This window comes from Thalassophryne amazonica, chromosome 11, assembly GCF_902500255.1.
Source record: "Thalassophryne amazonica chromosome 11, fThaAma1.1, whole genome shotgun sequence".
Lineage (NCBI taxonomy): Eukaryota > Metazoa > Chordata > Actinopteri > Batrachoidiformes > Batrachoididae > Thalassophryne > Thalassophryne amazonica.
This window is the reverse complement of record NC_047113.1, coordinates 8361073-8433161: the sequence shown is the minus strand read 5'-3', so window position 1 is coordinate 8433161 and position 72089 is coordinate 8361073. Positions and strand designations below refer to the sequence as shown.

The 72089-nt window shown below is 41.7% G+C and overlaps 1 protein-coding gene and 1 long non-coding RNA gene across 2 annotated transcripts; one reads left to right on the top strand and one right to left on the bottom strand.

Moving 5' to 3' along the window:
* Window positions 1-12256: 12256 nt before the first annotated feature.
* Window positions 12257-20415, bottom strand: LOC117520406. The gene is made up of 3 exons (XR_004563637.1): window positions 20402-20415; window positions 18831-18835; window positions 12257-12417 (listed from the first exon to the last, which is right to left on the bottom strand). It is a non-coding gene; the product is annotated as an uncharacterized LOC117520406 (long non-coding RNA).
* An 11945-nt stretch (window positions 20416-32360) lies between these two features.
* Window positions 32361-54111, top strand: cysltr1 (cysteinyl leukotriene receptor 1). The gene is made up of 2 exons (XM_034181462.1): window positions 32361-32520; window positions 52941-54111. The coding sequence occupies exon 2, from the start codon at window positions 52943-52945 to the stop codon at window positions 53972-53974; it is 1032 nt and encodes a 343-aa protein (XP_034037353.1). The 5' UTR covers window positions 32361-32520; window positions 52941-52942; the 3' UTR covers window positions 53975-54111.
* Window positions 54112-72089: the final 17978 nt, after the last annotated feature.

Sequence of the window (72089 nt, the reverse complement as noted above, 5' to 3'; positions counted from 1 at the left end):
TGTCTTCTTCGGGAAAATCTCGTCAACCAGACGATGCCACCGGCGGTCGACAATTGCAGACACGATCAATCGATCGGACCTTGGCCAAGGATTTACGTCTGGACTTGGCGACCCCCGCCGGACACCTCCGGTATTGAGATCCTGGACGTAGCCCCCAGTCAATGTTGGGTATTTTCTCCTCCAAACATTCTTAAAACCTTTAACAAGACAAACAGAGTCAAGAACCACCAGTGAGACAGAAAGTCAAATTTATCTCGCGAGGAGTGCAGTCAGGCTGTACACCAAAGCTACACTAAAGTCTGGCCTGCGCTCCTGCTCTTTTTATTGGAGAAGCCCTAACCACATCATAAAACTTGTCCTAAGGGTGGGGGGAACAACGCAAGACAAGTTTCTTCCCGTAACATAAACACATACGTCAATAAGTGCATCTGCGTGGAAAAACAGTTTCTTTAATCTTATCAATGGAGGTCAGCACATCCCGTTCGTCTGTTGCACTTATCATCTGTTCTGCATCTGCCTGGAGTGTCCTGTTCTTTATACTAAGCATCACATATACAAGGCCATAAATTCACAACGGTCAAAACAACCTCCAGTTCTTTACTCCCAGTTCAGACTGACCCCAGCATGCTAAAACAAAGTTGAATAACAAGTACATTCTCAGGGTTACTTTTAAGACAGGTGCATAACAGCACAATAACAGAACAAAGACAAAGGTACAAATGTTTAACAGTGATAAAAATATATATATATATATATAAAATCTTTAACACCCTCCAAATCGTGACTATCCAGGGTTGGAACCAGGAAGCAGAGTTGTAGTCTTACACACCTCTCTGCAGCTTCTCTCCCCCTGCCATCCCCTCATTACCCCATCCTCGTAGAGACGGTGCCTGCTCCCAGACCACCAATAACCAGTCAAAATCTGTTTAAGCAAAAAAATTCAAAAAGAAAAAATAATATAGCACCTTCAACTGCACCACAGACTAAAACAGTTAAATGTGGTTTATTAAATATTAGGTCTCTCTCTTCTAAGTCCCTGTTAGTAAATGATATAATAATTGATCAACATATTGATTTATTCTGCCTTACAGAAACCTGGTTACAGCAGGATGAATATGTTAGTTTAAATGAGTCAACACCCCCAAGTCACACTAACTGTCAGAATGCTCGAAGCACGGGTCGAGGAGGAGGATTAGCAGCAATCTTCCAATCCAGCTTATTAATTAATCAAAGACCCAGACAGAGCTTTAATTCATTTGAAAGCTTGACTCTTAGTCTTGTCCATCCAAAATGGAAGTCTCAAAAAACAGTTTTATTTGTTATTATCTATTGTCCACCTGGTCGATACTGTGAGTTTCTTAGTGATTTTTCAGAACTTTTTTCTGACTTAGTGCTTAGCTCAGATAAGATAATTATAGTGGGTGATTTTAACATCCACATAGATGCTGAGAATGACAGCCTCAACACTGCATTTAATCTATTATTAGACTCAGTTGGCTTCGCTCAAAATGTAAATGAGTCTACCCACCACTTTAGCCACACTTTTGATGTTGTTCTGACATATGGCATAGAAATTGAAGACTTAACAATATTCCCTGAAAACCCCTTTTTGTCTGATCATTTTTTAATAACATTTACATTTACTTTAATGGACTACCCAGCAGTGGGGAATAAGTTTAATTACAGTAGAAGTCTTTCTGAAAGTGCTGTAACTAGGTTTAAGGATATGATTCCTTCTTTGTTATGTTCTTCAATGCCATATACCAAGACAGTGCAGAGTAGCTACCTAAACTCTGTGAGTGAGATAGATTATCTCGCCAATAGCTTTACATCCTCACTGAGCACAACTTTGGATGCTGTAGCTCCTCTGAAAAGAGAGCCTTAAATCAGAAGTGCCTGACTCCATGGTATAACCCACAAACTCGCAGCTTAAAGCAGATAACCCGTAAGTTGGACAGGAAATGGCATCTCACTAATTTAAAAGATCTTAATTTAGCATGGAAAAAGAGTCTGTTGCTCTACAAAAAAGCCCTCCGTAAAGCTAGGACATCTTACTATTCATCACTAATTGAAGAAAATAAGGTTTCTTTTCAGCACTGTAGCCAGGCTGACAAAGAGTCAGAGCTCCTTTGAGCCGAGTATTCCTTTAACTTTTACTAGTAATGACTTCATGACTTTCTTTGCAAATAAAATTTTAACTATTAGAGAAAAAAGTATTCATAACCATTCCAAAGACATATCTTTGTATTTGGCTGCTTTCAGTAATGCTGGTATTTGGTTAGACTCTTTCTCTCCAATTGTTCTGAGTTACTTTCATTAGTCACTTCCTTCAAACCATCAACATGTCTATTAGACCCCATTCCTACCAGGCTGCTCAAGGAAGCCCTACCATTAATTAATGCTTCAATCTTATATATGATCAATCTATCTTTATTAGTTGGCTATGTACCACAGGCTTTTAAGGTGGCAGTAATTAAACCATTACTTAAAAAGCCATCACTTGACCCAGCTATCTTAGCTAATTATAGGTCAATCTCCAACCTTCCTTTTCTCTCAAAAATTCTTGAATGGGTATTAGTAAAACAGCTAACTGATCATCTGCAGAGGAATGGTCTATTTGAAGAGTTTCAGTCAGGTTTCAGAATTCATCATAGTACAGAAACAGCATTAGTAAAGGTTACAAATGATCTTCTTATGGCCTCAGACAGTGGACTCATCTCTGTGCTCGTCCTGTTAGACCTCAGTGCAGCTTTTGATATTGCTGACCATAAACTTTTATTACAGAGATTAGAGCATGCCATAGGTATGAAAGGCACTGCACTGCAGTGGTTGAATCATATGTATCTAATAGATTACAATTTGTTTATGTAAATGGGGAGTCTTCTTCACAGACTAAGGTTAATTATGGAGTTCCACAAGGTTCTGTGCTAGGACCGATTTTATTCACTTTATACATGCTTCCCTTAGGCAGTATTATTAGAAAGCATTGCTTAAATTTTCATTGTTACGCAGATGATACCCAGTTTTATTTATCCATAAAGCCAGAGTTCACACACCAATTAGTTAAACTGCAGGAATGTCTTTCAGGCATAAAGACATGGATGACTTCTAATTTCCTGCTTTTAAATTCAGATAAAACTGAAGTTATTGTATTTGGCCCCAAAAATCTTCGAAACATGGTGTCTAACCAGATCCTTACTCTGGATGGCATTACCCTGACCTCCAGTAATACTGTGATAAATCTTGGAGTTATTTTTGATCAGGATATGTCCTTCAATGCGCATATTAAGCAAATATGTAGGACTGCTTTTTTGCATTTGCACAATATCTCTAAAATTAGAAAGGTCTTGTCTCAGAGTGATGCTGAAAAGCTAATTCGTGCATTTATTTCTTCTAGGCTGGACTTTTGTAATTCATTATTATCAGGTTGTCCTAAAAGGTCCCTGAAAAGCCTTCAGTTAATTCAAAATGCTGCAGCTAGAGTACTGACGGAGAGAGCATATTTCACCCATATTGGCTTCTCTTCATTGGCTCCCTGTTAATTCCAGAATAGAATTTAAAATTATTCTTCTTACTTATAAGGTTTTGAATAATCAGGTCCCATCTTATCTTAGGGACCTCATAGTACCATATCACCCCAATAGAGCGCTTCGCTCTCAGACTGTAGGCTTACTTGTAGTTCCTAGGGTTTGTAACAGTAGAATGGGAGGCAGAGCCTTCAGCTTTCAGGCTCCTCTCCTGTGGAACCAGCTCCCAATTCAGATCAGGGAGACAGACACCCTCTCTACTTTTAAGATTAAGCTTAAATTTTTCCTTTTTGCTAAAGCTTATAGTTAGGGTTGGATCAGGTGACCCTGAACCATCCCTTAGTTATGCTGCTATAGACTTAGACTGCTGGGGGGTTCCCATGATGCACTGAGTGTTTCTTTTTATTCACTCCTTTTTGCTCTGTATGCACCACTCTGCTTTTAATCATTGGTGATTGATCTCTGCTGTCTTCCACAGCATGTCTTTTTCCTGATTCTCTCCCCTCAGACCCAACCAGTCCCAGCAGAAGACTGCCCCTCCCTGAGCCTGGTTCTGCTGGAGGTTTCTTCCTGTTAAAAGGGAGTTTTTCCTGTCCACTGTCACCAAGTGCTTGCTTATAGGGGGTCGTTTTGACCGTTGGGTTTTTCTGTAATTATTGTATGGCTTTTGCCTTACAATATAAAGCGCCTTGGGGCAACTGTTTGTTGTGATTTGGCGCTATATAAATAAAATTGATTTGATTTGATACGCATTTTCACTAAATAAAACCAACCAACCAATCAATCCAAATATTATCATGTTCTTGTATCATTTAATGTCTACCCAACCTCATGCCCTGTGACTGCTGGGGTTGACAAAAGAACAAAAGAATGTTGCCAGAATGTTATGGAAAACGTTTGCAGAATGTTCCCATGGATGGTTTTGTTGACATCCTCCCAACTTTACTAAATACATATGGGAACTTTACAGGAAACATTAGGATAACCCTAGGAGAATGTGATAGGTATGTCCTTGCCAGGTTATGGATGTTCCTGTGTGGATGCTCTTGAACCTTATTGTAGCATTGCATTGAAAGTTGGGGCCAGGCTTTATGTAACCTTGAGGAAATATCTGCAGAACTACACTGATGATGGAAATCCTATATCATGTTACAAATAGATTTTGCTTCCTCGTGTGGTATAAACCATCCAGTGTCAGTATTCTAGCCATGTGCACAAAGTTGGTAGTTCCAGAAATATTTGTGTGGGGCAGGAGATGTCACACAACACTAAATATTATTTATTCCACATCCATTATTACCACCAGAATTATTTTTCTACACCTAAGTGTACTGTAACCATTTGTTTGCAATGTACCCCAATCGAAGAAAAAATAGTTCTATCCATTTTTAAGGTATTTCAAATCTCTTGCCTCTCGAACTGCCCTCAAATATTTCTGGAACTGTGCTTAAATAAAGCAAGCAAGACACTTGTACCAAATTAAATGTTTAATATCTAGAATGTGTACATCCACTCTTTCCGGAGCTCCATCAACTAGCTTTGTTTGCACACATCCAACATCATCAATTCCCATCCCCACTTCTCCAGAGTTCTGCATGTGCACTTTACACCTTCAGGTTTAACTTTGCTCATTGCGCGTATCTGCAGCACCTCCATCTGCACGCTGTTAAATGGCTGAGCGCGAAGCAGCTTTTGCCTATAAAGAGAAATAATACATTGATAAACATTTGGCAATTCAGTCCCAGGAATTCAAAACACATCAAGTATATTAGGCACATTGCCTTCACCTTTCATACACTTAATTCTAAACTTGTATGGCCAAGATACAACAGCTAGGTTCTGTCCATTTCAGTTACATAATAGTCTTGTGCAAGGAGCTTATAAAGTTCAAAACTACGAGTCACAATGAAGGCGAACGGAGCTCCGATTCCAACACGTCCCACGCAGCCACCGCACCCCCAGCAGACGGTGGACACGGGCGAATGGAAACTGCAATCCAGCACAGGAGGAGCAAGTCTTTGCCTTGGCTCTGGCTTTACCGCCTGTTTTGCCACTTCCGCTCATGATTTCGTTCTAATCCTTCGCTGTGAAAGCACGGAGAAAACAAAATAAATAAAAGGACTGTTGACATGAGTTTTTTATTGACAGGAACTGAACTTTACGCTCCATTCGCAGCCTTATAGGGTGAAAGGATCAACAGTCATGATAAAACGGACTTCAGAAATCGAATCTACATATCTGAACTGACCAAAGCACAGGTATTCACCTCTTAAATGTAAATAACGGCGGACAGGTGTATAAGGCAGCTACAGTTTTACATGTTTTGCACACAATGCCTGCTTCATGCGCATTTGCACACTATATGTGCAAATCGACCAAAATCGCACTGTGTGTGAAGGGGCCCTAAGTAATGCATTGCATCAATGGTGACTAATACTCAGAGGGTTCAAAAGCATAAAGGTTTTAGCAGAAATTACAGAGTGTATCATTTCTTTCACCATGATTGGTGGTAAGTGTAACTGAGGGAGTGCATATTTCTGGGAAAGCTGATGACAAAAATTCTCTGGGTTTCTCCCCTTGTTCTTAAACCTTAGGGCCTGGTCCCACTGGCTTTTAGGAAGATTTGTGTATGGGTAGCACACAAAATTGGCACATATTCTCTAAACATCCGCAATATCCGTGAAACATGCTTGTATGAGTCGGCTGATATCCGCACGTTTTTCCGTTGCCGGGATTTTTGAGTTTTTTGAGTTGCACAAAATTGTGGTTGCGGATGACATCCCCCTCACTTAATTAATACATACTGAAGCTATGCTCTTTATATCCGCCGTTATCCACTGATATCTCAATCAATCAATCAATTTTTTTTTATATAGCGCCAAATCACAACAAACAGTTGCCCCAAGGCGCTTTATATTGTAAGGCAAGGCCATACAATAATTATGTAAAACCCCAACGGTCAAAACGACCCCCTGTGAGCAAGCACTTGGCTACAGTGGGAAGGAAAAACTCCCTTTTAACAGGAAGAAACCTCCAGCAGAACCAGGCTCAGGGAGGGGCAGTCTTCTGCTGGGACTGGTTGGGGCTGAGGGAGAGAACCGGGAAAAGGACATGCTGTGGAGGGGAGCAGAGATCGATCACTAATGATTAAATGCAGAGTGGTGCATACAGAGCAAAAAGAGAAAGAAACAGTGCATCATGGGAACCCCCCAGCAGTCTACGTCTATAGCAGCATAACTAAGGGATGGTTCAGGGTCACCTGATCCAGCCCTAACTATAAGCTTTAGCAAAAAGGAAAGTTTTAAGCCTAATCTTAAAAGTAGAGAGGGTGTCTGTCTCCCTGATCTGAATTGGGAGCTGGTTCCACAGGAGAGGAGCCTGAAAGCTGAAAGCTGCAACTGACGGGGATTTGCAGCTTGGCAGCGGACTGAGACAGTGTGTAAAATGGATATATTGTGTGCCTATCACATCCACATCACAAACTAAAATAAGTTGTAAAGAATGCATACAGACTGGCCACGGATAAGCGTTTGTATTACGTCTGCTTTGCATCTGATTTGCGGACAATTATGCAAATGTATAACAAACACGTCACATAAACCCAAAGTACTATATGTGGGAGAAATCGACATACCTGCCAGTCAGTGCTAATCCAGCTGTGGAGATGTGCAGATGTAGGTATGGATCCCCAAAGACGTATTAGCTGCTGTCATCCAACAACATACTGTAACATACCCAGCTGCAGAGATGTCAGCCGTGGACCTCGGTTCTCTTTCAGAACATTTAACTCCAACAAAAGGAAGAGTTGCTGTTACAGCCACAACTCACACTGAACTCTCTCTCTCTTCTCTCTTTTTGAAAAAACAACACCGTCTCACAACCCCGAGCGGATCCCCCCCTCCTGCTCCCCAAACTCATGAACAATTAACCCTTGCATGACAACATGAATATCATCTATATGATCATTGCAATACTAAGCAACCTGTCCGAGTCCAGCAATTGCTCCAGAGGCTGTGGTGTTGGTGTGAAGTGATGCCGAAAGGCGCTTCTTTTATGACCGCAATGCAGATGCCACGCACGCGCAACACGTGCGTGATGCATTAACAATACATCTATAATACTTACGTGATAATTGCAATGCATCCGATCCGTTTCCTCAATACATGCGTTATACAACCGTGATTGTTCCTCATATATTCGTTATACATTATTAATATATCCGTAATTCATACTAGGACATTTGTCATTTTTGGCCAATTTTGTTGCGGACAACAATGAATGCCCGTAATTTGTATACTCAATTCATAGAAGAGAAGCTTGAATCTTCGACTGGACTGTATTGCTTCACGCAAGGACGTTTCGCTTCAGCGTGCAGAAGCTTCCTCAGCTAAAATTCTTGCTCTGGTAGTCTGACCTCTGTCTTGACTCTTGTAGAGAAGAATAAACAGAAGCCACAAAAGCTGGAGTTTCAAACCTAACCAGACCCCTCCTACCGAGAGGCAGACTGCTATAGGATAGTGACTAAACAATAGCTCTAATTAGCACCTATTGTGCTCTAGTTAGCACCCTCCAAATGACAGGGCAGCTTTCCCTCCTAATGATGGGATGGACACCTCTCCTGCCGGCTCCCTTGATGACTCTCCTGATGACATGAATGACTCATTACCATGAACAAAAGACTGAAACTGCTTTGACCTGAGTACCCCATTGTAAACAGGGGACAAAGTGTGTCTCAGACCCCCTCCCCGGTTAAGGCTGGGTTTCAACTGTTTCACATAGAATGCCTCCTTGACCCCTCTCTCAAACCATTTCTTCTCTCTGGCTAAGATTTTAACTTCCTTGTCCTCAAACATGTGGTTAGTGTCTTTAAGGTGGAGATGAACTGCAGACTGAGGTCCACTGGCACCCTCTCTGTGGTGCTGGTATAGCCTTTTGTGTAAAGATTGCTTAGTTTCACCTATGTAGTGTTCGTTACAGTTTTCCTGACACCTGATAGAATACACTACATTGCTCTGTTTGTAACTAGGGATCCTGTCCTTAGGGTGAACTAATGTGGTGTTAACCGGTTTAAAGTAAACTGGGATTTTGAGCTGTCTGAAGATCCTCTGTAGTTTTTCCCCTACTCCTGCTAAATAAGGGAGAGACACTCCTCTTCTCCTTGTCTCTGTCTCCTGTCTATCTGGTCTCTTTGTTCTCTGGGACTTCTGCACTTTGTCCAGGGACCATCGTGGGTACCCACATACTGTGAGGGCTTTCCGGACAAGTTGTTGTTCTTTAGCCCTTTCCTCTGCAGTTGTGGGCACCTGTAGGGCTCTGTGTTGAAGAGTCCTGATCACCCCGAGCTTGTGTTCAAGGCGGTGGTTTGAGTCAAAGAACAGATATTGGTCAGTGTGCGTGGGTTTTCTGTAAACCCCTGTCTGGAGCTGCCTGTTCTCTCCAATCGTAACATCACAGTCCAAGAAGGCTAAATGGTTATTTCTGGCATCCTCACGTGTGAACTTGATAATGGAGTCCACCAAGTTGATGTGTTCTGTAAAGTCGTCAATCTCCTGTTGCTTGATTTTAACCCATGTGTCATCGACATATCTGAACCATTGACTGGGAGGGATGCCCGTGAAAGACGTCAAGGCTGTCTTCTCCACTCGCTCCATGTACAGATTGGCCACAATGGGGAATACCGGAGACCCCATCGCACAACCATGGATCTGCCTGTAGTAATTCCCCCTAAACAGGAAATACGTGGTGTTAAGACAGATCTCCAAGAGTTGCCACGTACCACTCAGACCTATTGTATGTAGCACAGATTCCATCACGTACAATTTGGCCAAACACCTCAAGTTGATTTTGGCTCCTCTAGTGGGTAACACAGACCACCATGTGGAGAACACACAAGGTTTTTTGAACAAGATCAAGGACCTGCAGCTGGAGGCAGAAGAAACTATGGTGTCATTTGACATCGTTGTTCACCTGTATCCCCACCGTTGAGGCTGTCTCTGCTGTGAGGCAGAGACTGCTGGAGGATGTATCTCTATTTGAAAGGACCAAACTCACACCAGACCACATCTGCCAACTAATTAGCACAATAGGTGCTAATTAGAGCTATTGTTTAGTCACTAGCCTATAGCAGTCTGCCTCTCGGTAGGAGGGGTCTGGTTAGGTTTAAAAATCCAGCTTTTGTGGCTTCTGATTATTCTTCTCTACAAGAGTCAAGACAGAAGTCAGACTACCAGAGCAAGAATTTTAGCTGAGGAAGCTTATGCGATTTGAAGCAAAATGTCCTCACGTCAAGCAACCCAGTCCAGTTGAAGATTCATGCTTCTCTACTATGGAAACCACCTGGACCAGGCCTTTAGAGTGTGACTTTAAAAAGAGCGGTTCTGCATGTACCATTGATAAACGTTCGAATTCAGTTTCTAAGATGGGTTTATATATATCTATATATATAAAGGACTAATTCTGTCTGTCTGTCTGTCTGTCTCTCTGTCCGGGATAAACTCCCAAACTGTAATATGTAGCCCTAAAAACTATATATATTCTGAATCCTCATGACATGGGGAACAAACTGGTACCATTTTTAAAAAAGTTGAACATAACCAAAAAATTAATGCTTTAATCTATTCTCTTTATCTATTTATCTTTTATGGAATTACTGGGCAATACTACTAGGCTATAGATTTATAGACCTTTAATCATGGAATTACTGGGCAACCAGGGCCATAAAAGATAAATAGACACCCCCCCCCCCATCCTGAGGGTGTCATCAAGAAAACCTGAGTACAAAAAGTATAAAGCGGTCAGAATTCTAATTCCACTCCCCCCCCAATCCTGAAGATGTCAAGAAAGCCTGAGTAAAGTGGTCAGAATTTTAATTACACCCCCCTTAGACAAAAAGAACTTTCACTTTAATTCTTTATGTTTACTGGACTTTAATGCTCTAATGCTCTATTTTCTTTGATTCTATTCTCTGATTCATTGATACTTACATTTAAAGTTTAAAGTTACCTTTCTTTGTGTGTAATTTTGTTATAAATTTGATTGCAAAACAAAGTCTGCATGAAGAACTTCAATTGTGTTTGTCTTTTAACCAAGTATTTCCACTTAGGCGAAGGAAGCACGGTCGCACAGGCGTGCACGACATGACACACACACAGACACACACACATATATATATATATATATATATATATATATATATATATATATATATATATATATATATATATATATATATATATATATATATATATATACTCAACAAAAATATAAACGCAACACTTTGGTTTTGCTCCCATTTTGTATGAGATTAACTCAACAATCTAAAACTTTTTCCACATACACAATATTACCATTTCCCTCAAATACTGTTCACAAACCAGTCTAAATCTGTGATAGTGAGGACTTCTCCTTTGCTGAGATAATCCATCCCACCTCACAGGTGTGCCATACCAAGATGCTGATTAGACACCATGATTAGTGCACAGGTGTGCCTTAGACTGTCCACAATAAAAGGCCACTCTGAAAGGTGCAGTTTTGTTTTATTGGGGGGGGATACCAGTCAGTATCTGGTGTGACCACCATTTGCCTCATGCAGTGCAACACATCTCCTTCGCATCATCCGTGAAGAGAACACCTCTCCAATGTGCCAAACGGCAGCGAATGTGAGCATTTGCCCACTCAAATCGGTTACGACGACGAACTGGAGTCAGGTGGAGACCCCGATGAGGAAGACGAGCATGCAGATGAGCTTCCCTGAGACAGTTTCTGACAGTTTGTGCAGAAGTTCTTTGGTTATGCAAACCGATTGTTCCAGCAGCTGTCCGAGTGGCTGGTCTCAGATGATCTTGGAGGTGAACATGCTGGATGTGGAGGTCCTGGGCTGGTGTGGTTACACGTGGTCTGCGGTTGTGAGGCTGGTTGGATGTACTGCCAAATTCTCTGAAACACCTTTGGAGACGGCTTATGGTAGAGAAATGAACATTCAATACACGAGCAACAGTTCTGGTTGACATTCCTGCTGTCAGCATGCCAATTGCACGCTCCTTCAAATCTTGCGATATCTGTGGCATTGTGCTGTGTGATAAAACTGCACCTTTCAGAGTGGCCTTTTATTGTGGGCAGTCTAAGGCACACCTGTGCACTAATCATGGTGTCTAATCAGCATCTTGGTATGGCACACCTGTGAGGTGGGATGGATTATCTCAACAAAGGAGAAGTGCTCACTATCACAGATTTAGACTGGTTTGTGAACAATATTTGAGAGAAATGGTAATATTGTATATGTGGAAAAAGTTTTAGATCTTTGAGTTCATCTCATACAAAATGGGAGCAAAACCAAAAGTGTTGCGTTTATATTTTTGTTGAGTATATGTGTGTGTGTGTGTGTGTGTGTGTGTGTGTGTGTGTGTGTGTGTGTGTGTGTGTGTGTGTGTGTGTGTGTGTGTGTGTCATGTCAAAAAAATAAACCACACACCATAAAAAACACTGCATTTTATTGAATCCCTCTTATTGAGCGGACAATACAAGTATGAACAGTGTATTCCTCTGTATATGACCCATGGTCACAGACATACAGTCATGAAATGACATGAATGAAGCAGTGCGCTCTCATTATGTCTTATTATGTCCAGCCGGGTATATAAATAATTAATACAATCACCGGACACTGACAGATAATACTTCATTGTCAGATCAGAAATCTGAAATTTGTCTTACATATACAGCAGCTCCGTTACAACACAATACATAAACAAGACAAATAAGACAGATATTTCACAAACAATCCATACAACAAAAATTTACTCGCATTGCAGCCTTGATAATGTTGTTATGCATTAAGCTCCTTATTTAGTTTAAGTATCAACTGATGCACAAAAGAATGTTTCAGTCTCATCTTATTAAACCGTGGAATACTGCATTGGCGTCCAGATGGAAGGACATATTCACTGCTCAGAACATGGTTAGTGTCAGAGATCATGTTTTTTGCCAGCCTTATTGTGTTGTTGTGATAAGAGGTCTCATATAGACCCTCTAAAGGCTGACCAACAATTTATGAAGAGATTTTTAACAAGTGTTTCAGTCCAGATTTTACAGAAGTGGACAGGCAGCTGTACCACACAGCATTACAATACTGCAGTACACTGAGAATAACAGAAGTATATAAAACAGTAGGACTATCTGTCATGTAGCTCCAAACAATCTTAAACGATGGAGAAAATACATCCTCTGTTTGCTTTTCTTACAGATGTAGTCAATATGATGTTTCCAAAATATGGTCATTGATTACTTCCCAATTTATACAACCTGGATATGCTGTTTGAGGCGCGTAAACTCCCGGATTGGGTGTCGAGTACAGAAGACTACCTGCCGGCTAAACCCTCATACCAGATATTGATTACACCTGTTCAGATTCCGAAGACGGCTTTCTGTCGGAGGCAGGGGGGATTATATGTTGGATCCAGTAGAGGACTCTGAGGCTAAATGAGTCATTAGTAAGTAAGTAGTAAATGAGTCATTTAGCAACTAGATCTAATGTACTTGTGTAAAATTTAGCAGGATCATTGTTGAAACATATTGCAGAGAAAACAACTGTACCAGCTCAACCAAGTGCCGGTGCGTGTGCGTACTTCCAGGTCCTGTGTTCATGTCTGTGCCTTGGAGTTAGGGTCCTGTCCCCTGTCATTGTTTGTTATCTGTGTGTGTCCTTTTTGTGGGTCATCCTTTGTCTTTGTCATTGGTCTCTCTCCTGCATCTGTGTTCCATCCTTGGTCTGTGTTTTGTCTCCTGCATGTGTCCCATTGGTTCTTCATGTTTTGTTCACCTGGTTCAGGTATTCTACCATTTTCAGTTGCACGTTACTTTTGTTCTTGGCTTAGTTTTTGGATATGGTTCAGTTCTCCTGGTAGTTAGATTTATGATTGTTCCTTTTCATGTGTTTGCCTTCGTGTTAATTTTTCCTCTGCTGGCTGTTATGCACTTCTGAGTTCCACATTGCTTTCCTGTTTGAGTTCATTGTTTTTTGTTCAGATCTTATTTGTTTGACGTTAATCTTGAGTGTTACCTTATACTGCTCTTTTGAGTTCTATCATTTTGTGTGTGTGTGTGTGTTTGGTTCTGTGGTTTTAGACATCTTTTGATGTTTAATTATTATGTTTTATCCTTTACTCACCTTCTGATGCTGTTAGTGTTTTGCCACCTTCTTGTTTTTTGACCTTTGACTTTTTCACACACCTGACTTTCATTTACTCATGAGTTTGTTTTGCATGTAAGCTACACCTCTGTCCCTGTTAGTTTGCCAGTTGTTTCACATTGCATCCTTTGGATTGTGAGCATTCTGAATTTGCCTGTTTACTTTTGTGTGCTTCTCTGATTCCTTGAGTGTTAGACTCTGAACTCTGCTTGTGTGTTTATTTTGTATCCTTTTACTATGCCTTGTTTTTGCCCTTGTTAGGATATTTGGTTCTATTTGAGACAATCGCCTGTGTGTTTGCAGCTACCGCTTGCCTCTTGCTATCAGAATTGAATTAGCCACCATCCCAAACTTGAAATCAGACTGGAACGTCCTTAGTATAAGGGTGATACAGAAACATGGCATTGACATCACTGCAGAAAAAAGTCATTTGAATTAATCTGTATCACAGCACTGTGCCACAAAGTCATCCTAGCATTATATAATATGCACTATTGTTACATGAAATACTAAAGCACGGTATGCTGTTAAAGTGTTGAGTGGTATATTTCATAAATTAGCTGTGATGGCTGTCATCAGACCGACGCCTTGATTGAGGAAGCGGAACGTGGACTTTGCTGACTTGGTCTTCGGAGTGAGATTGCATCAGAATTTTGGCTCTCTGTTGGGACTGTTTACACAGAGACTGCTACCTGCTGCTTTGGACTTGAACTAACAGTCTTTTTCAAGACTTTTTTACTTTTTTTTTTTTTACTTTACTGTGCTCCAACGCCTAAGGAAGACCTCTAACGGTCGAAACATCGCGACGGAGCACTTTTTATCAGCTAACTTTCATCAGCGTTGGCAAGCTAACTAGCTTGCTAACGCTTTCGTTTTTATTTTTTTTATTTTTTTTTAGCACTGTTGTCGTGCGTTATCTGTGCTGCTCCACAGCGTGTTTAGTCGATTTTTATTTTATTTTAGCACCGTTGTCGTGCGTTCGCTGTTGTCGTGCGTTGCCTGTGCTGCTTCATGGCCTGTTTGGTGCCTTGATTGGGGCACTCCTTCTGCTGAATCACCTCTAAATTATTTACACATTATTCACTTTGTGTGTTTTTAGGAATCCGCTAGGTTGCGTAGCTACTAGCTCTTAGCCGATTTAGCATGGCGGCTTCTCCTGTCTCTCCCGTACTTTTCTGCTCTGGGTGTGAAATGTTTAGTTATTCCTCGGCCTCCTTTAGCAGTAACGGTACTTGTAATAAGTGCAGCTTATTCTTAACTTTGGAGGCCAGGCTGGGCGAATTGGAGACTCGGCTCCGCACCGTGGAAAATTCTACAGCTAGCCAGGCCCCTGTAGTCGGTGCGGACCAAGGTAGCTTAGCCGCCGTTAGTTCCCCCCTGGCAGATCCCGGGCAGTCGGGAAAGCAGGCTGACTGGGTGACTGTGAGGAGGAAGCGTAGCCCTAAACAGAAGCCCCGTGTACACCGTCAACCCGTTCACATCTCTAACCGTTTTTCCCCACTTGACGATACACTCGCCGAGGATCAAACTCTGGTTATTGGCGACTCTGTTTTGAGAAATGTGAAGTTAGCGACACCAGCAACCATTGTCAATTGTCTTCCGGGGGCCAGAGCAGGCGACATCGAAGGACATTTGAAATTGCTGGCTAAGGCTAAGCGTAAATTTGGTAAGATTGTAATTCACGTCGGCAGTAATGACACTCGGTTACGCCAATCGGAGGTCACTAAAATTAACATTAAATCGGTGTGTAACTTTGCAAAAACAATGTCGGACTCTGTTGTTTTCTCTGGGCCCCTCCCCAATCAGACCGGGAGTGACATGTTTAGCCGCATGTTCTCCTTGAATTGCTGGCTGTCTGAGTGGTGTCCAAAAAATGAGGTGGGCTTCATTGATAATTGGCAAAGCTTCTGGGGAAAACCTGGTCTTGTTAGGAGAGACGGCATCCATCCCACTTTAGATGGAGCAGCTCTCATTTCTAGAAATCTGGCCAATTTTCTTGGATCCTCCAAACTGTGACTGTCCAGCGTTGGGACCAGGAGGCAGAGCTGTGGTCTTATACACCTCTCTGCAGCTTCTCTCCCCCTGCCATCCCCTCATTACCCCATCCCCGTAGAGACGGTGCCTGCTCCCAGACCACCAATAACCAGCAAAAATCTATTTAAGCATAAAAATTCAAAAATAAAAAATAATATAGCACCTTCAATTGCACCACAGACTAAAACAGTTAAATGTGGTCTATTAAACATTAGGTCTCTCTCTTCTAAGTCCCTGTTGGTAAATGATATAATAATTGATCAACGTATTGATTTATTCTGCCTAACAGAAACCTGGTTACAGCAGGATGAATATGTTAGTTTAAATGAGTCAACACCCCCGAGTCACACTAACTGTCAGAATGCTCGTAGCACGGGCCGAGGCGGAGGATTAGCAGCAATCTTCCATTCCAGCTTATTAATTAATCAAAAACCTAGACAGAGCTTTAATTCATTTGAAAGCTTGTCTCTTAGTCTTGTCCATCCAAATTGGAAGTCCCAAAAAACAGTTTTATTTGTTATTATCTATCGTCCACCTGGTCGATACTGTGAGTTTCTCTGTGAATTTTCAGACCTTTTGTCTGACTTAGTGCTTAGCTCAGATAAGATAATTATAGTGGGCGATTTTAACATCCACACAGATGCTGAGAATGACAGCCTCAACACTGCATTTAATCTATTATTAGACTCAACTGGCTTTGCTCAAAAAGTAAATGAGTCCACCCACCACTTTAATCATATCTTAGATCTTGTTCTGACTTATGGTATGGAAATAGAAGACTTAACAGTATTCCCTGAAAACTCCCTTCTGTCTGATCATTTTTTAATAACATTTACATTTACCCTGATGGACTACCCTGCAGTGGGGAATAAGTTTCATTACACTAGAAGTCTTTCAGAAAGCGCTGTAACTAGGTTTAAGGATATGATTCCTTCTTTATGTTCTCTAATGTCATATACCAACACAGAGCAGAGTAGCTACCTAAACTCTGTAAGGGAGTTAGAGTATCTCGTCAATAGTTTTACATCCTCTTTGAAGACAACTTTGGATGCTGTAGCTCCTCTGAAAAAGAGAGCTTTAAATCAGAAGTGTCTGACTCCGTGGTATAACTCACAAACTCGTAGCTTAAAGCAGATAACCCGTAAGTTGGAGAGGAAATGGCGTCTCACTAATTTAGAAGATCTTCACTTAGCCTTGAAAAAGAGTTTGTTGCTCTATAAAAAAGCCATCCGTAAAGCTAGGACATCTTTCTACTCATCACTAATTGAAGAAAATAAGAATAACCTCAGGTTTCTTTTCAGCACTGTAGCCAGGCTGACAAAGAGTCAGAGCTCTATTGAGCTGAGTATTCCATTAACTTTAACTAGTAATGACTTCATGACTTTCTTTGCTAATAAAATTTTGACTATTAGAGAAAAAATTACTCATAACCATCCCAAAGATGTATCGTTATCTTTGGCTGCTTTCAGTGATGCCGGTATTTGGTTAGACTCTTTCTCTCCGATTGTTCTGTCTGAGTTATTTTCATTAGTTACTTCATCCAAACCATCAACATGTTTATTAGACCCCATTCCTGCCAGGCTGCTCAAGGAAGTCCTACCATTATTTAATGCTTCAATCTTAAATATGATCAATCTATCTTTGTTAGTTGGTTATGTACCACAGGCCTTTAAGGTGGCAGTAATTAAACCATTACTTAAAAAGCCATCACTTGACCCAGCTATCTTAGCTAATTATAGGCCAATCTCCAACCTTCCTTTTCTCTCAAAGATTCTTGAGAGGGTAGTTGTAAAACAGCTAACTGATCACCTGCAGAGGAATGGTCTATTTGAAGAGTTTCAGTCAGGTTTTAGAATTCATCATAGTACAGAAACAGCATTAGTGAAGGTTACAAATGATCTTCTTATGGCTTCGGACAGTGGACTTATCTCTGTGCTTGTTCTGTTGGACCTCAGTGCTGCTTTTGATACTGTTGACCATAAAATTTTATTACAGAGATTAGAGCATGTCATAGGTATTAAAGGCACTGCGCTGCGGTGGTTTGAATCATATTTGTCTAATAGATTACAGTTTGTTCATGTAAATGGGGAATCTTCTTCACAGACTAAAGTTAATTATGGAGTTCCACAAGGTTCTGTGCTAGGACCAATTTTATTCACTTTATACATGCTTCCCTTAGGCAGTATTATTAGACGGTATTGCTTAAATTTTCATTGTTACGCAGATGATACCCAGCTTTATCTATCCATGAAGCCAGAGGATACACACCAATTAGCTAAACTGCAGGATTGTCTTACAGACATAAAGACATGGATGACCTCTAATTTCCTGCTTTTAAACTCAGATAAAACTGAAGTTATTGTACTTGGCCCCACAAATCTTAGAAGCATGGTGTCTAACCAGATCGTTACTCTGGATAGCATTTCCCTGATCTCTAGTAATACTGTGAGAAATCTTGGTGTCATTTTTGATCAGGATATGTCATTCAAAGCGCATATTAAACAAATATGTAGGACTGCTTTTTTGCATTTACGCAATATCTCTAAAATCAGAAAGGTCTTGTCTCAGAGTGATGCTGAAAAACTAATTCATGCATTTATTTCCTCTAGGCTGGACTATTGTAATTCATTATTATCAGGTTGTCCTAAAAGTTCCCTAAAAAGCCTTCAGTTGGTTCAGAATGCTGCAGCTAGAGTACTGATGGGGACTAGCAGGAGAGAGCATATCTCACCCGTGTTGGCCTCTCTTCATTGGCTTCCTGTTAATTCTAGAATAGAATTTAAAATTCTTCTTCTTACTTATAAGGTTTTGAATAATCAGGTCCCATCTTATCTTAGGGACCTCGTAGTACCATATTACCCCATTAGAGCGCTTCGCTCTCAGACTGCGGGCTTACTTGTAGTTCCTAGGGTTTGTAAGAGTAGAATGGGAGGCAGAGCCTTCAGCTTTCAGGCTCCTCTCCTGTGGAACCAGCTCCCAATTCAGATCAGGGAGACAGATACCCTCTCTACTTTTAAGATTAGGCTTAAAACTTTCCTTTTCGCTAAGGCTTATAGTTAGGGCTGGATCGGGTGACCCTGGACCATCCCTTGGTTATGCTGCTTTAGACGTAGATTGTGGGGGGGTTCCCATGATGCACTGTTTCTTTCTCTTTTTGCTCCGTATGCATCACTCTGCATTTAATCATTAGTGATCGATCTCTGCCCCCCTTCACGGCATGTCTTTTTCCTGGTTTTTTCCCTCAGCCCCAACCAGTCTCAGCAGAAGACTGCCCCTCCCTGAGCCTGGTTCTGCTGGAGGTTTCTTCCTGTTAAAAGGGAGTTTTTCCTTCCCACTGTGGCCAAGTGCTTGCTCATAGGGGGTCGTTTTGACCGTTGGGGTTTTTCATAATTGTTGTATGGCCTTGCCTTACAGTATGGAGCGCCTTGGGGCAACTGTTTGTTGTGAATTGGTGCTATATAAGAAAAAAAGTTGAAGTTGAAGTTGAATGCTGTGCAGCTTCTGAAAAACAATTAAAGTGAAAAAACAATTTTAACTTGTGTGACCTGGTTAAGATACAACATCTGCAACCAGGAAGCCCAAAATGTGAAGTCAGCCAGTGATCTGACGTTTTTCTACTTGGTAAGCTCATGGACCGAAGTGCTGTAGTGAACAGATTGAAAGATAATGACCTACATAAACGTGTTCTGCTCTGTCACAGCAGAACAATAAAAACTTGCCTTCTCCACAAATCCATGCAAAAACTAAAACTAACCAAAAACACTGCTTCAGAAACTACAACCCAAATTCCAATGAAGTTGGGACGTTGTGTAAAATGTAAATAAAAACAGAATACAATGATTTGCAAATCCTCTTCAACCTATATTCAACTGAATACACCACAAAGACAAGATTTTTAATGGTCAAACTGATAAACTTTGTTTTTGTGCAAATACGAGGTCTGTTAGAAAACTATCCGACCTTTTTATTTTTTTAAAAAACTATATGGATTTGAATCATGCGCTTGCATCAGCCAAGCTTGAACCTTTGTGCGCATGCGTGAGTTTTTTCACGGCTGTCGGTTGCATCATTCGCCTGTGGGCAGGCTTTGAGTGAGCACTGGTCCACCCCCCTTGTCGGATTTTCATTGTCAGGAAAATGGCTGAGAGATTGGAGCAGCGCTGAATCAAATTTTTCCAGAAACTGTGAGAGACAGCCAGGTGGAAACCATTCGCAAGATTCAGACGGCTTTCGGTGAAGATACTCTGGGCGTCACACAGATTAAGGACCATTACAACTGGATTAAAGACGGCCCACAACGGCGCAGGGCGCGCCGTGCTCCGAGCAGCCATCGGCAGGCTGAAACGACCAGATCATTTCCAAAGTGAAGGCTGTGTTGATCCGGGACGTCGTCTGACTACCACAGAAATTGTGGAAGAGCTGTACATCAGCACTTTTGCGGCACATTCCACTATTACAGGAGATTTTGTAATGAAAGACGTGCGGAGGAATTCGCGCGTCGGGACGGAGCCGCTCATGGCGCACAACAAAAAGCACGTCCGTGTTGGAAACCATTCGGAAGATTCAGATGGCTTTCGGTGGCTTTTCAGTCGAGTGAGTATTCGAGAACAGCTGGGCATGTCACAACTTGTCCTGTGAGACTTCCAACACGGACGTGCTTTTTGTTGTGCGCCATGAGCGGCTCCGTCCCGATGCGCAAATACCATCACAGATGCTGGCTTTTAAACTTTGTGCTGGTAACAATCTGGACGGTCTTCTTTCTCTTTTGTCCGGAGGACACAATGTCCATGTTTTCCAAAAACAATTTGAAATGTGGACTCATCAAACCACAGCACACTTTTCCACTTTGCATCTGTCCATGTCAAATGAGCTCGGGCTCAGAGAAGGTGGCGGTGTTTCCAGATGTTGTTGATGTATGGCTTTCGCTTTACATGGTAGAGTTTTAACTTGCACTTGTAGATGTAGTGACGAACTGTGTTAATTGATAATGGTTTTCTGAAGTGTTCCTGTGCCCACATGGTAAGATCCTCAATTAACCTGTTCACCTGTGGAATGTTCCAAACAGGTGTTCTTTGAGCATTCATCAACTTTTCCAGTCTTTTGTTGCCCTGTCCCAGCTTTTTTGAAATGTGTTGCAGGCATCCATTTCAAAATGAGCAGATATTTGCACAAAACAAAAATGTCTGTTTGAACGTTAAATATCTTATCTTTGTGGTGTATTCAACTGAATATAGGTTGAAGAGGATTTGTATTCTGTTTTTATTTACATTTCACACAACGTCTCAACTTCACTGGAATTGGGGTTGTAAACTGCTCCTGGAAGCAGTGTTGCATTGCTTGCAAAAATTTTCTAGAAGGGAAGTAATGGCAGTTAAAACTGCTTGGAGTTGTTTCTAGCATTATTCTATTAACAGGCAGCTGCTTCCACAGAACAGGAGTAGCTGGTGAGGTCATATCAAACATGACTAATAGACTGCATTTATGTCACACTTCTCCATCTGATTCAGAAGCTCAGTTTGCTTTCACTGATGCCTCATATTCCAACGTTCACAAACACACTGGTGACCTCTCAACCACCACATCCCTTCAAATCTGCAAAAGAACATGTACTGACATAAGCCCCCCCGTAAAAACAAACAAAAAAGAAAACTCATGACTGCACGGTTTAAAAAAGACTACTAAAAATTCAAGTCATCTCGCTGCAGAGACATTGTTGAATTGACACATGTTAATGTACCCTATGAAATTTTTGGAGTTGATATGTCAGTCTCAGCTTCCTCTTCAGAAGACGTGACAATGGGATTGAGAAGATCCTCGAAGTATTCCTTCCACCGCCCGACAACATCCCCAGTCAGGGTCAACAGCTCCCCACCCGCACCGTAGACAGTGCCAGTGGAAAGCTGCTTCCGCCTCCTGAGGCGTTGGACGGTTTGCCAGAATTTCTTTGAGGCTGACCAATAGTCCTCCTCCTTGGCCTCCCCGAACTCCTCCCAGACCCGAGTTTTTGCCTCTGCGACCGCACGGGCTGCAGCACGGTTGGCCTGCTGGTACCTGTCAGCTGCCTCCGGGGTCCCACTTACCAACAAAGACAAGTAGGACTCCTTCTTCAGCTTGACGGCATCCCTTACTTCCGGCATCCACCACCGGGTTCGGGGATTCCCGCCGCGACAGGCCCCAGAGACCTTGTGGCCACAGCTACGAGCGGCCACATCGACAATGTAGGTGGAGAACATGCTCCACTCAGACGCCATGTCTCCAACCTCACCCGGGATCTGGGAGAAGCTCTCCCAGAGTTGGGAGTTGAAGACCTCGCTGACACAGGGTTCTGCCACTCGTTGCCAGCAGACCCTCACGATACGTTTGGGCTTGCCAGGTCTGACTGGATTCCTCCCCTCCCAGCGGGTCCAACTCACCACCAGGTGGTGATCGGTCGACAGCTCAGCCCCTCTCTTCACCTGAGTGTCCGAGACACGTGGCCGAAGGTCAGATGATACGACTACAAAGTCGATCATCGACCTCCGGCTCAGGGTGTCCTGGTGCCACGTGCACTTATGGACACCCTTGTGCTCGAACATGGTGTTCGTGATGGACAAATTGTGATGAGCACAGAAGTCCAACAACTGAACACCACTCGGGTTCAGATCGGGGAGGCCGTGCTTCCCGATCGCCCCCCTCCAGGTCTCACTGTTGCCGCCCATGTGGGCGTTGAAATCCCCCAGGAGAACAATGGACTCTCTAGTCAGAGCACTATCTAGTAGCCCTCCCAGGGACTCCAAGAAGGTCGGGTACTCTGCACTGCCGCTCGGCCCATAGGCCAAGACAACAGTGAGAGACCTGTCCCTGACCCGAAGGCGTAGGGACGCGACCCTCTCATTCACCGGAGTGAACTCCAACACATTGCTCCCCAGCGACTGAGCTGGGGAGCAATGCGCAATGCTACCCCAGCTCTCTGCCTCTCCCCATGGGCAACGCCAGAAAATTGGGGCGTCCAGCCCCTCTCCAGGAGTTGGGTACCAGAGCCCAAGCTGTGTGTGGACGTGAGCCTGACTATCTCTAGTCGGTATCTCTCAACCTCCCACACAAGCTCAGGCTCCTTTCCCCCCCAAGTGAGTTGACATTCCATGTCCCAACAGCCAGGGGCTGTGAGCGCGGAGTGGGTCACAGGGCCACCCGCCGTTGACTGCCACCCAATCCTCTCTGCACCCGACCCCCATGGCCCCCTCTGCAGGTGGTGAACCCACACGTGGGCGGGCCCACGTCGCTCTTTCGGGCTGAGCCCGGCCGGGCCCCATGGGCTAAGACCCAACCAGCAGTCATTTGCGCGTGAGCCCCAACCCCAGGCCTGGCTTCAGGGTGGGGCCCCAGCTCCGTCATACCGGGCGACGTCTCGCTCCTTGATTTTGTACTGGTCATGGGAGCTTCTGAACTGCCCTTCGTCTGACCCGTCACCTAGGACCTGTTTGCCTTGGGCACAAAGCCCCTGACAACATAGCCCCTAGGATCAACCAGGTACGCAAACTCCCCCACCATGATAAGGTGGCAGTTGGAGGGGAGTGTGTGCATTTGTCCAGGTAAAACAGGAGTTGCTTCAGGAAGGGCATCCAACATAAAACTTAAAGGTATAGGGCACCTTTAAAGGGGCTTTCACAGTGGCGTATTCATAGAGCTGCTCATTGCAGCTTTGTGTTTCATTTAAATACGCCCGAAATATGAGCGTATTCAGCCTTTAACAGCATTTGTTCATACATGCAGCTGCGTGTGTTCGCGTTTTAATGTGTGCACACAGTCACGTCACGTGTGCCATGCCGCACCAGTTTCGGTGTTATTTTATGCCTCTGTGGAAGTGCGCTCTGTTCTCTACTGCATGGTGTGGTGCAGCTCAAAAACAGTCATTTAACATTATTATTATTATTTTTTTTTTTTATGCAGCGAGTGCGCGTTTATTTTAAAGAGTCACAGCTCTTTAAAATAAAGCCCTTAAGCTTTTTAAAACTTAAGGCACAGTTGTCAAACTGATTCCAGAAGGGGCCAAGAGGATGCAGGTTTTCTTTGTAATTCCTTCAGGTGGTTTCACTGATTAAGATCACTTTGCGCAGATGGGAAGAGTTCATCAATGAAATCACCTGGTGGAGTTGATGGTTACAAAGAAAAATAATTTTTACTGGCACCACTACCATTTTATTTATTAGCTTTTAAGTGGGGGATTCTTAATACGAGATTACCAATGCAATCAAACTTTGAAGGGAAAATTTTGGAAAAGGACAGACAACCTTGAACTACTTACAGCAGGGAGGGTTGAGACCAGCAGTGACATCATAAGTCGCATGGTGGACAGCAAAGCATTACAGGAAGGGCATTGTGGCAGCCAATCAGAGCAGAGAGGTACAGTGAACTCACTCGCTGGTCTCGGTAGGCACTTTTGACTGATGTGGAAACTCAGCAAACATCCCCATTATATATTAAAAGTTTTTTTCAACCACAGGATATTCGGGAGGGGTGGGGAGAACTAAGTATTTGAAAAAAACTGTCTTATATTTGAGGAAAAGCCCATGAAAGTTTGAGCATCAGACTTAGAGTTGTTAAATAGTGCCGACCGCTGGTCTCTCTCTCTCTCTGGCTCCTAATCCAACATGGCGGAAACCGCTCTGAATCCACCAGGGTTGGGAGGGTTACTTTAAAACTGTATTCCGATAGTTCCGATATTTTCCGAGTTACTAGTTAACTGTTGAAAAATGTAGTCAGTAACGGAATCCAAGTACCATAATATTAAAGTAATGTAATTTGATTACTTTCAATTACTTCTGGATTACTCCAATATCAAATATGTTAATACAGACAAAAGAAACTAAATATAAATAGTCTTGACCACATAGTACAGTTTATTAAGCAAAAATAAAACTGTTTCTTTTACATGGCATGCTCTGTTTTACTTCACATTATGAATTAAGAGCACCACAATATAGTTTAAAACACACCCAGTGTTCACCTGCTAAATTTTCAACAAAAAATGCCAAACAAATGAAGGATAATGAAAACTCAGGCACAAAACAAAAAAGTCTGCTACTTGTTCAGTAAACATAAAATTATCTTACTTTAGTCTTTCACATAGCATTTGCACCATGTTTAACATATCAGTCCACTTATTGAACTTTCAAAATAAGAACAAAAGCATAATGAAAACCATTAAGTAAATACTGTCAGTAAGGAGGCGTGGTCGCCATTTTAATTCCGGGCAAGTTAGTGATTTACGTGCATAGAAGTTCAAGAAACAGGTGGAATATGCCGGAAAGCTGCGCATGTTGGCAAAGCCACAAACGGAGGAACAAGGGAGACAATATTTCCTTCCATAAGTAAGTGGTTTTGGTTCTTCTTGTCACTTTGTCCGTGATATTTGGATGATAAACAACTGTATGTTTCCTGCCGTGTCACCCGATGACACGGACCATTAACTCTTCACTTATGTCTAGTTGATATTTTCCACTGTTAGAACAATGTCTAGTTAAAATACTTGTCGTTAGTCATTAAAATTGTTCGACAAGACTGGGGATTTTTTTTAAATTTGCACCTTAAAATAATGAGATTATAATGACCCGCGCTGTGCCGCTCACAGTCACACCCACACTGACTTCATGAATGAAACTCGGTCAATAAAGGATAATTGTGTAAAAATATACATCGCAGATCTGTGTAACTTTAAACACTAATATTTGGGAAATTTAATACTTTCCTGACATAATTTAATGTCATTTCATTTTACTGGCTCGATATCCAGGTCAAAATGACATTTTAACACGTATTTTGCGAGCATTTTTCTGAGTGTGTTCAGTCGCGAATCTCCATTGAAAATGCATTAAAATTCATGTACTTCATCAATATTTTGCCCGGTTAGGAGACGTCATGTCGCTGTCCATGAAGGGACGTTTTCGTTTCAAAGAAAAAAAATATTATATACAGATATCATAAAATCCATTAAAATTGTAATCCTGCGAAGTACGAGGTCTGTTAGAAAAGTATCCGACCTTATTATTTAAAAAAAAAAACCATATGGATTTGAATCACGTGTGATTGCGTCAGACAAACTTGAACCCTCGTGCGCATGTGTGAGTTTTTCATGCCTGTCGGTTGCGTCATTTGCCTGTGAGCAGGCTTGGAGTGAGGTGTGGTCCACCCCTCTCATCTATTTTTTATTGCGAATAAATGTCTGAACAATTTGGATCTTTGCTGCATCAATTTTTTTTCCAGAAACTGTGAGAGACCTCCAGGTGGACACCGTTCGAAAAATTAATATGGCTTTCAGGGATGATTTTATGGGGATTAAACAGGATGGCCCACAACTTCTGAGAGCGCAGCGCGCTCCCAGCCCCCATCGACAGGCTCAGACCCCGCTGAAACAACCAGATAATTTCCAACGTGAAAGCTTTGTTGATCAGGGACCTCGTCTGACTTTCACAAAAAGGCAGAAGATGTGGACATCAGCACTTTTTCCGGCACATTCCACCGTTACAGGAGTTTTTTTTCATGGAAAGAAAAGCGGAGGGACGTGCCACGGAGCCGTTCATTACGCAGGACAAAACCACCTCGGTGTTGGTCTCACAGGATGGCTTAAAGGTGGATTTCAGACGGATTCCGGTTGCTTTCCAGTCGTGTGAATATCCGATTGTGATTGTGCATGAGCTGGACATGCCCAAACAAGTCCCGTGAAGTTTCATCACGGCGTTGCTTTGCGACAAAGCTTTCACGTTGGAAATGATCTAGTTGTTCCAGCGGAGTGTCAGCCTGTTGATGGGGGCTGGGAGCGCGCCGCGCTCTCAGCAGTTGTGGGCCGTCCTTAAAGCAGCAGTAACACCCCGTAATCTGTTTAATCCCCATAAAATCGTCCCTGAAAGCCATATTAATTTTTCGAACAGTGTCCACCTGGAGGTCTCTCACAGTTTCTGGAAAAAAATTGATGCAGGAAACATCCAAATAGTTCAGACATTTATTCGCAATAAAAAATAGACGAGAGGGGTGGACCACACCTCACTCAAAGCCTGCTCACAGGCGAATGACGCAACCGACAGGCATGAAAAAACTCATGCATGTGCACGAGGGTTCAAGCTTGTCTGATGCAATCACACGAGATTCAAATCCATATGGTTTTTTAAAAAAAATAATAAGGTCGGATACTTTTCTAACAGACCTCGTAATCCCCATTTTTACTAAATAACTGTAATCTGAATACGTATTTTTTTCTGGAACTGTAGCGGAATACAGTTACCTTTTTTTGTATCCTAATTACGTAACGCCGTTACATGTATTCTGTTACTCCCCAAGCCTGGAATCCGTGGCATTTCTGTGTAAATCTACCATATTTCTCATATACAGTTGTAGCCCACCTTTACCCAAGGTACTAGGTAAGGGCTCCCCGAGCTCTTATATTTAGTATTAGAGACTAATGAAGGTTAACTACTTTATTTAACTTACTGTCTCTTTAGTCTCATGTGCCCTTTAAGCACAGTATTACACTTAATTAACCCTTCAACACACAGTGGTCAAATCAAATCACAGCCACACACACTCAGACTACTCCAAAATGACCAAACCATAATTAAGCTTGAACTTATTTACTGAACATATAACAGAAAAAATACAGAGCTCACAAAACACATTTTATCCCAAATTTTGCACTATATACTCTATGTGAGTGGCCCACTCACCAACCACACACACACACCAGCCAGCTTATTCAGTTACCAAAAGCTTATAGTTGCAGGCCTGAGTGATGCTTGGAAGCGGCGAAGTCCAGAACTTAACGGTCGCCTCACTCTCGGAGCAAAACCAAAATAAAGAGGTACCTGGTTTAGTAGTTCAACATGTATGGACTCTTATCCAAGTTCAGGTGAAGAGGAAGAAACCAAACCATGTCTTAAGATGGTGATGCTGCCACCCGTCTGCTGGTTCAGGCTTAAGCTCCAGTGAGTGATCTCCAGGAAAGGATATCTTCCATTGGCACACTGTTAGCACTTCACAAATGACTAGTCGTCATCTCCAGGCCGGAATGATGAACAGGTAGTCTCTGTAGCCAGCTGAGTTAGCTGAATTAGCTCTCATCCAATGCATTTACTTAGCCAGCAAATGCTAAATGTCCATATGCTAAACCACTTTAAAATGATACAGACACCTTACTGCAGGACAAACTTCGAGTTGAAAAGTCCTCAGGTAGGCCAAAAAGCATTAACCAGGGTCCATTACCAACCATTGAGTCAACGATCAGGAAAACTTAGCGGCGCACGTTAACGTCAAAGTGCATTTTTTTCTCTGGCTGTACATACATCTCTGCCTTTTTAAACTTTTTTTTTTTTTGTCTTTCAGCTCCAGCACCAGACCCCCCTAATTACAGCCCTTTTAACCCCCTGCCACTTTAAACATTATATTCAAAGTTTTCAGCTAGTTGACAGTAGGGCTGTACAATATGGCCAAATGATCATATCCCAATATTGTCATATCAGTATGATATACGATATGACTATGATTTCACACAAAGTGCAGCAACAGTGAAAATGAAACATTCATAAACAAAACACTCATAATGCCACACTCATCATAAGGTTAGGATACACACACAAACACACACACATCTTCAACCACTTAGTCCAATTAAGAGTCATGGGGGGGCCCTCCAAAAGTATTGGAACACTTGGTATTTCACACATATGTTCGATGTCGATGTTCACTATCCGTGTATATATCACCAAACAATAATTTAAAATTGAATAATTGTTGCAACAATGTTGTCCGGTTTGTGACTTTGTCTAACATGGGCAGAGTTTTTTGTGCCATTTCTGGTTTGTGGCTTTGTCTACAATCGGTTTGTGGCTTTTTACAGCTTTTTACAACAATGTTGTCCGGTTCGTGGTTTTGTCCCCTATGGGCAGATTTTTTTTTTGTGCCAATTCTGGTTTGTGGCTTTGTCTACCATAGAGCGAGCTTCATGCCGTGCAGCTCGTATTATGTCAACGTTACACAGAAATAAACACTTCTAAAATGAAAAAAAATGCTGTTTTCCTAACCTCATAACACCTCTGTAAATCGTAAATCGAGAGCTTACTCAGCTCTCTCTTCACCACGACGGTCCGATACAGCGACCGCATCACTGCAGATGCTGCACCGATCCGTCTATCGATCTCACGCTCCATCCGTCCCTCACTCGTGAACAAGACCCCGAGATACTTAAACTCCTCCACTTGAGGCAAGGACACTCCACCGACCTGAAGAGGGCACAGCACCTTTTTCCGGTCGAGAACCATGGCCTCGGATTTGGAGGTGCTGATTTTCATCCCGGACGCTTCACACTCAGCTGCAAATATTACTTATTTATAAATGTACCTGGAACCTAAAAGTATTCCTTTTTTAAAAAAAATTATCAACCTTTTTGCCTTGGAAAAACAATCATGCAATGATTCATAGGATTGTTGTATCCTACTTTTGTGGATACTTTGTCTTGAACTTCAGCTGATTCACAAGTAGTCTTTGAAGTGGGACGCCTAGTCACACAGTGTCAAGTCTGGAGAGCATGCACTGGTGCTGTGCTCCATCACATCCACAATACCACAGAACTGCCTTGGATGGTGGATGGAAACCACCTAAGCATACAATAGGTCCATTCCCACATCTCTAAATTATTGAATCATCTATCTGCTGCGTCCAGGTGAAACATGGGTGTCCCATCCCCCTTTAATCAGCGACTCTAGTCATACCACTTATGAAGTAAATGACTGACGATTACAGCCTTCAAAGCTTGCAGCCATTGAAGTGCGGTACAGTCTTTGTCACAGTGAAAGACTGGGACCTTCTGAAATGTTATGCGTGAAAATGACAACAGGTTTTACCTATAATTTAGCACAGGGGTGGGCAACTTGTTTCAGAAAGGGCCAGAGGGTGCAGGTTTTCTTTGCAGCCACTGACTCCACCAGGTGATTTCACTCATTAACTGATTCCATCTACTCAAAGTGATATTAATGAGTGAAATCACCTGGTGGAGTCAGTGGCTACAAAGAATCAAATCAAATCAATTTTATTTAAATAGCGCCAAATCACAACAAACAGTTGCCCCAAGGCGCTTTATATTGTAAGGCAAAAGCCATACAATAATTACAGCAAAAACCCCAACGGTCAAAACGATCCCCTGTGAGCAAGCACTTGGCGACAGTGGGAAGGAAATCTCCCTTTTAACAGGAAGAAACTTCCAGCAGAACCAGGCTCAGGGAGGGGCAATCTTCTGCTGGGACTGGTTGGGGCTGAGGGGAGAGAATCAGGAAAAAGACATGCTGTGGAGGGGAGCAGAGATCAATCACTAATGATTAAATGCAGAGTGGTGCATACAGAGCAAAAAGAGAAAGAAACACTCAGTGCATCATGGGAACCCCCCAGCAGTCTAAGTCTATAGCAGCATAACTAAGGGATGGTTCAGGGTCACCTGATCCAGCCCTAACTATAAGCTTTGGCAAAAAGGAAAGTTTTAAGCCTAATCTTAAAAGTAGAGAGGGTGTCTGTCTCCCTGATCTGAATTGGGAGCTGGTTCCACAGGAGAGGAGCCTGAAAGCTGAAGGCTCTGCCTCCCATTCTACGCTTACAAACCCTAGGAACTACAAGTAAGCCTGCAGTCTGAGAGCGAAGCCTTCTTACCTTATAGGTAAGAAGAAGAATTTTAAATTCTATTCTAGAATTAACAGGAAGCCAATGAAGAGAGGCCAATATGGGTGAGATATGCTCTCTCCTTCTAGTCCCTGTCAGTACTCTAGCGCCAGCATTTTGAATTAACTGAAAGCTTTTCAGGGAACTTTTAGGACAACCTGATAATAATGAATTACAATAGTCCAGCCTAGAAGAAATAAATGCATGAATTAGCTTTTCAGCATCACTCTGAGACAAGACCTTTCTGATTTTAGAGATATTGCGCAAATGCAAAAAAAGCAGTCCTACATATTTGCTTAATATGCGCATTGAAGGACATATCCTGATCAAAAATGACTCCAAGATTTCTCACAGTATTACTAGAGAAAACCTGCACCCTCTGGCCCTTTCTGGAACAAGTTGACCACCCCTGATTTAGCACCTCAGTAAAGTACAATTCTAATTACAAAAATAGCTCACAATAGCAAATTATGATCATGCTTAGATATGTTGATGCAGAATTTGGTGATAAGTCACAATTTCCCATTTACACACACACACACACACACATACAAAAAAATCAGTTCTGGTTGGTTCACTTTCACATTTGTTTTATGTGCATCTGCAATGTGTGTACTTCCCCAGCCTTGGCTGAGAAGGTAACCTTTGTTGGATTAGCATCCCATCCAAGAGGAGTCATAGACTCAGGTCTGCTGCACACTATGAATCCGGGAATAAGCTGCGGCGTCGCCGACTGAACAGTCACCGCTAAAAATCGGTCCGCCCAGCCTTCACTGTGCATGCGTCATTTCAGAGCATCAACAGCAATTCACCGATTATCACCTTGCTTCTGCTTCAAACTTCCTCCAGTCATCATCTATCTCAGCGACAGATACTTGAAGCTTTTGTACAACAATCATTTCCACATAAATTCAGCATTATTTCATCATAAAAGACAGAGGAAGTGGTCAGAGCACAGCAGCAGCATGTCTGTCTATCTAATATATTATCATATATTATAAATCATCTGCTTTTATTTATTTGTGTGTTTGTCTGTTTGTTAGCAGGATTACATCAAAACTACTGCATTTTGATTTTGATGAAATTGTCACCACAGGTAGATATTAGGCCAGAGAAGACTCCATTAAATTTTGGAGGTGATCCGGATTCTGGATCAATATTTCACTTTATAAAGGCTTTGAAGGATTACGTCAAAACTACTTCACAGATTCTCACCATATCTTCACCACAGATAGATCTTAGGGGCCATGGAAGACTGCTGAATTTTGGCGGTGCTCCGGATCTGTATTCTGGCTCAGGAATTGGTTGGGAGTGATCCAATCAATATGCAGGTTCTGCTGCAGAAAGATACAACATCACGATGTAAAACCAAGATCTGGAAGACACTATTTTGTTTCAGCTTGTGAATTAAATATTGCAACATCTCGATCAGTCGGACTCTTCTGGATCAGTATGCAATTATTTGTATTTGTGTTGTGGAATCCGGATCCAGGTAAAGTCCGGGTCACGATGTTAATGACGTATCTTTTATTCTGAGTCCTTGCCAACCCTTGGAGGATGTCTCCCATTGCTCTTGTTGTTATTATATCACATATCTGATCTCCATTCTACAAACACTGGTGTTCTGGCAAGCCAAAAGACAACACTGCAGTTGTATTACAGTAACTGTTGGAGTGGTAGCTTTGACAGTGGAGATGCATCAACAGACATGTGACTGACAATAGTCACTTCATGTCCAAAACTAAGCACACTTGCTGTCAGTCACTACTTTTTCTTGTTTGAACTGTATTTGAAGGACTGGGAGGAGTTTATGCTGTGACAGAGGAAACTGAAACTTGAGACAAAGTTGTATTGATAACACATCTGCAGTATGTCTGTTTCCTTTTTAAAAACCTGCATAATATCTTCCACTGTCTTGGCTGCTGCACCCTAAATTAAAGAGGAAGATCACATGTACTTATCATCAAAACAACGTGGATTCAGAAGCAGTCGCAGTCTGCAGAGGGTTCAGACGAGGCAGAGAGGTGGAGGACACACGCACGCTGAACCACTGCCAGTGACCACGAGCAACATTCAGTCTGTGCACTGGGGAATTTACCGGTAAGGAAAACTTGCAAGAGCTCATCCTTTTATTTATCATTCCAAAAATGGAATTACAGAGGAAAATAAACTGGTGAGTTAAAGTACCATCATATATCTGTCACGTCTGGTAGCATGAGCTGGTGTTATGCTTCACTGCATCTGCATGTATCTGTAATGCAGAATAAATTCACTGAATCACAACGTCAAATACTTTGTGTTTTGAGTCCAAATACTTTTATTTTGCACGCATCACACTCTAACAAACAGAAACTGCAAAAATAAAGCCTGTGATGGCTTAATGAACGAACAAACTGATGAACTGCAAATATCCAATTAAAGTACATTTTATTCACACACAAACAGTTAAAAAGGATTGTTGTTAAAAAAAATTACATTTCTTTGTATTAATGCAGATGAATGTCATCAAATCACAATAGAAAAGACACAAGATGCTAGAAAGGTTTAAACCTGACCCAACCTAATTATTGAGAAGTATTCCGGTTAACTTCCAGGATAATTTTAACTCTGATGTCTTAGCCTTCTTCACTCGTACCCGCACACTGGTTCACACACCGACGTCTTCCTGAAATTGAATTGCACTGGGTGTTCCTTCACATGTATATTCAGATGCAATTCAAATGAGGAATTTATTCATCTGGGAGATCACTGTTGTTTTATGTACTCCATTATGAGTGATTTTATCTAATCTCTTATTGTGGCTTTAGGCTGAAAGTTTTCCTTGAAATTCCATTGCAGGATATTTCTGTGTAGCATCTCCCACGAAAGTGATGACTTTCGGTTTCAGTGAAAAATCCCAAAACAAATGTAAGAGCTGTTTATAAACACAAAATTTTACACCCTGTTTTAGGACATCACACTGTCTTGACACCAGCTTAAGCAAAACTTATTTTAGCGTCATTAAATGTATGATTAGAGTTTTAATGTTTTTAAACTTAAAACGCAGATTTAAGGTTAGTGTATATGTATGTATATATGTGTGTATGTGTGTGTGTACAGTTGTATGCAAAGGTTTGGGCATTCCTGATCATTTTCATGATTTTCCTTTATAAATCATTGGTTGTCTGGATCAGAAATTTCAGTTAAATATATTGTATAGCAGATGAATACACTGATATTTGAGAAGTGAAATGAAATGTCGAGTATTTACAGAAAGTGTGCAATAATTATTTAAACAAAATTAGGCAGGTGCATAAATTTGGGCACCCTTGTCATTTTATTGATTTGAATACATTTAGCACTAATTATTGGAACACAAAATTGGTTTGAGCTCAGTGACCCTTGACCTCCTTACACAGGTGAATCCAATCATGAGAAAGGGTATTTAAGGTGGCCATTTACAAATGTTTCCCTCTAAACAAGCCTCTAAACAACTCTCAAATGACCTGAAAACAAAAATGATGGAAATCATTGGGGGTGCCCAAACTTTTACATACAAATGTATGTTGTTTTTCCCACACTGCCATCAAATACCCACAGTTCTGTGTGCAACACATGCTCAACATATTGCAAAAGGTGGAAACAACTGGATTTGTCATGGAAATACTTTGTGCTCTGAAAGCAGTATACAGCCTGATCACATTGCCAAGGAGGAGACTGTTGGCCACATTATATATGTGGTTTCTGGGTTAATCTTGTAAACATAATAATACTAGAACTTGAGTGTGTGTAATTTGGTGTCTGTTGATGTTGTGTCAGTTGTCTGTTCAGACAAACGCTAAATCATTCTTACTGTCATCCAGCAGATTAAATCTAGGGGTGTGTCGACTCGAATTGGATTTTACTGATCTTGTCGCATCAAGTAAACCTGATTTACTCAGTCAGTGCACATTTTATTTCAGTTGTTTCACAGGTTTAATACAGAGCCACAGTGCAGGTTCTAAAAACACATTAATTCACTATAAATTCACTATAAATACAGGTCACACAGATCAGCAGTGCACGGCAGGTCCACTTTGTTTGATAGCATGGTACTAATGCAGCAAAAACAGCCAGTGCACCTGCAGTGCATGTTTGAAAAGTAGATTAAGTCCTTGTCTTTAAATATGCAACAAGTCGAATTTATTCACACAAATCATTATCGGACCACCCACATTTCATGAAAATGTCAAAATTTAGTGTCTCCTGAAATCCAAGCATTATGATGTTGGTTTATTTTTGAAACAACTTGTAAAAATACTGCTCATTTTCGTCAAGAGAGCATATTTATTTGGGGGAAATTTTCTTTTTACTGCCATCTGTAGAAGCACGTGTGTGTGAGCATGCATGAGCTTTTAAACAGACTGGAAGTTACCTTGATGCGAAGTGTGACGCTGTTGTCTGTGAAATGTCTTGCAAATCATTTCAGAAGTCTTATCATGTTACAAAAACAGCGTTTTTCATTTTAGAAGTGTTTATTTCTCATTACCTTTTACAGAAAATATGAAACATCTTAGATTTACACATAAATGCCATGGTTGTGTATATGGATGTGTTTCACTTTTGTGTATAGTTAACTATACACAAAAAAGGCAACAAAAACAATTATGTAGTTCACTATGCTCTTGTAATGATATAAGCAAAAATGAATAAAATGAGGGGAGAGAAGGCTAGATGATGTGTAGCAAATAACTTTCGGTGAGCAACACTGGTTAGAAAGGATGAAGTGACAGGATGAAGGGTGGAAAGGCAGTTGGTACAGATGACATGACACTGGGGACATGGAAATGGTATGGAGAGATGGCAGTGGAATTTGTACTGGTACCGGAATTTGTATCCTTTTGTGCCCCTTCACACATAATACAAGACACAGAAACTGAAAGAAAATCCGCAAACCAAACACGAAATGGAGAACCACCAAACATTCCACCTGCTGTCGTGAGGGACGCAGTGTCGCACAGGCGTGCATGACACACTGGCAACAGTTTTGTGCACGCTCGTGCACATGCACAAACACAGTGCAATCAGCTGGAATGTGTTGAACCACATCGCACCTCTGCTGTGGAGAACAAATCAAAACCACACACCATAAAAAAACTGCATTTTATTGAATCCCTCTTAACGAGCGGACAATACAGTATGCACCGTCTGTTCCTCTGTATATGACCCATGGTCACAGACCTACAGTCATGAAATGACATGAATGAAGCAGTGCGCTGTTACGTCCACCCGGGTATATAAATAATAAATACAATCACCGGACACTGATAGATGAGATATTGGTGTATAATTAGTGAAAATAACTGGGTTGATGTAAATAATTAAAAGGGGGCCCAATACAGAACCCTGCAGTTAATCAACTCACACACACAGCCCCACCGACCACTGATGGACAAAGTGGAGCTCACTCCCACCCGGGTCATGCCAGTCTGTGGGCCCCGTGCCCCGCCTCGCTGGAGGAGTTTCATTCATCCAGGAATATTTTAGGGGGAAATCCACACTTTGAGTGCGCTGTAGTGTGTGATCACAGTGCAGTGTCAGAGGTTACAAAGTGGCTGATTTTTGATTATGACTCGGGAATTCTCACGCTTGTCTTTACCGAGGGACTGCAAATACAGAAGCACATTGTACGGAAGCGATTACACACACACACACACACACACACTCACACAATAAATAAATAAATAAAAATAGCCTGACGTCATAATTACGAGATCCTGATGTCATAATTATGAGATCTTTTCTTGTAATTGCGAGATCCTGATGTCGTAATTGTGAGATCCTGATGTTGTAATTATGAGATCTTTTCTCGTAATTATGAGATCCTGATGTTGTAATTAGGAGATATTTTTTCTGAATTATGAGATCTTTTCTCATAATTGTGAGATCCTGATGTCATAATTGCAAGATCCTGATGTCGTAATTATGAGATCTTTTCTCATAATTACAAGATGCTGATGTCGTAATTACAAGATCCTGATGTCGTAATTACGAGATCTTTTGGAATGGATGGATGGATAGCTTTATTTGGAATGAAGAGGTCCAGGAAAGCATAAGGAGAAAGAGGTTGGCGAAAAAGTTTTGGGATAGTCGGAGAGATGAAGAAAGTAGACAGGAGTACAAGGAGATGCGGCGTAAGGCGAAAGAGAAGTAGCAAAAGCAAAGGAAAAGGCATATTGCGAGCTGTACAAGAAGTTGAATAGTAAGGAAGGAGAAAAGGACTTGTACCGATTGGCCAGACAAAGGGACAGAGCTGGAAAGGATGTGCAGCAGGTTAGGGTGGTAAAAGATGCACATGGTAATGTGGTGACAAGTGAGGAGTGTGTGCTGAGAAGGTGGAGGGAATATTTTGCAGAGTTGATGAATAAAGAAAATGAGCAAGAGAAAAGGCTGGATGATGTGGTGAGAGTAAATCAGGAAGTACAAGAGATTAGCAAGGAAGAAGTGAGGGCTGCTATGAAGAGTATGAAGAGTGGAAAGGCAGTCGTCCAGTTGTCCAGATGACATTCCAATAGAGGCATGGAAATGTCTAGGAGAGATGGCAGTAGAGTTTCAAACCAGATTATTTAATAACATCTTGGAAAGTGAGAGCATGCCTGAGGAGTGGAGACGAAGTGTGCTGGTTCCTATTTTCAAGAACAAGGGTGATGTGCAGAGCTGCAGTAACTACAGAGGCATAAAGCTGATCAGCTACAGCATGAAGTTATGGGAAAGAGTAGTAGAAGCTAGGCTTAGAAAACAGGTGAAGATCTGTGAGCAGCAATATGGTTTCATGCCGAGAAAGAGCACTACAGATGCAATGTTTGCTCTGAGAATACTGTTGGAAAAGTACAGAGAAGGACAGAAAGAGTTACACTGTGTGTTTGTGGACTTAGAAAAAGCTTATGATAGGGTGCCAAGAGAAGAGTTGTGGTATTGTATGAGGAAGTCTGGAATGGCAGAGAAGTATGTTAGGGTAGTGCAGGACATGTACAAGAATAGTGTGACAGCAGTGAGATGCGCAGTCGGAATGACAGACTCATTCAAGGTGGAGGTGGGATTACACCAAGGATCAGCTCTGAGTCCTTTCTTGTTTGCAGTGGTGATGGACAGGTTGACGGATGAGATCAGACAGGAGTCCCCATGGACTATGATGTTTGCAGATGACGTGATCTGTAGTGAGAGTAGAGAGCAAGTTGAGTCTAGTCTGGAGAAGTGGAGATATGCTTTGGAGAGAAGGGGAATGAAAGTCAGTAGAAGCACGACTGAGTACATGTGTGTGAATGAGAGGGAGCCCAGTGGAATAGTGCAGTTACAAGGAGTAGAAGTGGTGAAAGTAGATGAGTTTAAATATTTGGGGTCAACTGTTCAAAGTAATGGAGAGTGTGGTAGAGAGGTGAAGAAGAGAGTGCAGGCAGGGTGGAGTGGGTGGAGAAAGGTGGCAGGAGTGATTTGTGACCGAAGAATATCAGCAAGGGTGAAGGGGAAAGTTTACAAAACAGTAGTGAGGCCAGCTATGTTGTATGGTTTAGAGACAGTGGCACTAACAAAAAGACAGGAGGCAGAGCTGGAGGTGGCAGAGATGAAGATGTTGAGATTCTCTTTGGGAGTGACAAGAATGGACAAGATTAGGAATGAACATATCAGAGGGACAGCTCAGGTGGGACGGTTTGGAGACAAAGTCAGAGAGGCGAGATTGAGATGGTTTGGATATGTGCAGAGGAGGGACCCAGTGTATATAGGGAGAAGGATGCTGAGGATGGAGCCACCAGGCAGGAGGAGAAGAGGGAGACCAAAGAGGAGGTTCATGGATGTGCTGAGAGAGGACATGCAGGTGGTTGGTGTGACAGAGGAAGATACAGAGGACAGGGTGAGATGGAAATGATTGATCTGCTGTGGCGACCCCTAACGGGAACAGCCGAAAGACAAAGAAGAAGGATGGATAGCTTTATTATCATTGTCATTACAACAACGAGATTTCCACACTCACATTCCACAGACAAACAGCAATTAATCCACAATTATTACTTGTTTACCGTAATAATGGCACACATCAGAATTAAGACAACACATGTACATTTGACATTGTTTATGTGCACTAAACTAAACTAAAAGTAAATGAGTCCACCCACCACTTTAATCATATTTTAGATCTTGTTCTGACTTATGGTATGGAAATAGAAGACTTAACAGTATTCCCTGAAAACTCCCTTTTGTCTGATCATTTTTTAATAACATTTACATTTACCCTGATGGACTACCCTGCAGTGGGGAATAAGTTTCATTACACTAGAAGTCTTTCAGAAAGCGCTGTAACTAGGTTTAAGGATATGATTCCTTCTTTATGTTCTCTAATGTCATATACCAACACAGAGCAGAGTAGCTACCTAAACTCTGTAAGGGAGTTAGAGTATCTTGTCAATAGTTTTACATCCTCATTGAAGACAACTTTGGATGCTGTAGCTCCTCTGAAAAAGAGAGCTTTAAATCAGAAGTGTCTGACTCCGTGGTATAACTCACAAACTCGTAGCTTAAAGCAGATAACCCGTAAGTTGGAGAGAAAATGGCGTCTCACTAATTTAGAAGATCTTCACTTAGCCTGGAAAAAGAGTTTGTTGCTCTATAAGAAAGCCCTTCGTGAAGCTAGGACATCTTTCTACTCATCACTAATTGAAGAAAATAAGAACAACCCCAGGTTTCTTTTCAGCACTGTAGCCAGGCTGACAAAGAGTCAGAGCTCTATTGAGCTGAGTATTCCATTAACTTTAACTAGTAATGACTTCATGACTTTCTTTGCTAACAAAATTTTGACTATTAGAGAAAAAATTACTCATAACCATCCCAAAGATGTATCGTTATCTTTGGCTGCTTTCAGTGATGCCGGTATTTGGTTAGACTCTTTCTCTCCGATTGTTCTGTCTGAGTTATTTTCATTAGTTACTTCATCCAAACCATCAACATGCTTATTAGACCCCATTCCTGCCAGGCTGCTCAAGGAAGTCCTACCATTATTTAATGCTTCAATCTTAAATATGATCAATCTATCTTTGTTAGTTGGTTATGTACCACAGGCCTTTAAGGTGGCAGTAATTAAACCATTACTTAAAAAACCATCACTTGACCCAGCTATCTTAGCTAATTATAGGCCAATCTCCAACCTTCCTTTTCTCTCAAAGATTCTTGAGAGGGTAGTTGTAAAACAGCTAACTGATCACCTGCAGAGGAATGGTCTATTTGAAGAGTTTCAGTCAGGTTTTAGAATTCATCATAGTACAGAAACAGCATTAGTGAAGGTTACAAATGATCTTCTTATGGCTTCGGACAGTGGACTTATCTCTGTGCTTGTTCTGTTGGACCTCAGTGCTGCTTTTGATACTGTTGACCATAAAATTTTATTACAGAGATTAGAGCATGTCATAGGTATTAAAGGCACTGCACTGCGGTGGTTTGAATCATATTTGTCTAATAGATTACAGTTTGTTCATGTAAATGGGGAATCTTCTTCACAGACTAAAGTTAATTATGGAGTTCCACAAGGTTCTGTGCTAGGACCAATTTTATTCACTTTATACATGCTTCCCTTGGGCAGTATTATTAGACGGTATTGCTTAAATTTTCATTGTTACGCAGATGATACCCAGCTTTATCTATCCATGAAGCCAGAGGATACGCACCAATTAGCTAAACTGCAGGATTGTCTTACAGACATAAAGACATGGATGACCTCTAATTTCCTGCTTTTAAACTCAGATAAAACTGAAGTTATTGTACTTGGCCCCACAAATCTTAGAAGCATGGTGTCTAACCAGATCGTTACTCTGGATGGCATTTCCCTGATCTCTAGTAATACTGTGAGAAATCTTGGAGTTATTTTTGATCAGGATATGTCATTCAAAGCGCATATTAAACAAATATGTAGGACTGCCTTTTTGCATTTACGCAATATCTCTAAAATCAGAAAGGTCTTGTCTCAGAGTGATGCTGAAAAACTAATTCATGCATTTATTTCCTCTAGGCTGGACTATTGTAATTCATTATTATCAGGTTGTCCTAAAAGTTCCCTAAAAAGCCTTCAGTTGGTTCAGAATGCTGCAGCTAGAGTACTGACGGGGACTAGCAGGAGAGAGCATATCTCACCCGTGTTGGCCTCCCTTCATTGGCTTCCTGTTAATGCTAGAATAGAATTTAAAATTCTTCTTCTTACTTATAAGGTTTTGAATAATCAGGTCCCATCTTATCTTAGGGACCTCGTAGTACCATATTACCCCATTAGAGCGCTTCGCTCTCAGACTGCGGGCTTACTTGTAGTTCCTAGGGTTTGTAAGAGTAGAATGGGAGGCAGAGCCTTCAGCTTTCAGGCTCCTCTCCTGTGGAACCAGCTCCCAATTCAGATCAGGGAGACAGATACCCTCTCTACTTTTAAGATTAGGCTTAAAACTTTCCTTTTCGCTAAGGCTTATAGTTAGGGCTGGATCGGGTGACCCTGGACCATCCCTTGGTTATGTTGCTTTAGACGTAGACTGTGTTTCATAATTATTGTATGGCCTTGCCTTGCAATGTGGAGCGCCTTGGGGCAACTGTTTGTTGTGATTTGGCGCTATACAAGAAAAAAGTTGATTGATTGATTGATAAACTTGAAACAGTCCATTTTCCAAATTGAGGCAATGTGAGTGTGTGGTAGCCGCTTTAACTGGAGTCGCGCCGCCGCCAGCTTGGGGGAAACGGGGACCTGCTGCAGCTAAAAACTGCGCAGCCCCTGCAGGAGAAGGGGTGGCGTGAGCGGTGGCGGTGTGTGATGGGGGAGCAGGAAGGGAGGTGAAGGGAAAAAAATGGAGCATGCTTCAGTCTTTTGTCCATGTGTAAATCTGTCAGTTTATTGTCTTTGTGGGTTGAGATAAGAATGGAGCCGAATACTCTCACCAAGGCCTGAATAAATTCCTCTGGAGGTAAACAGTGGGCAATTTGTACTTCAGGCTCGATAAGCCTGGAGTGTTGTGGTTGAGCAGTGAAAAACACTTTTTTAACAGTTCAACTTGAACAACCAAATCCCAATTATTAATTAAGAATATTCCCAATTATGAATTAAGAATATTCACCGGCCTCTGAAACCTTCAACTTCAACTGCAAGGCACACATGCGCTCCAAGATGTCATCCAATTTGCGTCTGAGTTCAAGAGTCATCGCAGTCTGAGAATGCACTAACTTGCCAACCTCGTTAATCATGACGGACAAGCGAGGGGCCGTGGTTCTTGATGCTGCCATCTTGCCAATTTTCTGGTAGATCAGGGCAGCACATAAGCCAAAAAGTACCAGCCCTGCTACCATAAGACCAAAAATGAATAAATCCTCGACGTCCTCAACGGAGAAAGGCTCCAAGCATGCCACACACCAAGAGCTCCAGGAGTCGAGAGTCGAGATATGTTCCATCTGGGCAGGTAGGATCCCCCGGTCCTGACCTTCTTGTAGAAAAATGGTGTCAATAGTGTTCAGAGACCAGCTGATCAATTCCATGGTAAATCCAATAGTAGTCCAATAGATCCAGTATCCAATATAATTTGAGGAATTCACAGTCTGGTGAAGTATGGACTTGAAGGTTAAAGCAGAAAGCAGAGACAAGGGAGACTGGAGGAGATGTGACCGCCCTCGTCGTAGTCCCAAGCTGTTTTTTTTTCGGAATTATGAGATCTTTTCTCGTAATTACGAGATCAGCGGTCAATTTTTTGTTTGTTTGTTTGTTTGTTTGATCCAGCGAATGCAATACACTTACGTAAGTTCATGCACTTGAATCAAAGTTTTCTGTGTCAGTTTTGTTTTCCAGGTTTTTTTTTTTTGTTGTTGTTGTTTCTGAATTCTTTTTCAGATCATTTTCACAAGTGCTTTTTGGCACTTGGTGTCTGACTGATAACTGGAAGACAGGCAAACAGGCATAAAATTGGAACATTCATCCAATTTTGGTTTTGTAGGTAAATCCATAACAGAAAAATGAGAGTGAATGAGGCACCTTTGTATCACTTTTACAACCCCTGGCAAAAATTATGGAATCACTGGCCTCAGAGGATGTTCATTCAGTTGTTTAATTTTGTAGAAAAAAGCAGATCACAGACATGACACAAAACTAAAGCCATTTCAAATGGCAACTTTCTGGCTTTAAGAAACACTATAAGAAATAAAGAAAAAAAGGCAGTCAGTAACGGTTACTTTTTTAGACCAAGCAGAGGAAAAAAATATGGAATCACTCAATTCTGAGGAAAAAATTATGGAATCACCCTATAAATTTTCATCCCCCAAATTAACACCTGCATCAAATCAGATCTGCTCATTGACATTGACCCTATGTGTCTTTTTGCAAGGAATGTTTTTGCAGTTTTTGCTCTATGGCAAGATGCATTATCATCTTGAAAAATGATTTCATCATCCCCAAACATCCTTTCAATTGTCCAAAATATCAACATAAACTTGTGCATTTATTGATGATGTAATGACAGCCATCTCCCCAGTGCCTTTACCTGACATGCAGCCCCATATCATCAATGACTGTGGAAATTTACATGTTCTCTTCAGGCAGTCATCTTTATAAATCTCATTGGAAAGGCACCAAACAAAAGTTCCAGCATCATCACTTTGCCCAATGCAGATTTGAGATTCATCACTGAATATGACTTTCATCCAGTCATCCACAGTCCACAATTGCTTTTCCTTAGCCCATTGTAACCTTGTTTTTTTCTGTTTAGGTGTTAATGATGCCTTTCGTTTAGCTTTTCTGTATGTAAATCCCATTTGCTTTAGGCAGTTTCTTACAGTTCGGTCATAGACGTTGACTCCAGTTTCCTCCCATTCGTTCCTCATTTGTTTTGTTGTACATTTTTCGATTTTTGAGACATATTGCTTTAAGTTTTCTGTCTTGACGCTTTGATGTCTTCCTTGGTCTACCAGAATGTTTGCCTTTAACAACCTTCCCATGTTGTTTGTATTTGGTCCAGAGTTTAGACACAGCTGGCTGTGAACAACCAACATCTTTTGCAACATTGCATGATGATTTACTCTATTTTAAGAGTTTGATAATCCTCTCCTTTGTTTCAATTGACATCTCTCATGTTGGAGCCATGATTCATGTCAGTCCACTTGGTGCAACAGCTCTCCAAGGTGTGATCACTCCTTTTTAGATGCAGACTAATGAGCAGATCTGATATGATGCAGGTGTTAGTTTTGGGGATGAAAATTTACAGGGTGATTCCATAATTTTTTTCCTCAGAATTGAGTGATTCCATATTTTTTTCCTCTGCTTGGTCTAAAAAAGTAACCGTTACTGACTGCCACAATCTTTTTTTCTTGATTTCTTATAGTGTTTCTTAAAGCCAGAAAGTTGCCATTTGAAATGACTTTAGTTTTGTGTCATGTCTGTGATCTGCTTTTTTTCTACAAAATTAAACAACTGAATGAACATCCTCTGAGGCCGGTGATTCCATAATTTTTGCTAGGGGTTGTATATTTTGTATCACCAGTAATACAGCTTCATGATGAAGTGCTATAGAGGAAGATTTTCTTAATTGATAACTGATGTCAATAAAGACATATTCAGTGGCAGCTTTACCATCAGAGAGCCTCATCCACAACCACCACAAAAGACTCCACGCTGTCGTTGATGTTAAAGGGGCAACACACAGTATTAAGAACAGTTGTATGTAAACTTTTGATAAATGTAATTTGGATAGTTTCTGTTGTCATTAAGTTTAAAAGAGTGAACACAGTTGTTTGACAATAAATGGCTTTACCCAACCACTAACCATGAATGAAAGAACAGTTTTACGTTATTCATATTATCTGAAAAATTGCCAATTTAAAAAAAAAAAACACAAAGATTCTGTGAGGGTATGTAAACTTTTGAACAGAACTGTTTAATGAATGAATAATTTTTTTGGCACACACACACACACACAAATTCACCACACTAGGTGCTGAAAAAAAAAACCAAAATGTACACCAAATATTTCAATATTAAATTCAAAATGTCGACAAAATCCACAAATTTATTTTTTTTTCAAATTTATTAATTTATATAGCACCAATTCACGACAAAATCATCTCAAGGTGCTTCACACAACATTTAACAAACAATTAAAAATTTAAAACACAATAAAAAGACGACCATAAAAGAATACAAGAATAAAAACATATCATAACACATAATAATGATAAAACAGGGAAAACAAATGAGTCTTTAAACGTGACTTAAAATTCTCCACAGTATCTGACTGCCGAATGTGTGCCGGGAGATCATTCCACGGAGGTGTGGCACAATAAGAGAAAGCTCTGTGACTGGCAGACTTTTTATTCACCCTGGGAACACACAGAAGTCCTGCACCCTGAGAACGCAGGGCCCGAGTTGGTACATAGGCAGACAAACAGTAATATTGAGAAGTGAAATGAAGTTTATAGGATTTACAGAAAGTGTGCAATAATTCTTTAAATAAAATTAGGCAGAAGCATAAATTTGGGCACCCCAACAGAAAAAATACATCAATATTTAGTAGATCCTCCTTAAGCAGAAATAACAACCTCTAAATGCTTCCTATAGATTCCAATGAGAGTCTGGATTGTGGTTGAAGGTATTCTGGACAATTCTTCTTTACAAAACATCTCAGGTTTGTTGGTTTCCGAGCATGGACAGCCCGCTTAAAATCACACCACAGATTTTCAATAATATTCAGGTCTGGGGACTGAGATGGCCATTCCAGAACATTGTACTTGTTCCTCTGCATGAATGCCTTAGCAGATTTTGAGCAGTGTTTAGGGTCGTTGTTTTGTTGAAAGATCCAGCCCCGTCGCAACTTCAACTTTGTCACTGATTTATGAACATTGTTCTCAAGAATCTGCTGATATTGACTGGAATCCATGTGACCCTCAATTTTAACAAGATTCCCAGTACCTGCACTGGCCACACAGCCCCACAGCATGATGGAACCACCTCCAAAGTTTACTGTAGGTCGCAAGAGTTTTTCTTGGAATACTGTATTCTTTTTCAGCCATGCATACCACCCCTTGTTACGTCCAAATAACTCAATTTTAGTTTCATCATTCCACAGCACCTTATTCCAAAATGAAGCTGGCTTGTCCACATGTGCTTTAGCATACCTCAAGCAACTCTGTGGTGTGTATGCAGAAAAGGCTTCCTCTGCATTACTCTCCCATACAGCACTTCCTTCTGCAAAGTGCACTGTATAGTTGAACGATGCACAGAGACACTATCTGCAGCAAGATCATGTTGTAGGTCTTTGGAGCAGGTCTGTGGGTTGATTATGACTGTTCTCACCATCCTTTGCTTCAGCTTATCTGAGATTTATCTTGGCCTGCCACTTCAGGCCTTAACTAGTACTGTGCCTGTGGTCTACCATTTCCTCACTATGTTCCTCACAGTGGAAACTGACAGCTGAAAACTTTGAGATAACTTTTTGTATCCTTCCCCTAAACCATGATGTTGAACAGTCTTTGTTTTCAGGTCATCTGAGAGGTGTTTAGTTGCCACTCATTAGAAGAGATGCAAAGAGGAGAAACATTTGTAAATGGCCACCTTAAATACCCTTTCTCATGAATGGATTCACCTGTGTAAGGAGGTCAAGGGTCAATGAGCTTACCAAACCAATTTTGTGTTCCAATAATTAGTGCTAAATATATTCAAATCAATAAAATGACAAGGGTGCCCAAATTTATGCACCTGCCTAATTTTGTTTAAATAAATATTGCACACTTTCTGTAAATACTAGAAACTTCATTTCACTTCTCAAATATCAGCGTGTTCATCTGTTATACAATATATTTAACTGAAATTTATGATCCAGACAACCAACCAACCAACCAACCAACCAACCAACCAACTTTTTTCTTATATAGCGCCAAATCACAACAAACAGTTGCCCCAAGGCGCTCCATATTGTAAGGCAAGGTCATACAATAATTATGAAAAACCCCAACGGTCAAAACGACCCCCTATGAGCAAGCACTTGGCCACAGTGGGAAGGAAAAACTCCCTTTTAACAGGAAGAAACCTCCAGCAGAACCAGGCTCAGGGAGGGGCAGTCTTCTGCTGAGACTGGTTGGGGCTGAGGGAAAGAACCAGGAAAAAGACATGCCGAGAAGGGGGGCAGAGATCGATCACTAATGATTAAATGCAGAGTGATGCATACGGAGCAAAAAGAGAAAGAAACAGTGCATCATGGGAACCCCCCCCCCACAGTCTACATCTAAAGCAACATAACCAAGGGATGGTCCAGGGTCACCCGATCCAGCCCTAACTATAAGCCTTAGCGAAAAGGAAAGTTTTAAGCTTAATCTTAAAAGTAGAGAGGGTATCTGTCTCCCTGATCTGAATTGGGAGCTGGTTCCACAGGAGAGGAGCCTGAAAGCTGAAGGCTCTGCCTCCCATTCTACTCTTACAAACCCTAGGAACTACAAGTAAGCCCGCAGTCTGAGAGTGAAGAGCTCTAATGGGGTAATATGGTACTACGAGGTCCCTAAGATAAGATGGGACCTGATTATTCAAAACCTTATAAGTAAGAAGAAGAATTTTAAATTCTATTCTAGAATTAACAGGAAGCCAATGAAGAGAGGCCAACACGGGTGAGATATGCTCTCTCCTGCTAGTCCCCGTCAGTACTCTAGCTGCAGCATTCTGAACCAACTGAAGGCTTTTTAGGGAACTTTTAGGACAACCTGATGATAATGAATTACAATAGTCCAGCCTAGAGGAAATAAATGCATGAATTAGTTTTTCAGCATCACTCTGAGACAAGACCTTTCTGATTTTAGAGATATTGCGTAAATGCAAAAAGGCAGTCCTACATATTTGTTTAATATGCGCTTTGAATGACATATCCTGATCAAAAATGACTCCAAGATTTCTCACAGTATTACTAGAGATCAGGGAAATGCCATCCAGAGTAACGATCTGGTTAGACACCATGCTTCTAAGATTTGTGGGGCCAAGTACAATAACTTCAGTTTTATCTGAGTTTAAAAGCAGGAAATTAGAGGTCATCCATGTCTTTATGTCTGTAAGACAATCCTGCAGTTTAGCTAATTGGTGTGTGTCCTCTGGCTTCATGGATAGATAAAGCTGGGTATCATCTGCATAACAATGAAAATTTAAGCAATACCGTCTAATAATACTGCCTAAGGGAAGCATGTATAAAGTGAATAAAATTGGTCCTAGCACAGAACCTTGTGGAACTCCATAATTAACTTTAGTCTGTGAAGAAGATTCCCCATTTACATGAACAAACTGTAATCTATTAGACAAATATGATTCAAACCACCGCAGTGCAGTGCCTTTAATACCTATGACATGCTCTAATCTCTGTAATAAAATTTTATGGTCAACAGTATCAAAAGCAGCACTGAGGTCCAACAGAACAAGCACAGAGATAAGTCCACTGTCCGAAGCCATAAGAAGATCATTTGTAACCTTCACTAATGCTGTTTCTGTACTATGATGAATTCTAAAACCTGACTGAAACTCTTCAAATAGACAATTCCTCTGCAGGTGATCAGTTAGCTGTTTTACAACTACCCTCTCAAGAATCTTTGAGAGAAAAGGAAGGTTGGAGATTGGCCTATAATTAGCTAAGATAGCTGGGTCAAGTGATGGCTTTTTAAGTAATGGTTTAATTACTGCCACCTTAAAGGCCTGTGGTACATAACCAACTAACAAAGATAGATTGATCATATTTAAGATTGAAGCATTAAATAATGGTAGGACTTCCTTGAGCAGCCTGGCAGGAATGGGGTCTAATAAACATGTTGATGGTTTGGATGAAGTAACTAATGAAAATAACTCAGACAGAACAATCGGAGAGAAAGAGTCTAACCAAATACCGGCATCACTGAAAGCAGCCAAAGATAACGATACATCTTTGGGATGGTTATGAGTAATTTTTTCTCTAATAGTCAAAATTTTGTTAGCAAAGAAAGTCATGAAGTCATTACTAGTTAAAGTTAATGGAATACTCAGCTCAATAGAGCTCTGACTCTTTGTCAGCCTGGCTACAGTGCTGAAAAGAAACTTGGGGTTGTTCTTATTTTCTTCAATTAGTGATGAGTAGAAAGATGTCCTAGCTTTACGGAGGGCTTTTTTATAGAGCAACAAACTCTTTTTCCAGGCTAAGTGAAGATCTTCTAAATTAGTGAGACGCCATTTCCTCTCCAACTTACGGGTTATCTGCTTTAAGCTACGAGTTTGTGAGTTATACCACGGAGTCAGACACTTCTGATTTAAAGCTCTCTTTTTCAGAGGAGCTACAGCATCCAAAGTTGTCTTCAATGAGGATGTAAAACTATTGATGAGATACTCTAACTCCCTTACAGAGTTTAGGTAGCTACTCTGCTCTGTGTTGGTATATGACATTAGAGAACATAAAGAAGGAATCATATCCTTAAACCTAGTTACAGCGCTTTCTGAAAGACTTCTAGTGTAATGAAACTTATTCCCCACTGCAGGGTAGTCCATCAGGGTAAATGTAAATGTTATTAAAAAATGATCAGACAGAAGGGAGTTTTCAGGGAATACTGTTAAGTCTTCTATTTCCATACCATAAGTCAGAACAAGATCTAAAATATGATTAAAGTGGTGGGTGGACTCATTTACTTTTTGAGCAAAGCCGATAGAGTCTAATAATAGATTAAATGCAGTGTTGAGGCTGTCATTCTCAGCATCTGTGTGGATGTTAAAATCGCCCACTATAATTATCTTATCTGAGCTAAGCACTAAGTCAGACAAAAGGTCTGAAAATTCACAGAGAAACTCACAGTAACGACCAGGTGGACGATAGATAATAACAAATAAAACTGTTTTTTGGGACTTCCAATTTGGATGGACAAGACTAAGAGACAAGCTTTCAAATGAATTAAAGCTCTGTCTAGGTTTTTGATTAATTAATAAGCTGGAATGGAAGATTGCTGCTAATCCTCCGCCCCGGCCCGTGCTACGAGCATTCTGACAGTTAGTGTGACTCGGGGGTGTTGACTCATTTAAACTAACATATTCATCCTGCTGTAACCAGGTTTCTGTTAGGCAGAATAAATCAATACGTTGATCAATTATTATATCATTTACCAACAGGGACTTAGAAGAGAGAGACCTAATGTTTAATAGACCACATTTAACTGTTTTAGTCTGTGGTGCAATTGAAGGTGCTATATTATTTTTTTCTTTTTGAATTTTTATGCTTAAATAGATTTTTGCTGGTTATTGGTGGTCTGGGAGCAGGCACCGTCTCTACGGGGATGGGGTAATGAGGGGATGGCAGGGGGAGAGAAGCTGCAGAGAGGTGTATAAGACCACAGCTCTGCCTCCTGGTCCCAACGCTAGACAGTCACAGTTTGGAGGATCCAAAAAAATTGGCCAGATTTCTAGAAATGAGAGCTGCTCCCTCTAAAGTGGGATGGATGCCGTCTCTCCTAACAAGACCAGGTTTTCCCCAGAAGCTTTGCCAATTATCAATGAAGCCCACCTCATTTTTGGACACCACTCAGACAGCCAGCAATTCAAGGAGAACATGCGGCTAAACATGTCACTCCCGGTCTGATTGGGGAGGGGCCCAGAGAAAACAACAGAGTCCGACATTGTTTTTTGCAAAGTTACACACCGATTTAATGTTAATTTTAGTGACCTCCGATTGGCGTAACCGAGTGTCATTACTGCCGACGTGAATTACAATCTTACCAAATTTACGCTTAGCCTTAGCCAGCAATTTCAAATGTCCTTCGATGTCGCCTGCTCTGGCCCCCGGAAGACAATTGACAATGGTTGCTGGTGTCGCCAACTTCACATTTCTTAAAACAGAGTCGCCAACAACCAGAGTTTGATCCTCGGCGAGTGTATCGTCGAGTGGGGAAAAACGGTTAGAGATGTGAACGGGTTGGCGGTGTACACGGGGCTTCTGTTTAGGGCTACGCTTCCTCCTCACAGTCACCCAGTCAGCCTGCTTTCCCGACTGCACGGGATCTGCCAGGGGGGAACTAACGGCGGCTAAGCTACCTTGGTCCGCACCGACTACAGGGGCCTGGCTAGCTGTAGAATTTTCCACGGTGCGGAGCCGAGCCTCCAATTCGCCCAGCCTGGCCTCCAAAGCTACGAATAAGCTGCACTTATTACAAGTACCGTTACTGCTAAAGGAGGCCGAGGAATAACTAAACATTTCACACCCAGAGCAGAAAAGTACGGGAGAGACAGGAGAAGCCGCCATGCTAAAACCGGCTAAGAGCTAGTAGCTGCGCTAAGCTAGCGGATTCCCAAAAACACACAAAGTGAATAATGTGCAAATAATCCAGAGGTGATTCAGCAGGAGTGCCCCAATCAAGGCACCAAACAGGCCATGAAGCAGCACAGGCAACGCACGACAACAGCGAACGCACGACAACGGTGCTAAAATAAAATAAAAATAAAAAAAATAAAAACGAAAGCGTTAGCAAGCTAGTTAGCTTGCCAACGCTAATGAAAGTTAGCTGATAAAAGTGCTCCGTCGCGATGTTTCGACCGTTAGAGGTCTTCCTTAGGCGTTGGAGCACAGTAAAAAAGTTAAAAAAAAGTAAAAAGGTAAAAAAGTAAAAAAGTCTTGAAAAAGACTGTTAGTTCAAGTCCAAAGCAGCAGGTAGCAGTCTCTGTGTAAACAGTCCCAACAGAGAGCCAAAATTCTGATGCAATCTCACTCCGAAGACCAAGTCATAGCATGACTTGCTGACTGATTCGCCGACTGTCGAATGACTCAGTGTAAACCAATGATTTATAAAGGAAAATCATGGAAATTATCAGGGATGCCCAAACCTTTGCATATAACTGTACACACACACACACATATATATATATATATACACTCAACAAAAATATAAACGCAACACTTTTGGTTTTGCTCCCATTTTGTATGAGATGTACTCAAAGATCTAAAACTTTTTCCACATACACAATATCACCATTTCCCTCAAATATTGTTCATAAACCAGTCTAAATCTGTGATAGTGAGCTCTTCTCCTTTGCTGAGATAATCCATCCCACCTCACAGGTGTGCCATATCAAGATGCTGATTAGACACCATGATTAGTGCACAGGTGTGCCTTAGACTGCCCACAATAAAAGGCCACTCTGAAAGGTGCAGTTTTGTTTTATTGGGGGGGATACCAGTCAGTATCTGGTGTGACCACCATTTGCCTCATGCAGTGCAACACATCTCTTTCACATCATCTGTGAAGAAAACACCTCTCCAACGTGCCAAACGCCAGCAAATGTGAGCATTTGCCCACTCAAGTCGGTTACGACGACGAACTGGAGCCAGGTCGAGACCCCGATGAGGACGACGAGCATGCAGATGAGCTTCCCTGAGATGGTTTCTGACAGTTTGTGCAGAAATTCTTTGGTTATGCAAACCGATTGTTTCAGCAGCTGTCCGAGTGGCTGGTCTCAGACGATCTTGGAGGTGAACATGCTGGATGTGGAGGTCCTGGGCTGGTGTGGTTACACGTGGTCTGCAGTTGTGAGGCTGGTTGGATGTACTGCCAAATTCTCTGAAACGCCTTTGGAGACGGCTTATGGTAGAGAAATGAACATTCAATACACGAGCAACAGTTCTGGTTGACATTCCTGCTGTCAGCATGCCAATTGCACGCTCCCTCAAATCTTGCGACATCTGTGGCATTGTGCTGTGTGATAAAACTGCACCTTTCAGAGTGGCCTTTTATTGTGGGCAGTCTAAGGCACACCTGTGCACTAATCATGGTGTCTAATCAGCATCTTGATATGGCACACTTGTGAGGTGGGATGGATTATCTCAGCAAAGGAGAAGTGCTCACTATCACAGATTTAGACTGGTTTGTGAACAATATTTGAGGGAAATGGTGATATTGTGTATGTGGAAAAAGTTTTAGATCTTTGAGTTCATCTCATACAAAATGGGAGCAAAACCAAAAGTGTTGCGTTTATATTTTTGTTGAGTGGATTATAAAATGCACCAGACTATAAATCTCACCTGTCAAAAAATGCCTCTTGGAGAGGAGAAAACACATTTAGGTCTCATCGGAATGGAAAAGGTGCACTGGATTATAAGGTACTTTATTTCTTAATAAATGCTCCTTACACTCATACATAATACAGCACCCTGACATCAGGGTGAATGTGACATTATGGTAAAGCGTCTGATGCAGATGGAAAAGTGCTATATAAATGCAGTCTTTTTACCATTTACAGTCACGCATGTCTTCTTTTAATATGCATAATATAAAATTAAAAAATCACCCTTTTTTTGTGTTCTGCAGAAAAATGAAGTTCAACTTTCTTATCTCTGTTTTGTCAGACATGCTGTCATGTGACAGGAAACATTGTAGAACGTGCAATCTATCTTCAAAACAATCAACCACAACACACACTGTGGAGATTTTAATCTGTCTGCACTTTTTTTTACAGTTGGCTACATGGTGTCACCTCTTTAATGTGTGTGTGTGTGTGTGTGTGTGTGTGTGTCTCTCTCTGTTTGTGAGGCCAGAAATGGATCAAGCAAATGTGAGCAAAAGCGCAGTGAACTACTCTCCTGTTTGTCCGTCCATTGATGACTTCCGTAACCAGGTCTACTCGACGTCGTACTCCCTCATCACCGTCTTCGGCCTGCTTGGGAACAGCTTCGCCCTGGTGGTGCTGATCAAAACTCACCGCCAGAACTCGCCCTTCCATATCTACATGATCAATCTGGCCGTGTCGGACCTGCTGTGTGTTTGCACGCTGCCGCTGCGTGTCATTTACTATGTCCACAAGGGCCAGTGGACTATGGGGGATTTCCTCTGTAGGATCAGTTCCTACTCTCTCTATGTCAACCTCTACTGCAGTATCTACTTCATGGCCGCCATGTCTGTCACACGTTTCCTAGCAATTGTCTTTCCAGTGCAGAATATCCGATTGGTGACAGAACGTCGCACACGGCTAGTGTGCGTGGGTATCTGGGTATTCATCTGTGCTTTGTCCTCACCTTTGCTAATGTCTGGACAGACTTTTGACAGCCATACAAATGAAACCAAGTGTTTTGAGCCGCCAACGGAAAAAGGCGTGCAGAGACTCATAACAATGAATTATTTTTCTCTGGTTCTGTGCTTTGCATTGCCCTTCTCTATCATCTTGTTGTGCTATGCTGGTATCATTCGCACCCTACTATCCCGTACCCATGTAGCCCGACAACAGAGCAGCTTAGCTACTAAAGCCATCCGCATGATTGTCATTGTCTTGTTGACCTTCTTCATCAGTTTCATGCCATACCACGTGCAGCGCACAGTCCACCTCAACTTCTTGGCCCGGAAAGACACTTCTTGCTCAGAGAAGATTGCCATGCAAAAGTCTGTTGTGGTGACTCTGTGCCTGGCTGCTGCCAATTCATGTTTTGATCCGCTGCTTTATTTTTTTTCTGGTGAGAGCTTCCGTAGTCGCCTGTCCTCCGGCCACTATTCAATGAGGGCCAGCAGACAGCACCGTGAAGACCAGTGTTTTGCTCTCAAAGGAGAGTCTGGAGAAAACCACCAACCTCCAACTTAACATGTTCCAGTACGATGATCAATTAGATCAGAAGATGTTAAAGAGCCCCGCACTGACATTAAAGGAACACATCTAAATTTATCATTAAAGTGGAAAAGAGCACCTTCACAAAACTAGTTCAACTTTATTGTGTTGTACTTGAACTTTTCCAAGTGCCCTATGGATACAGTGTGGTACAGTGTGAAATTTGATTCCATACGTTTGGTACCATTGCACTCTGCACACACACAGGCACGCACACATACATGCACGCGCACATGCACACACGTCCTCGTGCACACACACACACGTGGGCATGATCATGTGTGCACATGTGCGTGTGCGATCATGAAGAGAGAAGAAAAGCTGGACTTATTTCTGACGTGATTTTTTTTCCGCTGCACTGAGGACATACACAGTCTCCTTTTGGTAGTACACGCATGCACAAGCGCCGACCAGGTTGCGTGTGTGTGCGCACTCGCGAGGGACAACGACTCTCCCGAGGCATAATTTGATTGAGCTAACTGGCGCTGCTAATTCTTGTAAGACACACACACACACATACACACACAACAAATCCACTGTGCTGTCTGGAGGCTGTGAGCAGGAAGAGAGAAAGAAAAGCTGGACTCATTTCTGACGTGATTTGTTTTTTGCTGCACTGAGGACACACACAGTCGACCGAGCTGGTTGCACATGTGTGTGCGTGCGCGCGGGGGACGACACAATGATTTGATTGAGCTAACTGACGCTGCTTGTAACATACATACACACACACACACACAAAATCCACTCTGCTGTAAGCCGTCTGGATGCATGAAGACCTGTTCACATGAAACATTGATGTGATTTTTGGCTAGACTGAGGAACGACACAAAGTCTTTTTTTTAATGGAAGTCCAAAGTCAGTGCACAGCATCACTGGACTACATGTCACAGTGGAACACCAAAATGTAAGTCCCTTTTAATGTTTATAAATTAATAAAATATCAAATGACAAGGATCTATTTTAGCCGTTATATAAAACAAATAATGACTGTTTTTACATTCTTTCAATGGAATGAATATTTAATATTTAACTCATAACCATTTGTTATTTGTATAATGAATCAGCTACAAAAGTGTTTAAAACTTCACACACAATGCTCAGAAGAATTTACATATTTAAGTGATGCTTGCTGGAGAACTGTTGCTCTAGCAACAAGAGCGTACATTCTCTATACCCGCCTATGCCAGTTAAGTGTCACGGGGGAGCTGGAGGCTGTCCCAGCAGTCAGTGTCAAACTATGCACAAACCAAATGAGACACAGCTGGACATAAACATCTCATAACTCTCAAAAAACAAAACACTGAAATCAAAGCCTGAATACATTTTTGGAATCCACTTATCGTGTTAATGGTCACAGGGCGTGTCCCAGCAGTCGGTGGGCAAGAGTCGGAGTAAATCCTGGACAGTATAGCAGTCTGTCTACACCGGTCTAGATTGACAGGCAGTCACACAAAAGGTCAATTAAAAGTTCACCTAATCTGCATGTCTTTGGAAGTGGGAGGAAGCTGAAACACCCGGAGGGAAACCACACAAACATGGGGAACAATGCAATCTCCACAAAGAAAAGACCGTCCCATGCATAATGAAGTGATACAGAGGAGGACTTTCTTTCACCAAAGCATCAAATGTAAAACTTTCAGGTCTTGTTTTTAAGACAGTCCTCCTCTATACCATTTCATCATGAAGCTGAATAACTGGGGATACAAAATGCAAAACATGTACTATGCACAATTTCCTCATTCACAGCCACAGAAGCCTGTAACAACTTCTGGGTTGTCTGGGTGTCTTGGTGGCTTTCCTCACTCTTCTCCTTCTTGCACAGTAACTCAGTTTTTGAGAACCGTCTACTCCACACAGCTTTTAGTGCAGCGGATAGGAGAATATTTAGAGGGGAATCCTGCAAATGGTGATAAAAGCATCAAATTCGGCAGAAATACTCATCAGACAATCCTCTTTTGAAAAAACCGATTGGCCACTTGAATTTTCAATCGGTGGTCAGGTAGGGGTCAATTGAAGAATTACACAGAGGTCAAAATTAAAAGATGCTCCAATCATATTGAAAAATATTCCACGTTATTTGCCTGATCATAAAGATTCCCAAAAGGTATACTTTGGACGGTCTGTAACTGAATTCTATGGACTTATGGGATAAAACAGCAAGAATGGTGACAGAGGTCAGTTTTATTTTGTACAGGGGTCAAAAGTTAAAGTTGCTCCAATTTTGGTCAAAAATTATGCAAGTTACTATTTGAGTTAACGGTTTTAAAAAGGAATAGTTTGGACAATGTATCATCCTTACTGATCACGTTACGGGGTAACATATGTCACATGTCATATAATCCAATAGACAAAGACCTTGTTTGACCTTTACTTTGGAGACCACCATTCCATTTATTAATCCTATTAGCTCAACCAATAATTTGCATCACCTTTTAACAAAATTGGAGCACCTTTAACTTTTGACCCCTGTACAAAATGACACCGACCTTTGCCACTATTCTTGCTGTTTTTATGCCGTAACTCCATAGAATTCAGTCACAGATAGTCCAAACTATACCTTTTTGGAATCCTTATGATCAGGAAAATGATGTGGAATGCTTTTCAATATGATTGGAGCATCTTTTAATTTTGACCTCTGTGTAATTCTTCAATTGACCCCTACCTGACCACCGATTGAAAAGTCAAGTGGCCAATCTTTTTTTTCAAAAGAGGAGTGTCTAAGGAGTATTTCTGCCGAATTTGATGCTTTTATCACCATTTGCATGATTGTTTCATTTATCTGCTGCAATATTTACCATAGAGTGCCGTACTGTTTGTATTTCTTCATAACTGATGTCAATAAAGTCCAAGACATATTCAGTGACTCAGAAATGTTCATGTATCCATCCCCTGACTTGTCTGAAGAAAACTGGCAATAAAACTTACTATTTACAGGTATTATACCAAACCGTTCCATTACTTATGCAACCCATCATCTTAGCTTTTATGTTTTTATTAATTTATATCAAGTTGTAGAGATTTGATTTGAGTTGGAGTTTAAGGAAGCTCATTTTAGACTCACACTGCACACACTGCAGTTTATTGTCTGGAATAGGCCCATAATGCATTTCAGAGCTTCTAGAATTCAAAAATTTATAAATTACCCCACCCCCAATAATTTTGGGTTTCAGCATTTTTGTTTGTTTGTTTGTTTTTGGTTTTCACCACTTTCATCCCTGTTAAAATGATGCTGCTATTTTGTCACACGATCACGACCTACCACTGAGCTCACGCGTGTGGATTACAACCTGCACTGAACAGCAGCCTGTATGTTAAGTGACGATTAAATCAGCATTACTCTCTGTATTCTCAATAACGTCCAGGGGTGCAACCTCATTCATCTGAACCAAAAAATCGGAAAGCAAGGGGAGGGGACATAGATGATTCAGTCTAAAAAGAAATTCAGTTTGCAGCAAGAAATGGCTCAGCAGGCTGCTATTAGTGTAGCTCGATGGAGTTTGGCCTTAGCCTTTTTTCTTGTTGCAACAAACTAGGATTGATGTAACAGGGTTTTTGTGGACTAGCTGACCTGTGTTTGTTTACGTGGTTGCTTTATTTTGCGCAAGACGTTTGTGGTTTTGGAAAATTAATCTTCGTAAACCAATATGCTATGCAACCTGTGTGTGCACTTCAGGGATGCAAAGCAGCTGCAATATTCGTGGTAATTTTTGGTAGTAATCGTGATGTAAATCAATTCTCAACCTGCACTATATTCCAGTAATCGTCCCTCTGAACTAGGGTTTTATTATAAACACACTCCTGTATATTGTGCCTGTCTGGCTGAATCCATTTGTCCAGTCACTGCTGGCACAATGCATGCATTTTCTGCAAGCTATAGAAGTGTGCACTGTCTAGATTGTTTTTGTGCAGTGTATAACAGTATTCAGAGAGCAATATAATCCAACCAACAATACAGGGGAAAAAATGGAACCCACAACTTTAACAGTGTGTCCCAAAAAAAAAATTGTACAAGGGAAGGGCGGCCTCTGAGTGCATCAGTGGTATACATAAATGTAATTCACGTAAGACACTTACGGTACAGTACATATGACATGCCTGTACATTACATCCTGGTCAATAAATGATCAATGCTGGTCTATTGCTCACATACAGTGGCTTGCAAAAGTATTCAGCCCTTTGGTATTTCACAAATTTTAATTTGTTTATGGCATTTCAAATACAAATAGTAAATCAGGCTTCTCAATATAAAAATTTCTAAAATGATCTTCCTTAGACTCAAACTGAAAGTAAATCTCTACAACGTGATATAAATTAATTCAAAATATAAAAGCCTGTTGTGTGGGCCGCTGAAGAGGAGGTACTGCTGGCCCACCATCACCAGAGGGCGCCCTGCCTGGAGTGCGGGCTCCAGGCACCAGAGGGCGCCGCCGCCTCACGGGAGCAGCCTCGGTGACAGCTGTCACCCATCACCTGAGACAGCTGACGGCAATCATCAGTGGGGTATATCAGCAGGACGGCATCTCCACCTCATTGCCGAGATATCGTTTCTACCAGAGAGGTAACATATCAAAGCCTACTGAGTACACAGTTTTGACTGAGCTAGTTATTGGTTTACTGTTCCAACGAGAGGTGGAGGTACCTTTCCTGCCGTTCGGAGTTCTGGGTGCAAACGCGCCCCCATCTAACTGTTATTTTTCCCTCGCCAGCAGTACCAGGTCCGACACGCGGAGGCAGTGGCCACCTGGGAGTTCGGGACTTGGCGGCTCCAGTATTCCCGGGGTCCTGTGGCGGAGGAAGCCGTGTGGTTCCGGTCTTACCTTGGAGAGGCGTCTCCTATCTTCGAGCCTGCCCACACGACACTTTTGTGTATTGACTGTTGTCCATTTCTGTAATTGGTTGTATTCGTTGTGCACATTCACAACAGTAAAGCGTTGTTATTTTGACTTACTCCATTGTCCGTTCATTTGCGCCCCCTGTTGTGGGTCCGTGTTCCTACACTTTCCCAACAAAGCCAAAATAATGGGTTGCATAAGTAATCAGCCCCTTTGGTATAATACCTGTAAATAATCAGTTTAATTGGTACTTTTCTTCAGACAAGTCCGGAGATGGATAAATGAACATTTGTAAAGTCACTGAATATGTCTTGAACTTTATTTACATCAGTTATGAAGAAATACAAATAATATGACACTCCATGGTAAATCTGTGTGGAGTAGACAGTTCTCAAAAACTGAGTGACTGTGCATGAAGGAGAAGAGTGAGGAAAGCCACCAAGACACCCAGACAGCCCAGAAAAAAGTTATCGGCTTCTGTGGCTGTGATTGGAGAAATTGTGCATAGTGCATGTTTTGCATTTTGTATCCCCAGTTATACAGCTTCATGATGAAGTTAGAGGAGGGTTTTCTTTCACCAAAGCATTAAATCTAGGCTCGCATCTCAGATGTACCTTCTGGCAAATTGTAGCTGAACTTTCAGGTCTTGTTTTTAAGACATTCCTTCTCTGTACCACTTCATCCTGAAGCTATATAACTGGGGATACAAAATGCGAAACATGTACTATGCACAATTACTCCAGTCACAGCCACAGAAGCCTGTAACTTCTTCTGGGTTGTCTGGGTGTCTTGGTGGCTTTCCTCACTCTTCTCCTTCTTGCACAGTCACTCAGTTTTTGAGAACTGTCTACTCCACACAGATTTACCATAGAGTGCCATACTGTTTGTATTTCTTCATAACTGATGGAAATAAAGTTCAAGACATATTCAGTGACTTGACAAATGTTCATGTATCCATCCCCTGACTTGTCTGAAGAAAACTGGCAATTACACTGATTATTTACAGGTATGAAACGAAAGGGGCTGATTACTTATGCAACCCATCATCTTGGCTTTTATATTTTTAATTAATTTATATCAAGTTGTAGAGATTTACTTTCACTTTGAGTCTAAGGAAGATCATTTTAGAAATGTTTATATTGAGAAGCCTGATTTACTTTTTGTATTTGAAATGCCGTAAATAAATTAAAATGCATGAAATACCAAAGGGCTGAATACTTTTGCAAACCACTGTATACTACAGTGAAGCATGTGTGTTCTCACATCTGTTAATCTGGGTCACATAAGCCCCCCCAAGTGCAGATATTGTTGCACCCATAAAATTCTAAGTGAAATTATGAATTAAAAACCAGAAATATCCATTGGAGTGAAGTGAAATTGTAAGATTTTACTGATGACATGCTGCTTTATTTGTCCTTATGTTTGTAAATGGGCTCATCTCAGGCAACTGCATGTGAATGTTTGAAATGTTTACTTATTAACGATGTTCTCATCAGTATTCATCTGTAATATCCAGTTTTTATCTGTATTCAAATGGTGTTAATGTTGGAGTAACCTGACGTGTTTATTATCGCGCTCTCATCATGTCAGTCTTGCAAAAGGTTCCATCATATGCTGATTAATTTTGTTTGTTACATGCAAAATGTTTGGCCACCCCCAGGCAAATTATGGTCACTTTGTATTTTTATGATATTCAACAAAGATTAAAAAACTTAAAAAAAAATAAATACAAACTTAAACGTGATTCACAAACATATATTTTTTTAATTATGCCCATTAATCTTAAAGTAGAAAAAAAGTGATTATTGCTTCTTTTTTATCTTTTATTTTAATTCAGACTTTTGTAATGACGTTAGCAGGAACTTTTATTCTGTGCTGTAAATAAAACCGTATTTCATGCAACGCCTAATTATTTTGAAAAAGATGAATAGCCTTTATATTATCATTTTTTGTAATTCACTTCAACAACATGAAGTAGTGCAGGCTCTGTCCACTGGGTGTCGCACTTGAACAGATAATATTCCTTCTATAAACAATTCAATGGGCAAATCAAATCAAATGTATGAATCAAATGTGTTCTGAGTCAGCACCGAAACAGAACACTTGGATCTGTCCTGCCTGTTAAATGAGTGCATCCTTCATGCTTCACAACACGCTGTATTTGTTATTTCTAAAGACATGCTGATATTATTCCGCCGTCGGGGCTGTAAGACACAGATGTGACTTCAGCTGACATGTTAACGTCATTAGAAGTACTTAACAGCAGCTGCTTCTGCAAAAACAGCTTCTGCTGAAGCTGTGTGCGCTCATTAAAGCACAGAAGGCCACTGTATTACCGCCGATAAACAGATCACATCAAGCACATGATCCGCTCCCACCACACAAAAACACCTTTGTTGCGCTTTGCGAAGCGGAGCCATCTCACAGAGACGGGACCCTTCAGATGCAGTGGCAGCGAGGTCACTCTCAGGAAATCTAATATTTCTTTCATTTGTCCTTCATCATTCATTCATTTCAGAGAAATTTAAATTGCTGAGGTTAAACTGTCTTCAAGGTCTTGAGCCATTTTGAAAAACACCAACTTTTACATCGACGCCTCACATTCACACACACTGTGTGTCAGCGCACTGCCACAAAAGGCGCTCAGTCACCCCGGGAGCAATCTGAGGATTAAGGATCTTGCTCGAGGGTCTGATCACAAGCCTGCTGAAGCATCTTGTGGTCTAAATCGGTCAGAGGTCTGCTGACATGACTCTGTAACTGGAAGGCCCCACAAACCAAACACCAATCCTAAATCCACTCTGGTGGACACGGGCTGTCCACTAGATTCAGATTATTACCTGGAACTGGATCAAAGTGAAGTATTCATGGGATTCTGAACACTCACCTTTGATCCTGATTGCTCATTGATGACCTGTAATCCTAGGGTGGCACAGTGGATTAGTGGTAAGCACTGTTGCCTCACAGCAAAAAGGTCATGGATCGCTTCCTGCCCTTTCTGTATGGAGTCTGCATGTTCTCCCTGTGTTCGTGTGGGTTTCCTCTGGCTGCTCTGGCTTCCTCCCACATCCAAAGACATGCAGATTAAGTGGATTGAAAACTTTAAATAGTCTGTAGGTGTGCGTACGAGTGTGAATGTGTTTGTCTATATGTGGCCCACTGACAGACTGTCCAGCCCTGTCCAGGGTGTACCCCGCCTCACACCCTATGACTGCTAGGATAGGCTCCAGCCCGCGTCACTCTTAGTTGTAGTAAGTGGGTAAAGAAAATGGGCGGATGGACCTGTAATCCTGATCTTGTTCACTCATCTTTCTTCATGTTCTTGACCTTCCAACTCATCACTTTGTCACCTTTGTTATTTATTGCTGAATTTTGAACCTGGACTTAATCTTTGATCCAAATGGCAGAACTTTGATCCTGATCACTGACCATTAATCCTGGCCTTTAAAGATTGCTGAGCATTGAACCTGATTGCTGGCATTTGATTCTGATCTTTGATCCTTATCATTTTTGATCAGGTTTCTGACCTTTTGAACGTGGTCATTATCCTTTTAACGTGATTATTGTTCTTTGTCATTGCTAAACCTCTGATTGCTTCTGATTCTATCAGCAATTGTGATTGCTGACTTTTCATCCTGACAACAAACCTTTGAGCCAGATCACTGGCCTTTGAACTTGATCAGTGACCTTTGAATCTTATATGACCTCATCTTTGGTTGTGATTGTAAATTTAAGCCTCATGAATTATTACTTATTCTGGTGGTGATCGCTTATCTTGATTTGTCATTTTTATTTCTGATCTTCATCTTAGTTTGACTTTTAATAATTATTTTGTCCTACATACGGTACATCTGGAAAGTATTCAGTGTTTCAGTTTTTCCACATTTTCTTATATTACAGCCTTATTCCAAAATGTAGTAAATACATTTTTTTTCCACAAAATTCTACTCACAAACAGCCCATACAGACAATGTGATTTTTTTTTAAAATTTTTTATAAATGTATAAAGAATTCACATGTACGTAAGTATTCACACCCTGTGCCCAGTACTTTGTTTGATGCACCTTTGGGAGCAATTACAGCTTCAAGTCTTCTTGAATATGATGCCACAAGCTTGGTGCACCTATCTTTGGACAGTTTTGTCTATTCCTCTTTGCAGCACCTCTCAAGCTCCATCAGGCTGGATGAGGATCACAGCCAGTGCACAGTAATTTTCAGATCTCTCCAGAGATGTTCAATCAGATTCAGGTCTGGGCTCTGGATGGACCACTCAAGGACATTCACAGAGTTGTCCTGAAGTCACCCCTTTGATATCTCTGCTGTGTGTTTAGGGTCATTGTCCCGCTGAAAGGTGAACTGTCGACCCAGTCTGAGGTCAAGAGCGCTCTGGAGCAGGTTTTCATCCAGGATGTCTCTGTACATTGCTGCATTCATCTTACCCTCAATCCTGACTAGTCTCCCAGTTCCTGCTGAAAAACATCCCGACAGCATGATTCTGCCACCACCATGCTTCACTGTAGGGATGGTGCCTGGTTTCCTCCAAACATGATGCCTGACATTCACACCAAAGAGTTTAATCTTTTTCTCATCAGACCAGAGAATTTTGTTTCTCATGGTCTGAGAGTCCTTCAGGTGCATTTTGTCAAACTCTAGGCAGGTTGCCATGAGCCTTTTACTAAGGAGTGGCTTCCGTCTGGCCACTCTACCATAAAGGCCTGATTGGTGGATTGTTGCAGAGATGGTTGTCCTTCTGGAAGGTTCTCCTCTCTCCACAGAGGAATGCTGGAGCTCTGACAAAGTGACCATCGGGTTCTTGGTCACCTCCCTGACTAAGGCCTTTCTCCCCCGATTGCTCAGTTTTGACAGGTGGCCAGCTCTAGGAAGAGTCCTGGTGGATCTGAACCTCTTCCATTTACAGATGATGGAGGCCACTGTGCTCATTGGGACTTTCAAATTAGCAGAAATGTTTCTGCACCCTTCCCCAGATTTGTGCCTCGAGACAATCATGTCTCTGAGGTCTACAGACAATTCCTTTAACTTCATGCTTGGTTTGTGCTCTGATTGTCAACTGTGGGAACTTATATGAAGACAGATGTGTGTTTTTCCAAATAATGTCCAATCAACTGGATTTACACCAGGTGGACTCCAATTACTCTGTAGAAACATCTCAAAGGTGATCAGTGGAAACAGGATGCACCTGAGCTTCATGGAAGGCTATGAATACTTGTGTACATGTGATTTTGTAGTTTGATTTTTTATATATAGACACACATCCATACACACACACACACACATACGCATCTATATATATATATATATATATATATATATATATATATATATATATATATATATAATTTTTTTTGAAGAAACCTAAAAAAATGAAAAAAAAAAAACATTTTCACATTGCCATTATGGGGTATTGTGTGTTAAATTTTGAGGAAAAATGAATTTACTCCATTTTGGAATCAGGCTGCAACATAAAATGTGGAAAAAGTGCAGCGCTGTAAATACTTTCTGAATTCACTGTAAATTTTATTGCAATAGCTGATTGCTTTTGGATCAGATTTGGATCAGAGTAACCTGAATCAAATCCAACATTAACTATCAAAGTCGGGATCTTGTCAGGCTGAATGGTCTGGAACTGCAGGACACAAATGCACGACTCAAGCAAACAGCTCTGGTTTTTAGATGGTTTTACTGTAGAAGACAGCGGAGGTCGGTAAAGGAAAAGCAGGTCGGCAGTCCAGGAAAAGCAGCAGTACAAGAAACATCAGGCAATCAGGCATGGTCAAAGCAACAGGCTGGAGGACAGGTACACACAAAGAGGCAGGCAGGACAATGGAACGCAAGAACAGAGCTGGATTGAAGGCACAAGGCACGACAAACTGGCGAGAGACAAACACACCCAGTGAGCTAAAATAACCGCAGGTGGTAATCAGAAAATCAGGGACAGGTGTGCATGGAAAGCACCAGAACAGGGCGTGGCCAGAGAAAGAGAGAGAGAAACACCCAGCAAGAGAAGAAGCCAACCATACCCAATGAAACACAAAAAATAACTAACAGCACAAAAGAACAAACAACCCAGAACACCAAGCAAAACTCAAACCGTGACAGTACCCCCCCAAACGGCCGGACCCGGACAGCCCAGGCGCAGCAGGACGAGAGGCATGAAAGTCACGGATCAGCACAGGATCAAGGATAAAGCGGGAGGGAACCCATGACCGCTCCTCAGGGCCATAACCCTCCCAGTCAACCAGATACTGAACCCCACGACCACGGCGATGAGAGTCGAGGAGCCGCCGCACAGCAAAAACAGGGCCCCATCCACACACCGGGCGGAGGGAGGGGGAATGGCCGGAGGGCACAATGGGCTGGAACGAGCAGGCTTGACGTGGCTAACATGAAAGGTAGGGTGGACGCGCATTGACCTTGGGAGGCGGAGGCGAACAGAAACTGGATTAATAACTTTGGAAACAAAGAATGGACTAAGGAACCTGGGAGCCAGTTTCCTGGGCAATCCCTGCAGAGTAAGATGACAGGTAGAGAGCCAAACTTTCTGGCCAGGTTTATACGCAGGTGCGGAGTATCTCCTACGATCGGCCGCCGTGTTATAGGCCACTGAAGACCGTAGGAGGGCCCTATGGGCCTGCTCCCAGGTTCATCTGTAAATGGACTGCATTTATATAGCGCTTTTCCATCTGCATCAGACGCTCAAAGTGCTTTACAATTATGCCTCACATTCACCCCGATGTCAGGGTGCTGCCATACAAGGAGCTCACACCGGGAGCAATAGGGGATTAAAGGGGATTAAAGACCTTGCCCAAGGGCCCTTAGTGATTTTCCAGTCAGGCGGGGATTTGAACCCAGGATCTTCTGGTCTCAAGCCCAACACCTTAACAACTAGACCGTCAACTCCCCTCATCGGCAGCAGAGAATGAGTCCTAAAGCAGAGGGAACAGAAGAATCAAGTGCAGTGGACGGAAACAGTGGAGGTTGATGGCCGTAAACTACATGAAATGGAGAAAAACCAGAGGATGCAGAAGGAAGACTATTGTGTGCCAGTTCTATCCAGGACAGCTGAGCAGACCATGAGGCAGGATGCTGAGAGGCGAGAATCCAGAGTCCCTTTTCAAACTCTTGATTGAGATGCTCTGTCTGCCCTGTGGTAACCTGAGGTTAAGCTGGCAGAGACCCCGAGGAGATGGCAGAATTCCCTCCAGAAATTTGACACAAACTGTGGTCCTCTATCAGACACTATATCCTCTGGAAATTCATGTAACCTGCACACATTTGTGAGCATTATTTCTGCAGTTTCCTTAGCTGAGGGAAGTTTAGGCAGAGGGATGAAGTGAGCCATCTTGGATAATCTATCCACCAAACAGCAGTATTACCTCTAGAAGGCGGCAGACCGGTTACAAAATCAATGTAATATGTGACCAGGGACGAGTAGGGACAGAAAGTGGCATTAAAGAGCCCGTGGGCGGACGGTTAGAGGATTTGTGACTTGCACACATTGAGCAAGCATTAACATACTCTGTAATATCTTTCAACATCCCAGGCCACCAAAACCTCTGTTGAATTACAAACTCAGCCAACCCAACTATGCAGACTCAGAATCGAATTCCCATACCGGATCAGTCGCGGCCCGGGTTAACAACGTCCGCCACCGGTGCTATTGCCCAACAGGGTGCCGATGGAAATTGGGCTACTGCTGGGTGAAGACAACGAAGAAGAGTAGGAAAACATTGCCACAAACAGCGGGAGAAGAAGAAAACTAGAAGGGTGGAAATGAGAGTGGGGACTTTGAATGTTGGTAGTATGACTAGTCAATCAATCAATTCAATCAATCAATTTTTTTATATAGCGCCAAATCACAACAAACAGTTGCCCCAAGGCGCTTTATATTGTAAGGCAAGGCCATACAATAATTATGTAAAACCCCAACGGTCAAAACGACCCCCTGTGAGCAAGCACTTGGCTACAGTGGGAAGGAAAAACTCCCTTTTAACAGGAAGAAACCTCCAGCAGAACCAGGCTCAGGGAGGGGCAGTCTTCTGCTGGGACTGGTTGGGGCTGAGGGAGAGAACCAAGAAAAAGACATGCTGTGGAGGGGAGCAGAGATCGATCACTAATGATTAAATGCAGAGTGGTGCATACAGAGCAAAAAGAGAAAGAAACAGTGCATCATGGGAACCCCCCAGCAGTCTACGTCTATAGCAGCATAACTAAGCGGATGGTTCAGGGTCACCTGATCCAGCCCTAACTATAAGCTTTAGCAAAAAGGAAAGTTTTAAGCCTAATCTTAAAAGTAGAGAGGGTGTCTGTCTCCCTGATCTGAATTGGGAGCTGGTTCCACAGGAGAGGAGCCTGAAAGCTGAAGGCTCTGCCTCCCATTCTACTCTTACAAACCCTAGGAACTACAAGTAAGCCTGCAGTCTGAGAGCGAAGCGCTCTATTGGGGTGATATGGTACTACGAGGTCCCTAAGATAAGATGGGACCTGATTATTCAAAACCTTATAAGTAAGAAGAAGAATTTTAAATTCTATTCTAGAATTAACAGGAAGCCAATGAAGAGAGGCCAATATGGGTGAGATATGCTCTCTCCTTCTAGTCCCCGTCAGTACTCTAGCTGCAGCATTTTGAATTAACTGAAGGCTTTTTAGGGAACTTTTAGGACAACCTGATAATAATGAATTACAATAGTCCAGCCTAGAGGAAATAAATGCATGAATTAGTTTTTCAGCATCACTCTGAGACAAGACCTTTCTGATTTTAGAGATATTGCGTAAATGCAAAAAAGCAGTCCTACAAATTTGTTTAATATGCGCTTTGAATGACATATCCTGATCAAAAATGACTCCAAGATTTCTCACAGTATTACTAGAGGTCAGGGTAATGCCATCCAGAGTAAGGATCTGGTTAGACACCATGTTTCTAAGATTTGTGGGGCCAAGTACAATAACTTCAGTTTTATCTGAGTTTAAAAGCAGGAAATTAGAGGTCATCCATGTCTTTATGTCTGTAAGACAATCCTGCAGTTTAGCTAATTGGTGTGTGTCCTCTGGCTTCATGGATAGATAAAGCTGGGTATCATCTGCGTAACAATGAAAATTTAAGCAATACCGTCTAATAATACTGCCTAAGGGAAGCATGTATAAAGTAAATAAAATTGGTCCTAGCACAGAACCTTGTGGAACTCCATAATTAACTTTAGTCTGTGAAGAAGATTCCCCATTTACATGAACAAATTGTAATCTATTAGACAAATATGATTCAAACCACCGCAGCGCAGTGCCTTTAATACCTATGGCATGCTCTAATCTCTGTAATAAAATTTTATGGTCAACAGTATCAAAAGCAGCACTGAGGTCTAACAGAACAAGCACAGAGATGAGTCCACTGTCCGAGGCCATAAGAAGATCATTTGTAACCTTCACTAATGCTGTTTCTGTACTATGATGAATTCTAAAACCTGACTGAAACTCTTCAAATAGACCATTCTTCTGCAGATGATCAGTTAGCTGTTTTACAACTACCCTTTCAAGAATTTTTGAGAGAAAAGGAAGGTTGGAGATTGGCCTATAATTAGCTAAGATAGCTGGGTCAAGTGATGGCTTTTTAAGTAATGGTTTAATTACTGCCACCTTAAAAGCCTGTGGTACATAGCCAACTAACAAAGATAGATTGATCATATTTAAGATCGAAGCATTAAATAATGGTAGGGCTTCCTTGAGCAGCCTGGTAGGAATGGGGTCTAATAAACATGTTGATGGTTTGGATGAAGTAACTAATGAGAATAACTCAGACAGAACAATCGGAGAGAAAGAGTCTAACCAAATACCGGCATCACTGAAAGCAGCCAAAGATAACGATACGTCTTTGGGATGGTTATGAGTAATTTTTTCTCTAATAGTTAAAATTTTGTTAGCAAAGAAAGTCATGAAGTCATTACTAGTTAAAGTTAATGGAATACTCAGCTCAATAGAGCTCTGACTCTTTGTCAGCCTGGCTACAGTGCTGAAAAGAAACCTGGGGTTGTTCTTATTTTCTTCAATTAGTGATGAGTAGAAAGAAGTCCTAGCTTTACGGAGGGCTTTTTTATAGAGCAACAGACTCTTTTTCCAGGCTAAGTGAAGATCTTCTAAATTAGTGAGACGCCATTTCCTCTCCAACTTACGGGTTATCTGCTTTAAGCTACGAGTTTGTGAGTTATACCACGGAGTCAGACACTTCTGATTTAAAGCTCTCTTTTTCAGAGGAGCTACAGCATCCAAAGTTGTCTTCAATGAGGATGTAAAACTATTGACGAGATACTCTATCTCCCTTACAGAGTTTAGGTAGCTACTCTGCACTGTGTTGGTATATGGCATTAGAGAACATAAAGAAGGAATCATATCCTTAAACCTAGTTACAGCGCTTTCTGAAAGACTTCTAGTGTAATGAAACTTATTCCCCACTGCTGGGTAGTCCATCAGAGTAAATGTAATTGTTATTAAGAAATGATCAGACAGAAGGGAGTTTTCAGGGAATACTGTTAAGTCTTCTATTTCCATACCATAAGTCAGAACAAGATCTAAGATATGATTAAAGTGGTGGGTGGACTCATTTACTTTTTGAGCAAAGCCAATAGAGTCTAATAATAGATTAAATGCAGTGTTGAGGCTGTCATTCTCAGCATCTGTGTGGATGTTAAAATCGCCCACTATAATTATCTTATCTGAGCTAAGCACTAAGTCAGACAAAAGGTCTGAAAATTCACAGAGAAACTCACAGTAACGACCAGGTGGACGATAGATAATAACAAATAAACTGGTTTTTGGGACTTCCAATTTGGATGGACAAGACTAAGAGACAAGCTTTCAAATGAATTAAAGCTCTGTCTGGGTTTTGGATTAATTAATAAGCTGGAATGGAAGATTGCTGCTAATCCTCCACCCCGGCCCGTGCTACAAGCATTCTGACAGTTAGTGTGACTCGGGGGTGTTGACTCATTTAAACTAACATATTCATCCTGCTGTAACCAGGTTTCTGTTAGGCAGAATAAATCAATATGTTGATCAATTATTATATCATTTACCAACAGGGACTTAGAAGAGAGAGACCTAATGTTTAATAGACCACATTTAACTGTTTTAGTCTGTGGTGCAGTTGAAGGTGCTATATTATTTTTTCTTTTTGAATTTTTATGCTTAAATAGATTTTTGCTGGTTATTGGTAGTCTGGGAGCAGGCACCGTCTCTACGGGGATGGGGTAATGAGGGGATGGCAGGGGGAGAGAAGCTGCAGAGAGGTGTGTAAGACTACAACTCTGCTTCCTGGTCCCAACCCTGGATAGTCACGGTTTGGAGGATTTAAGAAAATTGGCCAGATTTCTAGAAATGAGAGCTGCTCCATCCAAAGTGGGACTAGTAAAGGGAGAGAGCTGGCTGATATGATGGAGAGGAGAAAGGTAGACATATTGTGTGTGCAAGAGACCAAGTGGAAGGGAAGTAAGAGCAGGAGCATCGGCAGTGGGTACAAGTTGTACCATGGTGAGGACAGGAAGAGAAATGGTGTTGGGGTCATTTTAAAGGAAGAGTATGTTAAAAGTGTGTTGGAGGTTAAGCGAGTGTCTGACAGGGTGATGAGTGTGAAGTTGGAAATTGAAGGGGTGATGATGAATATCATCAGTGCATATGCCCCACAGGTAGGTTGTGAGATGAAGGAGAAAGAAGATTTCTGGAGTGTGTTAGATGACGTGGTGGAGAGTGTGCCCAAGCATGAAAGAGTGGTGATAGGAGCAGACTTCAATGGGCATGTTGGTGAAGGGAACAGAGGTGATGAGGAAGTAATGGGTAGATATGGTATCAAGGATAGGAATGGGGAAGGACAGATGGTAGTTGATTTTGCAAAAAGGATGGAAATGGCTGTGGTGAATACCTACTTTAAGAAAAGGGAGGAGCACAGGGTAACATATAAGAGTGGAGGAAGGTGCACACAGACTGTAAGGTGGTAGCAGGAGAGAGTGTCACTAGACAGCATAGGATGGTTGTTTGTAGGATGACTTTAGAGGTAAAGAAGAAGAAGAGAGTGAGAGCTCAACAAAGGATCAGATGGTGGAAGCTGAAGGAGGAAGACTGTTGTGTGAAATTTAGCAAGCAGGTGAGAGAAGCACTAGTTGGAGGGGAAGCAATTTTGGACAACTGGAAAAGTACTGCAGATGTGGTGAGGGAGACAGCTGGGGCAGTACTGGGTATGACATCTGGACAGTGGAAGGAAGACAAGGAGACTTGGTGGTGGAATGAAGAGGTCCAGGAAAGCATAAGGAGAAAGAGGTTGGCGAAAAAGTTTTGGGATAGTCGGAGAGATGAAGAAAGTAGACAGGAGTACAAGGAGATGTGGCATAAGGCGAGAAGAGAAGTGGCAAAAGCAAAGGAAAAGGCATATTGCGAGCTGTACAAGAAGTTGAATAGTAAGGAAGGAGAAAAGGACTTGTACCGTTTGGCCAGACAAAGGGACAGAGCTGGAAAGGATGTGCAGCAGGTTAGGGTGGTAAAAGATGCACATGGTAATGTGCTGACAAGTGAGGAGTGTGTGCTGAGAAGGTGGAGGGAATATTTTGAAGAGTTGATGAATAAAGAAAATGAGCGAGAGAAAAGGCTGGATGATGTGGTGAGAGTAAATCAGGAAGTAAAAGAGATTAGCAAGGAAGAAGTGAGGGCTGCTATGAAGAGGATGAAGAGTGGAAAGGCAGTTGGTCCAGATGACATTCCAATGGAGGCATGGAAATGTCTAGGAGAGATGGCAGTAGAGTTTCTAACCAGATTGTTTAATAAAATCTTGGAAAGTGAGAGGATGCCTGAGGAGTGGAGACGAAGTGTGCTGGTTCCTATTTTCAAGAACAAGGGTGATGTGCAGAGCTGCAGTAACTACAGAGGCATAAAGCTGATCAGCCACAGCATGAAGTTATGGGAAAGAGTAGTAGAAGCTAGGCTTAGAAAACAGGTGAAGATCTGTGAGCAGCAATATGGTTTCATGCCGAGAAAGAGCACTGCAGATGCAATGTTTGCTCTGAGAATACTGTTGGAAAAGTACAGAGAAGGACAGAAAGAGTTACATTGTGTGTTTGTGGACTTAGAAAAAGCTTATGATAGGGTGCCAAGAGAAGAGTTGTGGCATTGTATGAGGACGTCTGGAGTGGCAGAGAAGTATGTTAGGGTAGTGCAGGACATGTACAAGAATAGTGTGACAGTGGTGAGATGCGCAGTCGGAA

What these genes read in the sequence shown, in the direction of transcription:
- cysltr1 (XM_034181462.1), top strand. Translation starts at nt 52,943, where the DNA reads ATGGATCAAGCAAATGTGAGCAAAAGCGCAGTGAACTACTCTCCTGTT.